At 44.5% G+C, this 72,089-nt stretch overlaps 1 protein-coding gene across 1 annotated transcript; it reads left to right on the top strand.

Annotated features, from left to right (window-relative positions):
• The first annotated feature begins 30,887 nt into the window (after positions 1-30,887).
• UPF3A (UPF3A regulator of nonsense mediated mRNA decay) lies at positions 30,888-71,700 on the top strand. Its single transcript, XM_040425078.1, has 10 exons — positions 30,888-31,085; positions 37,155-37,261; positions 38,099-38,205; positions 39,377-39,475; positions 40,816-40,926; positions 41,176-41,231; positions 41,322-41,480; positions 42,446-42,600; positions 67,877-68,174; positions 71,388-71,700. The coding sequence occupies exons 1-10, from the start codon at positions 30,963-30,965 to the stop codon at positions 71,538-71,540; spliced, it is 1,368 nt and encodes a 455-aa protein (XP_040281012.1). The 5' UTR covers positions 30,888-30,962; the 3' UTR covers positions 71,541-71,700.
• The last annotated feature ends 389 nt before the right edge of the window (positions 71,701-72,089 follow it).

Below are 72,089 nucleotides of genomic sequence, written 5' to 3'. Positions count from 1 at the left end.
AGGGGCATGATCAATGACTGTGGTGATCACCCCATATAGACTCCCTGATCACCCCCCTGTAAAGCTCCATTCAGATGTCCGCATGATTTTTACGGATCCACTGATAGATGGATCGGATCCGCAAAACGCATCCGGACGTCTGAATGAAGCCTTACAGGGGCATGATCAATGACTGTGGTTATCACCCCATATAGACTCCCTGATCACCCCCCTGTCATTGATCACCCCCCTGTCATTGATTACCCCCCTGTAAAGCTCCATTCAGACGTCCGCATGATTTTTACGGATCCACTGATAGATGGATCGGATCCGCAAAACGCATCCGGACGTCTGAATGAAGCCTTACAGGGGCATGATCAATGACTGTGGTGATCACCCCATATAGACTCCCTGATCACCCCCCTGTCATTGATTACCCCCCTGTCATTGATCACCCCCCCTGTCATTGATCACCCCCCCTGTCATTGATCACCCCCCCTGTCATTGATCACCCCCCCTGTCATTGATCACCCCCCCTGTCATTGATCACCCCCCCTGTCATTGATCACCCCCCTGTCATTGATCACCCCCCCTGTCATTGATCACCCCCCCTGTCATTGATCACCCCCCCTGTCATTGATCACCCCCCTGTCATTGATCAACCCCCTGTCATTGATCAACCCCCCTGTCATTGATCACCCCCCTGTAAGGCTCCATTCAGACATTTTTTTGGCCCAAGTTAGCGGAATTATTATTTTTTTTTCTTACAAAGTCTCATATTCCACTAACTTGTGACAAAAAATTAAATCTCACATGAACTCACCATACCCCTCACGGAATCCAAATGCGTAAAATTTTTTAGACATTTATATTCCAGACTTCTTCTCACGCTTTAGGGCCCCTAGAATGCCAGGGCAGTATAAATACCCCACATGTGACCCCATATCGGAAAGAAGACACCCCCAGGTATTCCGTGAGGGGCATATTGAGTCCATGAAAGATTGAAATTTTTGTCCCAAGTTAGCGGAACGGGAGACTTTGTGAGAAAAAAATAAAAAATATCAATTTCCGCTAACTTGTGCCAAAAAAAAAAAATTTCTATGAACTCGCCATGCCCCTCATTGAATACCTTGGGGTGTCTTCTTTCCAAAATGGGGTCACATGTGGGGTATTTATACTGCCCTGGCATTCTAGGGGCCCCAAAGCGTGAGAAGAAGTCTGGTATCCAAATGTCTAAAAATGCCCTCCTAAATGGAATTTGGGCCCATTTGCGCATCTAGGCTGCAAAAAAGTGTCACACATCTGGTATCTCCGTACTCAGGAGAAGGTGGGGAATGTGTTTTGGGGTGTCATTTTACATATACCCATGCTGGGTGAGATAAATATCTTGGTCAAATGCCAACTTTGTATAAAAAAATGGGAAAAGTTGTCTTTTGCCAAGATATTTCTCTCACCCAGCATGGGTATATGTAAAAAGACACCCCAAAACACATTCCCCACCTTCTCCTGAATACGGCGATACCAGATGTGTGACACTTTTTTGCAGCCTAGGTGGGCAAAGGGGCCCATATTCCAAAGAGCACCTTTCGGATTTCACTGGTCATTTACCTACTTACCACACATTAGGGCCCCTGGAAAATGCCAGGGCAGTATAACTACCCCACAAGTGACCCCATTTTGGAAAGAAGACACCCCAAGGTATTCCGTGAGGGGCATGGCGAGTTCCTAGAATTTTTTATTTTTTGTCACAAGTTAGTGGAAAATGATGATTTTTTTTTTTTTTTTTTTTTTTCATACAAAGTCTCATATTCCACTAACTTGTGACAAAAAATAAAAACTTCCATGAACTCACTATGCCCATCAGCGAATACCTTGGGGTCTATTCTTTCCAAAATGGGGTCACTTGTGGGGTAGGTATAATGCCCTGGTATTTTAGGGGCCCAAATGTGTGGTAAGGAGTTTGAAATCAAATTCTGTAAAAAATGACGAGTGAAATCCGAAAGGTGCTCTTTGGAATATGGGCCCCTTTGCCCACCTAGGCTGCAAAAAAGTGTCACACATCTGGTATCTCCGTACTCAGGAGAAGGTGGGGAATGTGTTTTGGGGTGTCATTTTACATATACCCATGCTGGGTGAGATAAATATCTTGGTCAAATGCCAACTTTGTATAAAAAAATGGGAAAAGTTGTCTTTTGCCAAGATATTTCTCTCACCCAGCATGGGTATATGTAAAAAGACACCCCAAAACACATTCCCCAACTTCTCCCGAGTACGGAGATACCAGATGTGTGACACTTTTTTGCAGCCTAGGTGGGCAAAGGGGCCCATATTCCAAAGAGCACCTTTCGGATTTCACTGGTCATTTACCTACTTACCACACATTAGGGCCCCTGGAAAATGCCAGGGCAGTATAACTACCCCACAAGTGACCCCATTTTGGAAAGAAGACACCCCAAGGTATTCCGTGAGGGGCATGGCGAGTTCCTAGAATTTTTTATTTTTTGTCACAAGTTAGTGGAAAATGATGATTTTTTTTTTTTTTTTTTTTTTCATACAAAGTCTCATATTCCACTAACTTGTGACAAAAAATAAAAACTTCCATGAACTCACTATGCCCATCAGCGAATACCTTGGGGTCTCTTCTTTCCAAAATGGGGTCACTTGTGGGGTAGTTATACTGCCCTGGCATTCTAGGGGCCCAAAGGTGTGGTAAGGAGTTTGAAATCAAATTCTGTAAAAAATGACGAGTGAAATCCGAAAGGTGCTCTTTGGAATATGGGCCCCTTTGCCCACCTAGGCTGCAAAAAAGTGTCACACATCTGGTATCTCCGTACTCGGGAGAAGTTGGGGAATGTGTTTTGGGGTGTCTTTTTACATATACCCATGCTGGGTGAGAGAAATATCTTGGCAAAAGACAACTTTTCCCATTTTTTTATACAAAGTTGGCATTTGACCAAGATATTTATCTCACCCAGCATGGGTATATGTAAAATGACACCCCAAAACACATTCCCCAACTTCTACTGAATACGGAGATACCAGATGTGTGACACTTTTTTGCAGCCTAGGTGGGCAAAGGGGCCCACATTCCAAAGAGCACCTTTCGGATTTCACTCGTCATTTTTTACAGAATTTGATTTCAAACTCCTTACCACACATTTGGGCCCCTAGAATGCCAGGGCAGTATAACTACCCCACAAGTGACCCCATTTTGGAAAGAAGAGACCCCAAGGTATTTCGTGATGGGCATAGTGAGTTCATGGAAGTTTTTATTTTTTGTCACAAGTTAGTGGAATATGAGACTTTGTAAGAAAAAAAAATCAAAAAAAAAAATCATCATTTTCCGCTAACTTGTGACAAAAAATAAAAAGTTCTATGAACTCACTATGCCCATCAGCGAATACCTTAGGGTGTGTACTTTCCGAAATGGGGTCATTTGTGGGGTGTTTGTACTGTCTGGGCATTGTAGAACCTCAGGAAACATGACAGGTGCTCAGAAAGTCAGAGCTGCTTCAAAAAGCGGAAATTCACATTTTTGTACCATAGTTTGTAAACGCTATAACTTTTACCCAAAGCATTTTTTTTTTACCCAAACATTTTTTTTTTATCAAAGACATGTAGAACAATAAATTTAGAGCTAAATTTATATATGGATGTCGTTTTTTTTGCAAAATTTTACAACTGAAAGTGAAAAATGTCATTTTTTTGCAAAAAAATCGTTAAATTTCGATTAATAACAAAAAAAGTAAAAATGTCAGCAGCAATGAAATACCACCAAATGAAAGCTCTATTAGTGAGAAGAAAAGGAGGTAAAATTCATTTGGGTGGTAAGTTGCATGACCGAGCAATAAACGGTGAAAGTAGTGTAGGTCAGAAGTGTAAAAAGTGGCCTGGTCTTTCAGGGTGTTTAAGCACTGGGGGCTGAGGTGGTTAAGGGCCGGACGGTAAGTGGGCGGAGTCACAGGAGGGCCCAGCAGCCACTGCGTTCCACGCTGGAGCGCAAGCCAGCGTAACAACACAGGCGGTCGCTGCGTTCAACGCTGGAACGCAAGCCAGCGTATCATCGCAGACGGCCGGTGCGTTCCACGCTGGAGCGCAAGTCAGCGTATCGTCACAGGGAGCCGCTGTGATCCAGGCTGTACTGTTACAGCTGCTTAGCTAAAATGATCGCAAATGCTTTAAAATGGCAACCAAAACCTGAAAGACGTGGAAGAAAGCGAAAAACTACCATTCGAATGGATAGAAGAATAGCCAAAATGGCAAGGACTCAGCCAACAATCAGCTCCAGGAAGATCAAAGAAGGTCTAAGGTTACCTGTGAGTACTGTTACAATTAGAAGACGCCTATGTGAAGCCAAGCTATCTGCAAGAAGCCCCCGCAAAGTCATGTGCTGAAGAGGTTACAATTTGCCAAAGAGCACATTGACGGGCCTAAAGAGACATTTTGTGGACTGATGAAAGTAAGATTGTTCTTTTTAGGTCTAGTGGCCGGAGACAGTTTGTCAGACGACCCCAAACACTGAATTCAAGCCACAGTACACTGTGAAGACAGTGAAGCATGGTGGCGCAAGCATCATGATATGGGGATGTTTCTAATACTAAGGTGTTGGGCCTATTTAGTTTCAAAAATCATTTATTTGGTTTTTGAGAATAAGTAAGCGAAAAAACTTACAAAACGAAATACTTCAAAAGAAATACAGAAAGGAAAATAGGTAATCGAGGCATATACACATTTGTTCAAATATCAGCATATTCATAATAGATGAAGTTCCATCAAATTAGGGGTGAGAGCAACATACATCAGAGAGGGACCCGCACTTCTAGTGAGTATCGACATGATAACTATAATGAGATACTGTAGCGAATATCTGAGGCATAGGAGGAGGACAGCCAAGGTTCCCATACCTTCTCAAATGTACAGAATGTATCGGTGCGTATGGCTGACAATTTTTCACATTGGAGGATTTTATTAATCCTGTCAAGCACCATTTGGAAGCAGAGAGTATCAGTACGCCACTTAAAAGCTATGTGGATCCTGGTGGCCATCAATATGTGTTGTAAAAGTTTAAACTTGGCAAATGTCAACCAATGTGGTTTATCGCCCAGTAGACACAAGGGTAGCGTCATGGGAAAACTACATTGCAATACTGTAGACAGTAATAAAGTTGTTTGGACCCACAGCCGTCTCACAGTCGGGCAAGTCCACCAAATGTGGTGCATAGATCCCTCATCTTCGCAACCTCTAAAACAATTGGGAGAAACCTCCGGGTAGATACAATCGAGTCTGGCAGGGACCATATAGGTTCTTTGTAATATTTTAATTGAGGTTTTCGGCTAGTGTGACCTGCCAGGATCCTTCTGTAATAGTTTGAGATCTCTGGAACCATTTGGGGCATGAAGATTCTTGTTGCATATCCTCCTCCCAGGCTCTCATATAGGGCAGTTTGACACCTTCAGGTAAGTTACAAAGCAAACCATAAATACGAGAAAGTAATCCCTGTCTGTATAAGGAATAGGTAATGGATCGTTCAAATGGGGAAAGTGATATGTTCCCATCTGGTGTTTGTAAAGACTTCAGGAAGGAGAACACTTGATTCATACGCAAATATTCTCCAACTGGAGGGGAGTGGACCTCCTTGAAGTTGTCAATTGATAAGTTTACCTCTGGCTAGGAACTTATGCAGCGAGCATAGTCGATTATTTAACCACCATGAGAAGTTACGACATTGAAGACCCGGGGAGAAATGGGGATTTCCTATTAGGTAGACTAGGGGCGAGGGCCTGGATTGAAAATTATTCTTAAATCGAACAGATCTCCACAGAAGTAATGAGTAATGTGATAGTAGCGAGGAAGATCTTATGGAATGTGGGATAGCGCCTTCATTCCAGATCAAAGCCCTCCAGGAGTAGGGGGAGATACTAGAGGCCTCCATTTCAATCCATAAGGGATGTAACTTCGGATCTAGATGGGTCAAGAACATTTGGGCTAATCTAGCTGCTTTGTAGTATTTTACAAAGTCAGGGACAGATAACCCCCCCCAACCGACTTGTGCCTACACATAATTGTTTTGGAAATGCGAGGACGTTTATACGCCCATATAAACCTAAGCACATCTTCCTGGAGGGATCTCAAGTCCAGTAATGGAACTGGTACTGGGAGGGCTCTAAACAGATATAATAATCTTGGAAGTATAGCCATCCTAGTGATGTTAATCCTTCCCACCCAAGATACTGGGAGTTTCTGCCAAGATACTAGATCTTGGCGTATCTTACGGAACATTGGCAGGTAATTTATTTTGTACGTGTTTTCTAGGGTACTCGGTATCGAGACCCCCAGGTAGGAGATGTGCCGAGGTCTGTACTGGAAGGAGAATTTTTGCAAAAGTAAAGTTTTCGTTATTTCTGGTGTGTTACATAGCATTAATTCAGATTTGGCATGGTTAATTGTTAGGCCCAAGGCCTTGGAGAAGGAATCAAGGAGTTTTAATAGGGAGGGGAAAGAAATAATAGGGTTAGTAATTGATAACAATAAGTCATCAGCGAATAGACTGTTTGTGTTCAGTGGCCCCTATTGAGAGACCTGTGAGCTCTAATATGGGCCGCTAAGGGCTCAATGGCCAGGGCAAATAATGCTGGGGAGAGTGGGCACCCTTGACGTGTTCCCCTCCCAATATGGACAGGATGGGCTAGAGTGGTCGGGAGTTTGAGATTGGCTTTTGGATTGGAGTAGAGGGCTTGGATAGCCATAAGAAAGGGACCCTTAATGCCCATTATTGTGAGGACCTTATAAAGATAGGGCCAGGTAACCGTATCAAAGGCCTTTTCAATATCCAGCGCCAGGAGGGCAAGTGGGGTCTTTTGTTTGTTAGATGAGTGTATAATGTTCATTATTTTCCTAATATTATCCGGGGCCTCCCTGCCAGGAATAAATCCAACCTGGTCTTTATAGATGAGGTCTGGAATGAACCTATTGAGTCTATTTGCTAGTATTGAGGTAAAAAGTTTGTTGTCAATATTTAGTAGAGAGATTGGTCTGTAATTAGATGTGAGCAAGGGGTCCTTATTAGGCTTGGGGATGACCGTGATGGTAGCATTGAGGAATTCTTCAGGGGGCGAGGATCCCTGCATCAGCTGGTTGCAAACATTAGTAATGTGGGGGATAAGTATTGGGGCCAATTTTTTATAGTAGAGGGCAGTATAACCGTCCGGGCCTGGGGCTTTTCCCAGTTTAAGGGACTTAATAGCATATGTCACCTCATCAGCTGAAATTGGTTGTGTTGGGCCTATTTATCACATACCAGGGATCATGGATCAGTTTGAATACATCAGAATACTTGAAGAGGTTATGCTGAAGAGGAAATGCCCTTGAAATGGGTGTTCCAACAAGACAACGACCCCAAACACACCAGTAAACGTGCAACATCTTGGTTCCAGACCAACAAGATTGACGTTATGGAGTGGCCAGCCCAATCCCCGGATCTTAATCCAATAGAAAACTTGTGGGGTGTCATTAAAAAAGATGCAGTTTCTGAGGCAAAACCAAGAAATAGAAAAGAACTGTGGAATGTAGTTCATATACATTACACACACACATACATACAAACACCATATATTCATTACATACATATATACAGTATATGCACCGTATATATGCTGCACAATAGTACACTACACAAGCATTAATTTGGAGGGAGGCTGCATTATTTGGTGATGGAAATATAGTCGGCATATAATATATGCTATATTGTAGGATTCGCCACTGTAGGATTCGCCATTTTGCCCCAACAGTCTTCAAGTGTATCATCAACCCAAGGATGGTGTGAAAAACGCTATTTATGTTAATCTGGAGAAACCAAGTTTGAATAGAGAGAAATATGTGCTGTAGTCATGTCAGTAGATAGGGATGTGCCTTTTAGTGAATGATTGCAGACTGTTAATAGATGTCGTAGTACGGTTTGACGGAACGAGTTGTAATAAGTAATAGGCTATCAGGACCTGGACATTTCCCTTTAGGAGACTGATGAATAGCAGACGTAAATTCGTCTGCAGTAAATGGAGACATCAGAGCACCTTTCTGGGTCTCTGGCAATACTGGGAGTGAGAGGGACTGGAGGAAGGCAGTGATGAATTCAGAGCGAGAATGTACCTGGGCAGTCTGGGAAGAGTCAGCTAAGTTATAGAGAGCTGCGTAAAAGTGGTGTAAACTTCCCCACCCGAGGGCCTCGATATTCTATGTATAAAGTTATGCATTCTCCTATGTTTCATCATTAAATCAGATGCTTTATTGCCATGGGCAAAGTACTTACCATATGTTGGGAGTGAAGATAGTACTTAGCTGAAGCAGTGTTAAGGAGGTTCTTAAGCTCAGTCCTCAGGTCAGAAGGCTTACCAAACTGCACCTCTAGGAGTAATTTCTTATGCAGGGATTCCAAATGTTGAATCTTGGCATATAAGATATCTATATAAGCCTCTACTCCTCTACTTTTTAACATGTGCGCCCATACTGATAAACTGGCCCCCTAATGTAAGCTTTGTGCGCATCCCAAACCTTATGAGGAAATGAATCAAGAAGGGAATTAAGAGAGAAATAGTCATCTAGGAGTTTCTGTGTGCAAGTTTTGAAATATTTGGGGGTAATGAGGTGCTAGTTCAGACGCCATTTAAAGAAGGTGAATGTGGTGGGCATATATAGGACCCATACCAGTATGAGAGCAAAGCTGTAGGTGTTCCTTCGAAATAAGTCAAGAAATGTACATTACAGTACCTGTAAAAAGAATAAATCATCAGCCAAGCAAAGAAAAAATACAAGCATGAATGGAGGGCATACCCGTATGAGGGGAAAAGGAGCTCCTACCAGTGGACACAAAAGAATGAAGAAAAGAAAATCCTATTAAACAGGCAGCAAAACTGACCCCAATGATATACGGTGTAGGTGTCCTCTCGAATAAGCCTTCTGGGGTAGACTTTGTGCTTTTCTTTTTGAGGCTTAGGGGTGCAGATTGCTCCCAAGGAATCACCAGTGGAAGGCCTGGGAGAGTGGCGAGATCCTGAACTGCTTCCCAATTCTCAGGGGTGCAATGTTAAGATGATCATAGACTGCATCCAAATTGGTGTAGGAGGAAACTGAGAGATGACAACCTCCATGAAGGAAGGAGAAGCCAAACGTTAAGGTCCAGGGGTACATGACCCTATTAGAACGGAGACAATTTGTCAGAGGCTTCAAGGCTCTGCATTTCTGCAGTGTGATTTGAGCTAAGTTCTGGTATATCGCAATTCGAGAATCCTCCCACATTAGAGTAGAAGAGCTTCTTTCTTTAATAAGTATAGCCTCCTTACCTGGATGTTCTGGGATACCTCCCCCAGGGCTTTCTACACAGAGTTCAGGTGAGTTTAGCAGCTGCTTAGGCTGTGAGAGACTGCAGTCTGGAAGTTAATCGTGGCTGCTTGGGATTCCTCCTGGGCCTCCACCCTTCTGCCTATGTGGCGAACATTTTGCTTTATAGTCGAAAGGTTATTATTGAGGGGCTCCAAAGCAGTGGATAGAGTGTCTTTAAGAAAAGCCCAGGATACAGGGAGGCTATCGGGGGTGGAGAAATCTTACCTACTGCTCTCAGCATTTGAGGCATCTGAAGCTCTGCTCCCAGAGACCTGAGGGGCTGCAGGGGCCATCTTGGAATCCCGCACCACAGAAGCAGCAACAGCTTGCTTTATGAACTTACCTATCTTTCTGCTTTGTAAAGTGGTTTTGGTTGGGCACGGGGTGTCCCCTGCTTTAGATCCTCTGATTTTGACCATTGTGGGTCAGCCAGGTGAGTAGGCACAGGCTCTTAGAGTGACTTTGTTAGCAGAGCAGTGCTTCAGGCAGCAAACTCTAGTAGGGCTGCAACGAGTACTCGATTAAATTGACTAATTCGACAATGCACATTTTTTGCATCAAGGATTCGTTTGTGTCACGTATCCACAGAGCGAGAGTGAAGCACTTGCTATTACTCCCGCTCCCTGGCCTCCCACTGCGCTCGGAATACTCACCTTTCCAGCAGGGGACCTCCGGACACTCCACAGCATGTCCATGGTCCCGTACTGCACTGACCACCTGACTTACGCACGCAGTGACCTGACGTGCTGTGTGACGTCAGGCCCAGAGCAGCGCGGAACGATGGAGTATTGGCGGCGCCCCTGCTGGAAAGGAGGCGCTCAGCAGTTCCCTGGTGACTCGCGCAGAGGGTGGAGCCGCCAGAGCGCGATGTGACGGAGCCCGGTTTCGAGTGTTATAGGATATGGCTCATCGCCCTGCAGGAGCGGGATTAGCATCCGCCCGACGTCCTGCACAACGACCCCCATGGGCAGCACATGGAACAGCAGGAGCACCAGCAGCTGCCGTAAAACATCAATGGACTTCAATGCTGATGATGCCCAGCAGCACCACGGTAACTGTCCTGACAACCGCTCCCCGATAAAAGTCCTAACAACCCCACCCCGATACGAGTCCTGATACCCCCTGCCCTATGCCAGCCAGTCCTGACACCCCCTGCCTGATGCTAGCCAACCCTGACGCCCCCTGCCCGGTGTGAGGTTCATTACACTTCTTACTTCTTCCTCTAAGATGTGTCCTGTAATGAACCTGCCTGGGTTTATAGGTGAGATCTATATGTGTATGTGGGCGGTCCCCCACTAACAACCCTTCAGAACTGCCGCAAACATTGGCTTTCATTATAGTGTCATAATCGCCCAGCCCTAGTACCATAAATAATATGTCTAGAGATGAGAGAATTTCCGGTTATGAAATTCGCTCACGCGTCGTTACTGGTAAAAGGTGAATTGCATTATGGATTCTGTCACCACGGATCATAACACAATTCTATGATGGCATGCATAACGGAATGCCTTTAGAAGCATTCCGTTATTCATTCCGTCATAATAGAGGTGTATGGGCTGCAAAACGGATCCGTCCCCTTTCTGCTATGCTGGGGAATTCACCTTTTACCAGTAAACAAAGCGTGAACGAATTTCAAAATATGAAATTCGTTTATCCTCTAAATATGCCCACTATATTGTACAGCTTTTTATTATTGGTACGCTAGATACTGTTCCGTGATGTTTCATACTTTTTGTTTAGTAAATATCACAAAACAGTATTGGGTATCTAAGGTAATAACCCGTACAATATAGTGAACATATTATTTGTGGTGATTGGTAAACAGTGTGAATAAAAATACAGGGGGAGGCGCAAGGTTTGCCTGTATGGAGCGGGGGAGAGCTGATGGCTCTGGGATATAGTGCAGCTGAAGGCACTGGGGTCGGGGAGAGCTGAAGGCACTGGGTGAACGGAGCTGATGGCACTGGGGGAGTGGAGCTAATGGCACAGGGGGGAACGAAGGGTGTTGGGGACTGATGGCAATGGGGGGAACAAAGGGTGTTGGGGACTGATGGCAGGGGGTATGATGAGTTTTTATAAAGGAAAACAGTCTATTCATTTTTTCTTATTAGATTACTTTATTAATCGTAAAAAATAATCGATAGAATATTGGATTTCTAAAATAATCGTTTACTGCAGCCCTAAACTCTAGTAGACGCAAGCCTTCATTTGCAGACCTTAGTGACATCTGCTACTTCCTTGATATGCATAATTTTATAGCTTGTCCTCCTTGTTGTTGCGATTTCAGTGTTGAGGAGTGTATATATGTATATATGGGCTCTCTTTTGTGCTATCACAATGTGTATATACAGTCAGGTCCATAAATATTGGGACATCAACACAATTCTAAGATTTTTGGCTCTATACACTAGGGGTGGGCGATATGGCCTAAAATCTATATTGCGATATAATTTTAAGCATGTGCGATATGCGATATATTGTTTTCTATATTTGGGGGGGCGTGTTTAAACTTTTTTTTACTTTTTATTTAATAACTATTAGTCTCCTTAAGGGCTAGAACGTAGAACCCTTGTCATATTCACCCTAATAGAGCTCTATTAGGGTGAATAGGACTTTACACTCTCCCTGCTGCCCTGTGCTTTGTGCACACAGCAGCAGGGAGCTGATCCCCCTCCCCTAAATGGTGCCATCCCCAGATCCCCCCTCCCCTAAACGGTGCCATCCCCAGATCCCCCCCCTCCCCTAAACGGTGCCATCCCCAGATCCCCCCTCCCCTAAACGGTAGCATCCACAGATCCCCCCCCCTCCCCTAAACGGTGCCATCCACAGATCCCCCCCCTCCCCTAAACGGTGCCATCCACAGATCCCCCCTTCCCCTAAACGTTGCCATCCACAGATCCCCCCCTCCCCTAAACGGTGCCATCCACAGATCCCCCCCTCCCCTAAACGGTGCCATCCACAGATCCCCCCCCTCCCCTAAACGGTGCCATCCACAGATCCCCCCCCCCTAAACGGTGCCATCCACAGATCCCCCCCCTCCCCTAAACGGTGCCATCCACAGATCCCCCCCCCCTAAACGGTGCCATCCACAGATCCCCCCCCTCCCCTAAACGGTGCCATCCACAGATCCCCCCCTCCCCTAAACGGTGCCATCCACAGATCCCCCCTCCCCTAAACGGTGCCATCCACAGATCCCCCCCCTCCCCTAAACGGTGCCATCCACAGATCCCCCCCCTCCCCTAAACGGTGCCATCCACAGATCCCCCCCCCTCCCCTAAACGGTGCCATCCACAGATCCCCCCCTCCCCTAAACGGTGCCATCCACAGATCCCCCCCTCCCCTAAACGGTGCTATCCACAGATCCCCCCCCCTCCCCTAAACGGTGCCATCCACAGATCCCCCCCCCCTCCCCTAAACATTGCCATCCACAGATCCCCCCCCTCCCCTAAACGGTGCCATCCACAGATCCCCCCCCCTCCCCTAAACGGTGCCATCCACAGATCCCCCCCCCTCCCCTAAACGGTGCCATCCACAGATCCCCCCCTTCCCCTAAACGGTGCCATCCACAGATCCCCCCCTTCCCCTAAACGGTGCCATCCACAGATCCCCCCCTCCCCTAAACGGTGCCATCCACAGATCCTCCCCTCCCCTAAACGGTGCCATCCACAGATCCCCCCCCTCCCCTAAACGGTGCCATCCACAGATCCCCCCCCCCCCCTCACAGGAATACATTTAAAAACTAATCAGTAACTTTATTAATTGGTGATCTCTTTACTGTATACCTTACTAGGTCTTAGCTCCGGTAACAGCAGGCAGTGCGGGGGGCGGCGCTCACTCACTGACGTCACGCGCCTGCGCCGCCTAGTGGGAGGAGCAGGCGCGTGACGTCAGTGAGTGAGCGCCGCCCCCCGCACTGCCTGCTGTTACCGGAGCTAAGACCTAGTAAGGTATACAGTAAAGAGAATAAGTGACTTTTAAAAATACCTTTAATGGTGATACAGTGGGTATAGGTATGTATATACCAACAGTGAGTACTACAATTTCAAAATCACCTGAGCCACCTGCCCTTTCCCCCGTTATATTTTGATATTATCGTTGTATACCTATCATTATTCCCTGGCTAGGGTCAAACTAGGGAGTTGACAGGTATAGGTTCGGGGACAGGGAACCTCCACCATCAGGGGGTTACCCTGGGATGAGCAGTATTTAGGGCATTTAGGGTAAGCATCCAGTCTGCCCTGCCCTTTGCCCTCAGACCCTATCGTATTTATATAATAATTTTTTCGATTTTGATCCTCGGACCACCGCAAGTCTATTGACAGTCAATGTATCACTAGCACATGTTCTCTGTTAGGGGTTACTACTCCCCTGTCAAAATAAATTTATATATAAACCTTTTGAAATTGTAGTACTCACTGTTGGTATATACATACCTATACCCACTGTATCACCATTAAAGGTATTTTTAAAAGTCACTTATTCTAAATAGCGATATACTCAAAAACCCACGTGACAATATTAATCTAATAATAATCTAAACATTAGGCTCATACAGTAAAGAGATCACCAATTAATAAAGTTAAAGTTACAGTTACTGATTAGTTTTTAAATGTTCTACTGTCAGCGGCGTGGCCCTGTATAATCTAACCCCCAGGCAAGCGTCCCTGTCACCATGGGAACGCCTGGGGGTTAGAATATACCATCGGATTTGAGTTTTCACGCGCTCACTGAGATCGTGAAAACTCAATGATTTACTGTCAGTCCCTCCCCTCCTCCTCTTTTGTCATTGGTGGTCAGCGGCAGCCGCGCACAGTGGGGAGGGAGGGACTCTCTCCTTCTCCACTGTGCCCAGTGTGCCGGCTCAGGAGAAGATGGTGCGCGCAGAGAGCGCGATCATATCGCGGTCCGGCGATATAGGCGATATGCTCAAAATCCATATCGTGGCACAAATTTATATCGCATATCGCCTATATCGTCTATATCGCCCACCCCTACTATACACCACCACAATGGATTTGAAATGAAATGAACTAGATGTGCTTTTCCTGCTGACTGTCAGCTTAAATTTGAGGGTATTTACATCCAAATCAGGTGAACGGTGTAGGAATTACAACAGTTTGCATATGTGCCTCCCACTTGTTAAGGGACCAAAAGTAATGGGACATAATAATAATAATCATAAATCAAACTTTCACTTTTTAATACTTGGTTGCAAATCCTTTGCAGTCAATTACAGCCTGAAGTCTGGAACGCATAGACATCACCAGATGCTGGGTTTCATCCCTGGTGATGCTCTGCCAGGCCTCTACTGCAACTGTCTTCAGTTCCTGCTTGTACTTGGGGCATTTTCCCTTCAGTTTTGTCTTCAGCAAGTGAAATGCATGCTGAATCGGATTCAGGTCAGGTGATTGACTTGGTCATTGCATAACATTCCACTTCCTTCCCTTAAAAAACTCTTTGGGGAAAACACCCAGGGCTAGACTTAGTTATAGCTTGGTATCTCGTTCTAAAGCTTTGGGAGGTACGGGACTACCAAATTTTATCTCCTATTATAGAGCGACAATCATGAATAGTGTGCTTGATTTATGTCACAACCGCTCTACTAAACTATGGGTGGAAATTGAGCACGAAATGACACCACATTTGGCCACTGGAGTTTTTTGGTTGTCCCCTACTTCCTTGAATTTATTACCTAACTCGCAATCCCCGATGCTTCTATATACCTTGGCTAGGCTCTGGGCTAAATTTGCGGTCAAACTTAGCCTTATACATTCTCCTGGTCCTCTCATGACACTCACGGGCCATGCAGATCTTCCCACAGGTTTGAGTCAGCTCCCAGCCCTGGGAGACCAGAATAGACATCCAATCAAATTGATAGACGTCTATAAGCAGAATGGTTTACTCCCTTTAGATGATCTCTCCCACATTATTCCTGCGGGCCCTGGACGCTGGCTCCTCTACTTTCAGTTGCGAAGCTTTATTAAATCCCTGATGCCTGGATTGCGGTCATGTCCCCCCTTAACTGAATTTGAGAAAATGTGCACAGCGAGGTCAGCTCCTGATCATGCTATATCTCTACTATATGCCATGTTGAACTCTGGGGAGAAAGAGGATTCTTCCACAGGCACTCAAGGAACTAAACTCAAATTCATGTCTGATTGGGAATCGGAACTGGGATCTACCTTCTCTGCAGACCAATGGTCTAGATCACTTCTGTTCACTCATAAATTAACTGTGTCTTGTAATCTACAAGAACTCAACTATAAAATCCTTAGCAGATGGTATAGGACCCCAGTGCGATTACACCAATTTTATTCTCAGGTTCCTGATACATGCTGGAGGTGTCTTAATGCAAGAGGCTCCATGACACATACAGTCATGTGAAAAAATTAGGACACCCTTTGAAAGCATGTGGTTTTTTGTAACATTTTTAATAAATGGTTATTTCATCTCCGTTTCAACAATACAGAGAGATTAAAGTAATCCGACTAAACAAAGAAAACTGAACAAAAGTCTTTTCAAGATCTTCTGTAAATGTCATTCTACAAAAATGCCTATTCTAACTGAGGAAAAAGATAGGACACCCTTGCCCCTAATAGCGAGTGTTACCTCCTTTGGCTGAAATAACTGCAGTGAGACGGTTCTTGTAGCCATCTACCAGTCTTCGACATCGGTCTGAGGAAATTTTACCCCACTCCTCAATGCAGAACTTTTTCAGCTGTGAGATGTTTGAGGGGTTTCTTGCACGTACAGCCCTTTTCAAGTCACCCCACAGCATCTCAATGGGATTCAAATCTGGACTTTGACTTGGCCATTCCAGGACTCTCCATTTCTTCTTTTTCAGCCAATCTTTGGTTGATTTACTAGTCTGTTTTGGGTCATTGTCATGTTGCATGGTCCAGTTCCGCTTCAGCTTTAATTTTCTAACTGATGGTCTCACATGTTCTTCAAGCACCTTCTGATACACAGTAGAATTCATCGTGGATTCTATGATGGTGAGCTGACCAGGTCCTGCTGCAGCAAAGCAGCCCCAAACCATGACACTTCCACCTCCATGCTTCACAGTTGTTATGAGGTTCTTTTCTTGGAATGCTGTGTTTGGTTTACGCCAAACATGTCCTCTGCTGTTGTGTCCAAATAATTCAATTTTGGACTCATCTGTCCAAAGAACATTATTCCAGAAGTCCTGGTCTTTGTCAACTTTATCGCTGGCAAATGTCAGTCTGGCCTCGATGTTTCTCTTGGAAAGCAAAGGTTTCCTCCTTGCACACCTCCCATGCAAGTTAAACTTGTACAGTCTCTTTCTGATTGTAGAGGCATGTACTTCTACATCAACAGTAGCCAGAGCCTGCTGTAGTTCTCGAGATGACACTTTAGGGTTTTTGGATACCTCTTTTAGCATCTTGCGGTCTGCTCTTGGGGTGAACTTGCTGGGGCGACCAGTCCTGGGCATGTTGGCAGTTGTTTTGAAAGCCCTCCACTTGTAGACTATCTTCCGGACAGTGGAATGGCTGATTTCAAAATCTTTTGAGATCTTTTTAAATCCCTTCCCAGACTCATAGGCTGCTACAATCTTTTTTCTGAAGTCCTCTGACAGCTCTTTTGCTCTCACCATGGTGCTCACTCTCACTTCAACAGTCAGGAGCACACCAAACTAAATGTCTGAGGTTTAAATAGGGCAAGCCTCATTCAACATGCAGAGTAACGATCTACTAATTATGTGCACCTGGTGTGATATACCTGTGTGAGATCTGAGCCAATTTAAGAGGGAATACATGTGAGGGTGTCCTATCTTTTTCCTCAGTTAGAATAGGCATTTTTGTAGAATGACATTTACAGAAGATCTTGAAAAGACTTTTCTTCAGTTTTCTTTGTTTAGTTGGATTACTTTAATCTCTCTGTATTGTTGAAACGGAGATGAAATAACCATTTATTAAAAATGTTACAAAAAACCACATGCTTTCAAAGGGTGTCCTAATTTTTTCACATGACTGTATATGGTGGGACTGTCCAGGTGTGGCCCCCCTGTGGCGGGAGATCTTTGACTTATATAATTTCTTATACAAAGCTACTATTACACCCTCACCTGCGATAGCTCTTCTATCCATGTTCTCAGGGAGGATTTCGCAGATTAAGAAGGGTGCACTTTGCTTGTTTATCTTAGCTATGAGACAGATAATTCCCCGTCAATGGAGGTCTACGGAGAGTCTTTTGAGAGTGACCTGGTCTAGCACTCTGGATTCACTAGTTCATATGGAAGAGTTAGGCGCTGTGGATTCAGGATCTGCTTCGGCCTTCTGGGGGATTTGGGACCCATGGAATCAGTTTCGCACCTCCACATCTTTTCATGATTGGTTGACAACAGGTATTATCCCGGGTAATAGCTCCTAAATACTACACTAAGCAGAATCTCCTATCCTGTACACCTCCTTCCCCCCTTCCTTCCTTCTGTTTATGTCTTGTCTTGGTCTGTCATGTCTTGTGATGTCTCTCCTTGTCCTATTTGGTTGCTGGTCTGGAATTTAGAGAATATATACCATGGGTGCTCTTGGATTCATTTCCAGAAGTCCCCACGGGCTTGTTACTTGAAAATAATGTTCTGTAATGCTAATCATAGAATGTACTACTACCTCAGACTTATTTGTATGACCAGTTTTCGACCTTTGTAATTTTCATGTTTATGTATACATATTGGATATGTTTATACATTACTCATTTATACGCTTTAATAAAATAATGATTGAACCGTAAAAAACTCTTTGGTTGCTTTTGCAGTATGCTTTAGGTCATTGTCCATCTGCACTGTGAAGCGCCGTCCAATGAGTTCTGAAGCATTTGGCTGAATATGAGCAGATAATATTGCCTGAAACACTTTAGAATTCATCCTGCTGCTTTTGTCAGCAGTCACATCATCAATAAATACAAGAGAACCAGTCCCATTGGCAGCCATACATGCCCACGCCATGACACTACCACCACCATGCTTCACTGATGAGGTGGTATGCTTAGGATCATGAGCAGTTCCTTTCCTTCTCCATACTCTTCTCTTCCCATCACTCTGGTACAAGTTGATCTTGGTCTCATCGGTCGATGGGATGTTGTTCCAGAACTGTGAAGACTTTTTTAGATGTCGTTTGGCAAACTCTAATCTGGCCTTCCTGTTTTTGAGGCTCACCAATGGTTTACATCTTGTGGTGAACCCTCTGTATTCACTCTGGTGAAGTCTTCTCTTGATTGTTGACTTTGACACACATACACCTACCTCCTGAAGAGTGTTCTTGATCTGGCCAACTGTTATGAAGGGTGTTTTCTTCACCAGGGAAAGAATTCTTCGGTCATCCACCACAGTTGTTTTCCGTGGTCTTCTGGTGTTGCTGAGCTCACCGGTGCGTTCCTTCTTTTTAAGAATGTTCCAAACAGTTGTTTTGGCCACGCCTAATGTTTTTGCTATCTCTCTGATGGGTTTGTTTTGATTTTTTAAGCCTAATGATGGCTTTCTTCACTGATAGTGACAGCTCTTTGGATCTCATCTTGAGAGTTGACAGCAACAGATTCCAAATGCAAATAGCAGACTGGAAATGAACTCTGGACCTTTTATCTGCTCATTGTAATTGGGATAATGAGGGAATAACACACACCTGGCCATGGAACAGCTGAGAAGTCAATTGTCCTATTACTTTTGGCCCCTTAACAAGTGGGAGGCAGATATGCAAACTGTTGTAATTCCTACACCGTTCACCTGATTAGGATGTAAATACCCTCAAATTAAAGCTGACAGTCTGCAGTTAAAGCACATCTAGTTAGTTTCATTTCAAATCCATTGTGGTGGTGTATAGAGCCAAAAATGTTAGAATTGCGTCGATGTCCCAATATTTATGGACCTGACTGTATGTATATATGGGCTCTCTTTTGTGCGATCACAATATAGGCCAGCCCTAAATAAATACATACACAGCCTATGAACCACATCGCAGTAGTTTGGTGGCATAACAAGCAGATGAATAGCAAACCACAGAGTAGGTAATGACCACATTACATTAATATTGGCTGAGGGACAATTTTCCTATCGCCCATGACAGCACCACCGGAGGATCCGCCCCACAGAGACAGGAAACCTGCAGAATAAAACGGGCGGGCATACTCCTCCTCTTCAGTGTGGTTTCCTGTCTCTGGTGGGAAGCCTGCAGCATGGATGCAACAAGATCCCTCTCTCTGGTGGCGCTCCGCTACTGACCTGCGGTCCCTGAAAGTTGGCGGCATCGAGGTGCGCTGAAGGCCGAGCAGAGGCACAGCTGAACTCCGGAGGGGGTACTCAGTGTGCTGGAGCTGGGGGAAAGCCGGCACCTCCATGGAGGTGCCGCGAAGATTGGACGCCGGCCACCAGGGGGAGGAAGAGGAGCGGCTTTGGCAGTGAGTGCCGGATAGCGCTCCTGTAGTCATGTGACCGGCGTAAGCGTCGGCGGTGACGTCATCTGCCTGCGCCCTAGGAGAAGGAGCGCGATTGTCGTTGCCGGTGTCTGTTTACGACCTGGCTGAGCTGCCTGCAATGGAGGAAGACAAGCCCTCTGAGGAGCCTGCTGTCCCTCCTGCTCCGGTACCTCTGAAGGGGTGAGTGTGGGTCTTATGACCTAGATACTTTTATACTGATAGGCATTACTGTTTATTTACAGGTTAAGCCTAGGAAAGTGGTGGCCAAAAGAATAATAGAGAATGTGTGTTGTGTAAAGTGGGGTTTCCCTCCGGCGGGAAAAAATGTGCCAGACCTGTATAGACAAAATGGTGGCAGAAGAATCTCCTTACTTTTATAAATGTCTACAGGCTGTGGTTCGGTCAGAGGTTAACTCCTCCTTAAACCGCTAAAAAGGAACAGAGGCCTATTCGTAAAGAGACCCGGCGAAATCCAATTTTTTCAGAAGAAGAGGAGGATTTTCCTTCTTCAGTAATTGAACTTTCTGATATCTCATATCATCCCTCTCCTGATAAGGAAGAAGGCCAGGGGCGGAGACCGTGTTTCCCTGTGGAAGATACGGAGAAGCTTTTAAAAGGCCTTTCGTTCTACTATAGAGGGAGGCATCAACTTCATCTTTTAGGCCCAGTATAGCCTCCACCTGTACTGCCCGTTCCTTAATTGTTTGGCTGTCTGAATTAGAAACTCAGCTAAAAAAAAAAAAAAAAAAAAAAAACAGGAGTTCCCTTGAGGAGATTCTGGCCTCACTCCCTACAAAAAAAAAAAAAAAAAAAAAAGCAGCTGACTTTTTGGCGGATGCGTCTACTGACTTGGTCAGACTAGCCGCTAAGTCAGCAGCCCTATCCAATTCGGCTCGGTGAGCACTGTGGATAAAAAATTGGAGTGGCGATACTGCCTCCAAGACAAAGCTCTGCGGAGTTCCGTGTGAGGGGGAGTACCTCTTTGGTCCTAGTTTAGATGACCTCCTGCATAAGGCGGCTGTCAAAAAGAGAAAGTTTCCCGGATTTCAGAGCTCTTTCCCCAGTAAAAGCAGGTTTAGTCGCTCCTTTCGTCCCTTTAAGGGAAACCAGGAACAAGATAGAAAACCTAGAGAAGACCGGTTTAGGGGTCAAAGGAAGAGCAGGAATTTATTCTTTAGCCAGCCCTCCTCGGATAAAAAGAAGTCAGGCCAACAATGACGCCAGCACTCCGGTAGGGGGCAGACTGAAGGATTGCGCATTAGAATGGAGGAAGATTTCTTTGAGCCCTTGGGTACTCGATACCATATCCAGAGGCCTTTATCTGGAATTCCTTCAGTCTCCTCCTGCCAGATTCTTACCATGCAAGGATGATCCATTAGGGAAAAAGAGGTGTTAAAATTAGTAGAAAAATCCGTTTACAAGTCTAACCCAAAGACCGGTGACCTCCATAAGGAAGGCAATGTCAGTCCTGGGCTCCCTCACGTCCTGTATTCCAGCAGTAAGGTGGGCACAATTTCATTCCAGGGCTTACAGTGGGAGATTCTGGCCAGTTGGGAGAAGAACAAATCACTGGACGCCAGTTTGGAAGTCTCTTCCCAGACTATCCAGGAACTAGCCTGGTGGCTAGAAAAAGAAAATCTCACAAAGGGGGACCCGTGGAAGATCGAAAATTTGGTTGCCTGTCTACGGACGCAAGTCCTTGGGGGTGGGCGGGCCCACATTCAAGGTTCTTCCTGTCAGGGCCGTTGGAATTCCCTTCAGAGAATTCAATCCTCAGATCTAAAGGAACTGATGGCGGTAGGCTTAGCTATGAGGAATTCACTTTCAAAAATAAAAGGAAGGAATTTAAGAATTCTTTCAGACAACAGGACGGTAGTATCCTATTTAAACAAACAAGGAGGAACGAGATGCAGAGCCAAAAATAAATAAATAAATAAATAAATCTGGGCAGTATCAGAAATCCGGGTTATCCTGAACAGGTTAGGGTGGATAATAAACGAGGAGAAGTCCATCGAGGAGGCAGACCTTCTTAGGCCTAATACTGGACTCTTCTCTCCAGAAAACCTTCTTACCTACAAGCAAGGTAGTAGTCGTCCAGAACAAGATCCGAAATCTAACCCGGAGACCGGTTACTTCAGTAAGGACAGCAATGTCGGTCCTCGGCTCCCTCACATCCTGTATTCCGGGAGTAAGGTGGGCTCAGCTGCACTCCAGAGCTTTACAGTGGGAAATCCTGTCTGCTTGGAAGGAAAGCCGGTCCTTAAATGCAAAAATGGAGGTCTCAGTCCAAACCTTACAGAAGCTATCATGGTGGCTGGATACGGAAAATCTCGTCCAGGGGATCCCGTGGAAAACGGGCGGATTAGTGTGCCTGACTACAGATGCAAGCCCTTGGGGGTGGGGTGCCCACATTCAAGGAACTTCCTTCCAGGGTCGTTGGGACCCCCTACAAAAAGTAGAGTCCTCCAACCTGAAAGAATTGATGGCAGTCGGCCTTGCGATGAGAGCCTCCCTTCATAAAAGGGAAGGACCTAAGGATCCTTTCGGACATCAGGACTGTAGTTTCCTATTTGAACAGGCAGGGAGGGACAAGATGCAGGGCTCTTATGGAGGTAGCTTATGTCACTCTGAGTCTGGCAGAAAGGGTATGCACCTCGATTTCAGCAGTCCACATCAGAGGGGTAGAGAACAGACAGGCGGATTTTCTGAGCCGTCATACCCTGTCCCAGGGGGAATGGTCCCTAGACCCCATGGTTTTCCAGAGGATAGTAGATCTTTGGGGGTTCCCCGAAACCGACTTATTTGCCACGTATTCAAACAAGAAGGTGGCCAAATTCTATTCCCTAAGCAGAGCGGGATCCCCCTGTGGGATAGACGCCCTGACACAGGAGTGGAATTTCCGCCTGGCTTATGCCTTCCCCCTCTTCCCCTGATTACCCGAGTTTTACGGAAAATCAGGGAGGAGCGGGCCACAGTGATCCTGATTGCGCCCTTCTGGCCTGGGAGGTCCTGGTTCTCGGGACTCCGAACCATGTCGATTGCCGATCCCTGGGTGCTTCCGACGGTCCGGGGCCTTCTGAGCCAGGGACCTGTGAGACATCCAGCTGTAGACAGCCTACATTTAACGGCCTGGATTTTGAAAGGTGGTTATTAGAAAAGGAAGGGTTCTCTAATGCCTTGGTTTCTACCCTGCTAAAAAGTAAAAAGGAGGTTACTATAAAGATCTATAGCAGAGTTTGGCACAAGTTCTTAAATTTTGCCCAGATCCAGTTAAGGAGCCTACCTACGGTTGCTCCCTTGCTTTCTATTCTTGAGTTTCTCCAGAAAGGTCTAGAGATGGGTCTATCAGTCAGTACCCTGAGAGTTCAGGTCTCTGCCCTGTCGATTCTTTTTAATCAGAACATAGCTAGTAGCCCTTGGGTTGCCAGGTTTTTTAGAGCTGTGGAGAGGTCTTCCTTGGTGGTAGTTCCAAAAGCCCCCCCCTGGAGTCTGGAGGTGGTATTAAAAGCTTTGTCTGGGCCCCCCTTTGAGCCCATTGATTCTATTTCAATTAAACACCTTACCTTAAAGCTATCCGTTCTGATAGCCTTGACTTCTGCTCGGAGGATTGGTGAGATCCAGGCCATCTCCATCAACCCTCCGTATACCTTGATTTTAGAAGACAAAGTTATCATCGGTCCTGACCCGGCTTTTCTTCCAAAAGTCGCCACCAAACTCCACCGCTCTCAGGAGATTGTTCTTCCCACTCTCTGTCAAAATCCTTCCTCTGAGGAAGAAGAATCTCTCCACTGTCTGGATGTCAAGAGCGCTCTTTTGGCCTATCTGTCCTCTACCTCTTCCTGGCGGAAATCTTCCTCACTCTTCTTACAGTTTCAAGGGAGAAACAAAGGTTCTGCTGCCTCAAAGAGTTCCATATCTCGGTGGGTCATGTCAGCCATCTCCTTATCCTACCTTTTATCGGGGTTGTCTCCCCCGGGGGGCCTAAGGGCCCACTCGACCAGGGCGGTGGCTGCTTCCTGGGCTGAGAGGTCTTCTGTTCCAATGGAGAAAATTTGTGTGGCAGCGACCTGGTCTTCCCCTTTGACCTTTTTTAGGCACTATAGGTTGGATTTGAACTCTTCTGGTGATCCTTCCTTGGTAAAGGGGTTCTTCTTTCTACTTCCCACCCTTATGGATTACTCTAGTAAATCTCCGGTGGTGCTGTCATGGGCGATAGGAAAAAATGGTATTACTTACCGGTAATTTGATTTTACAGAGCCCATGACAGCACCCTGGGTTTCCCTCCCTGGTGGTTCTTCTTTATTACACGGGTGTTGCAAAAAAAAAAAGAATATATAATATATGTTCCCTGTATACAAATTGCATGTCTAATTCATGTGGCGGCCTTCCTCCGTTACTTGGAAAACTCACTGAAGAGGAGGAGTATGCCCGCCCGTTTTATTCTGCAGGTTTCCTGTCTCTGTGGGGCAGATCCTCCGGTGGTGCTGTCATGGGCTCTGTAAAATCAAATTACCGATAAGTAATACCATTTTTTGCCCAGATCATGAGACAGTGTAAGGCTACTTTGATGGACGGATCCGTTCAGATAATACAACTGTCTGCATCCGTTCAGAACGGATCTGTTTTTTATTATCTTTAACATAGCCAACATGGACACCCGGGACCCCTGCTGATCAGCTGTTTGAGAGGGCAGCGGTGCTGGCATTAGCGCCGCGGCCTACTCGCTGTTTACCGCAGGCCCAGTGACGTCGCGACTAGTATCAATGGCCTGGGTGTGGCTAAGCTCTGTTCATTTGAATGGAGCTTAGCCCCGCCCAGGCCTTTGATACTAGTCTTGACGTCACTGGGCCTGCGGTAAACAGCGAGAAGGCCGCGGCGCTTCTGCCAGGGCCTCTGCCTTCTTAAACAGCTGATCGGCAGGGGTCCCGGTTGTCGGACCCCCACTGATCAGATGCTGATGATCTATCCAGAGGATAGATAATCAGTTTAAAAAAAACTGCAGAACCCCTTTAACCCCTTATGGACCGGGCTCATTTTCACCTTAAGGACAAGGCCATTTTTTTGCAAATCTGACCAGTGTCACTTTATGTGGTGATAACTTTAAAACGCTTTGACTTATCCAGGCCATTCTGAGATTGTTTTTTCGTCACATATTGTACTTCATGACACTGGTAAAATGGAGTAAAAAAATATCATTTTTATTTATAAAAAAAATACCAAATTTACTAAAAATGTGGAAAAATTTGCAAATTTCCAAGTTTCAATTTCTCTACTTCTATAATACATAGTAATACCTCCAAAAATAGTTATTTACATTCCCCATATGTCTACTTCATGTTTGGGAATGACATTTTATTTTTTGGGGACGTTACAAGGCTCAGAAGTTTAGAAGCAAATCTTGAAATTTTCAAAAAAACACTTTTTAAGGACCAGTTCAGGTCTGAAGTCACTTTGTGAGGCTTACATAATAGAAACCACCCAAAAATTACCCTATTCTAGAAACTACACCCCTCAAGGTATTTAAAACTGACGTTGTTAACACTTTAGGTGTTCCACAAGAGTTATTGGCAAATGAAGATAAAATTGGCCGTAAACTACTGTACGGGCACACGGTAGGGCGTAGAGGGAAAGGTGCGCCGTGTGGTTTTTGGAAGGCAGATTTTGCTGGACTGGCTTATTTAAACCATGTCCCATTTGAAGCCCCCCTGATGCACCCCTAGAGTAGAAACTCCATAAAAGTGACCCGATTTTGGAAACTACAGGATAAGGTGGCAGTTTTGTTGGGACTATTTTTAGGGTACATATGATTTTTGGTTTATCTATATTACATTTTTGTGAGGCAAGGTTACCAAAAATAGAAATTCAGAAATTTCATCTCCATTTGCCATAAACTGTTGAGGAACACCTTAAAGGGTTAATAGAGTTTCTACTCTAGGGGTGCATCAGGGGTTCTTCTAATGGGACATGGTGTCCAAAATAAAAGGCCATCAAAATCTGCCTTCCAGAAACCATACTGCGCTCCTTTCCTTCTGCGCCCTGCCGTTTGGTCATACATCAGTTTACAACCACATATGGGGTGTTTCTGTAAACTGCAGAATCAGGGTAATAAATATTAAGTTTTGTTTGGCTGTTAAACCTTGCTTTGTTACTGGGGAAAAAAAAAGATAAAAATTTAAAATTTGCCAAAAAATTGCTGTTTTGGCACCGTTTTTATTTTATTTTTTTGACAGTGTTCATCTGAGGGGTTAGGTCATCGGGTGGTGCATGATGGGCTCCGATATTTTCCTGACAGGAATATATTGGCAAAAGTCTCAGCCTTTAATATCTGTATTTATGACTAGCCAGTATAGTCAGTGTCATATCCGTTTGGTGCATTTTTCTGTGATTTATGATTATATTTTCATCCGCACAATGCTTCGGTTTGTGTAAGGATGCCTTTGTGGTGCATGTGGACCGCGCCGACATCCTCCATTGTATGCATTTTTTGCTGGGGATAGTCGTTTGCTGCGGTCCACATGCGGTGGGGCTGCTCCCCCAATGAAAAACACGCTACAGTGTTTGGGGTTTGAGCAGTTCCCCCATATCTGCCACGATATTTCTGTGATTTTGTTTTGTTTTATATGTATTGTATGTGCCTTTACCTGGCATTCAAACTCTCTTTTGCACCTGGTAACCTCCATCACATGGTCTGATGTGGGTGTGGCTTACAGTCTGGCTTTGTTCACATTGCATTAGTTGTCCTGCTAGGCGGTTGTGTGGAAGCTTGGCTGTGAGCTGGATTACATCACCTTCAGACCTTGTTCACACCATAGTTAGCGTAGTGGTAGGACCCCTTGCCATGCTGAGTGACCGTGACGTGGTGCATGATGGGCTCCGATATTTTCCTGACAGGAATATATTGGCAAAAGTCTCAGCTTTTAATATCTGTATTTATGACTAGCCAGTATAGTCAGTGGCATATCCGTTTGGTGCAATTTATAAAAATTGAAAATTTGCCAAAAAATTGCTGTTTTGGCACCCTTTTTTATTTTATTTTTTTGACCGTGTTCATCTGAGGGGTTAGGTCATCGGGTATTTTTATAGAGCAGATTCTTACAGATGCGGTGATACCTAATATGTCTACTTTTTAAAATTTATTAAGTTTTACACTAATATTATCCTTTTATAAACCAAAAAAAAACATTTTAGTATCTCCATAGTCTGAGTCTTTTTTATTTTTTTTATTTGTTTTTAGCCGATTATCTTAGGTAGGGGCTCATTTTTTGCGGGATCAGAGGACAGTTTTATTGGCACTATTTTGGGGGGCATATGACTTTTTGATCGCTTGCTATTACACTTTTTGTAATGTAAGGTGACAAAAAAAATACCTTTTTAATTTTTTCGACCATTTTTATCTGAGGGGTTAGGTCATGGGGTATTTTTATAGAGCAGATTCTTACGGACGCGGCGATATCTAATATGTCATTTTTATTTTAGTTTTACAAAATAATATTTAAGAAAATAATAATTTTTGTTTTAGTGTCTCAAGTCTGAGAACCAGAGTTATTTTTTTCGATTGTCAGTGGCTAAATGGAATTAAAATTGGGGAAGGGGATTATAAATTTAGTACTCCATGGAAGTATGGTACTCCCTGAAGCAACAGTCAATGCAGAGGCCCGCATGATCGGGGCACGTGTCACACTGAGTGGTGGTGTCCTTCCGTATCCCCCTCCTGTGACACACTCTGCACTTTTTTTGGGACCGTCCCTTCTTTCCAGTATGGGGGACCACACCTGGAAAGTGTTGGCCAGGGACGATCCGGGCACCTCCAGTTCCCGAGGTACTCCGGCCTGCTCTTTCCCAGTCAGAAAAGATCAGGGCCTTGAGGACTGCCTCATAGAACTTAAGGAATGTCCCTGTGTTGCCAGCGCTCTGGGACAGCACAAAAGAGTTGTACAAGGCAACCTGTACCAAGTAGACAGCAACTTTTTTGTACCATGCCTGGGTTTTGCACATGGCGTTATATGGCTTGAGGACTTGATCAGAGAGATCAACTCCTCCCATATATCGATTGTAGTCAACGATACAATCGGGCTTGAGGACCGTTGCCGCGGTACCTCGCACAGGGACAATGCCGTTACTGTGAATTGTGGACAGTACAAGGACATCCCTCTTGTCCTTATATCTGACCAGCAACAGGTTTCTACTGGTAAGGGCACGGGTCTCACCCCTGGGGATAGGTACCTGGAGGGGGTGGGTAGGGAGGTTGCGTTGATTTTTACGCACAGTCCCACAAGCGGACGTGGATCTGGCGGCAAGGTACTGGATCAAGGGGATACTAGTATAAAAGTTATCCACGTACAGGTGGTAAGCTTTATCTAGCAGTGGGTGCATAAGGTCCCACACAAGTTTCCCGCTAACACCCAGAGTAGGGGGACACTCTGGGGGTTGAATACGGGAATCTCGCCCCTCGTACACACACGAAACTTGTAAGTGTACCCTGAGGTACTCTCACAAAGTTTGTACAGCTTCACGCCATACCTCGCCCGCTTAGAGGGAACATAGTGGCGGAAAATGAGTTTCCCCTTGAAAGCAATGAGAGACTCATCAAAATTTGCATGCAGGCATTTCCAGATGGCCTCAAACCGGGAGCGTGTCATGGCCGTACTGTAAAGTGGGGTCTGGTAGAGGACGTCCCCACTCCAGTAATGCCTGACACAGTTTTTTTTTTTTTTACTAGGCCCATGTGCAGCACGAGGCCCCAAAACGTCCTAATCTCGGCTGCACTGACCGGAGTCCAGCCACAGGCCCTAGCCAGAAAGGAGCCCGGGTGTTGAGCAATGAACTGTTGGGCGTACAAGTTCGTTTGCTCCACCATCAGATTCACAAAGTGGTCACTGAAATAAATACTAAAATAGTCATATTCAGTGAAGCCCACCGTGGGAATCTGGATTCCTGGTTGGCCAACAAAATCAGGAATCACAGACTCAAAATGCTCTGGGGTAAACCAGACAAGTTCACAGGTAGGGGGTGCAGGTGGACTTATCTGGTGGGCCGGAAAACTAGTACGAGCCCCAGAGCTGCTTGTACTAGTGTGGGCCACAGAGTCCCTGGCATGGCTGTCCCCTTGCTCCGCCTGGTGGCGTCTCCACTGACTTGGGGGCTCATCATCATCGCTAAATGATGACGAGGACGCGGATGACAAGAGGAAAGTGGGGTCATCCTTATCTTCACTGGGACTCTCGGATTCGGAGGCAAGCATGGCGTATGCCTCCTCGGCCGAGAATGCCATAGGGGAGTGTGTGTGTGTGCGCGCGTGTGTGGAAAACTTTATTCAGTGTGCGTGTGTGTGGGGGACGGGTGTTCGCGTACTTTGCCCTACACCTAACAGAAAAAAAATATATTCAAACGCGCTGATCAGCGGTACGGTGGGCGATGCGCTAAGAGTGGCCGGACGCTAAGAGTGGCCATGCAAAAAAAAAAAAAAACACTTATTCCCCAAAAAAATGTGTGTGGGTGTCGGGGGGGGGGGGGGGGGGGGGGGCAAGCTGCAGCACCCCTGGGGGGTCTAGGGTCACACAGCTGAGTGCTGTGGACCCCAGACACCCGATCAGGGTGATGCAACACCATAAAATAACTTTTTTTTCCCTAACTATCCCTGCCTAAGCTACCTCTCTCAAATACACTGATTTGTGCCTGATGGCACTAAAGAACTTACACTATAGCCGAACTCCTCTCTCTCCCTGCTCCACGGACGTGTATGAGCGGGGAGAGGAGCTCCGGCAATTCAAAATTGCTGCTGCGCCCGCCCACCTGCCCAGCCGGCCAATCTGAATTGACCTGCGGTTTGCTGCGATCGCTGACACGGGGGGGAGGGGGTCACAGGACCTCCCTGGGCATTGTACCAAGGTGCCTGCTCAATGATTTGAGCAGGCACCTTGTTCCGATAACCAGTAACTATACAGGGCGTACCTGTATGCCCTGTGTCCTTAAGTACACAGGGGGCATATCGCTAGGATATGCCTCCAATGTCTGATGTGCTTAGAAAGGAGCCTGCAAAGCTAAGGAGGGCGCACTGCGCATGCGTGGCTGCCCTCCATTCATTCCTATGAGAGCTCTGCCTCGGCTATTAGAAGCCAATGGAGCAGTGGCTGTGCTTGTGTAGTGCATCTCCCATTCATTTCAATAGGACTTCTGAAAATAGCCAAGTGTGCCGCTCGGCTATTTTCTGTGCCCTCATAGGAATAAATGGAGGGCAGCTGCTCATGCGCTGTGTGCCCTCCGGGACTCTGTGGGCTCCATTCTAAGTATGGCTACTTAGAGGAAAGAAGGTTTGTACACAAACATAGAAGAGGATTCTTTACGGTAAGAGCAGTGAGACTATGGAACTCTCTGCCTGAGGAGGTGGTGATGGTGAGTACAATAAGGCTAGGTCTACACGACGACATTTGTCGCGCAACATTCTGTTGCACCAATGTCGCGCAACAATTTTTATAATGGCAGTCTATGGTGTCGCACTGCAACATGCAACATACTGCGACGCAACAGTCGCAGAAAATCCATTTGAGATGGATTCTTCTGCGACTGTCGCGTCGCAGTCACAGCATGTCGCATGTTGCAGTGGGACACCATAGACTACCATTATAAAAATTGTTGCGCGACATTGGTGCAACAAAATGTCGCGCAACAAATGTTGCAGTGTAGTTGTGCCCCAAATGTCGTCATGTAGACCTAGCCAAAAGGTGCTGGTCCCAGAGTTGTGAACTGCACCTATCAGACATTGAGGGCATGTCCTAGGGATATGCCCCCATGTCTGAGATGGGAATAGCCCTTTTTTTTTAACTGCTTGGCGAAATGCACCTAGAACTTGGCCACCTTTACTGCCCTCTGGAAGGGGCCGGTAATGGAGTGTGTCCGCCCCTCAGCCTGTCTGTACATGATGACATGTCTGTATAATGGATGTACTGAATGCGGCTGACTATACTCACCAGTGACAGAACCCGCTTTACTGAAGGAGACCTTGGTGCGCGCTCTCGGCGTCGGGGACGCGCCACATCCGCAGCTCCAGTCCTCATGCACCTGCGACGGTTAGGACTGAGCACGGACCGGCTGGTCACTGGCAACGGAGCTATCTTCAGAACTAACCAGCTCAGCAACGGCTCCGGTACATAAGGTTACAAGCTGGGGACTACACCCCGGTCATGAGGAGCGAGCGGGAGACGCCGCCGGCCGTGCTGAGGGGAAACAGGAGCAGTGACGGTCGAGATGTGGAACGGAGCGGAACGGCGACCACCGTGAAAGAACGGAAGGCGACTCTGAGCAAGGTGACGATAGGTGGCCGCTGTGTCATCGCCATCCTCTGTATTGTGTACTACTACTGCGTGTGTGTATCTTCTGAGCTATTATGCTGGGGACCAGCCTGTGATTGGACCGTGCCGTCACGTGACCCGTCCCCATCTTCTATCCCTTCCTTGTGTACCTAGCAGCAGTGCCCTGTGTTCACCTGCATGGCAGACATGGGCTCTATTCAGCTGTGGTAGAAGGCTGGTGACAGGCGTGTCGTGTGGTGGAGGGCACAAACTGACAGGAAAATACTGGCTTCTGCTGTGTGTCTTTCCTTCTCTGGGTAGAACCTGACTGTGGGCACCTTACAATATGGGGCAGACAGCTTCTACAGCTGCAGTGGATACCGTTTACACAGTGCGGTTTTTGCATTGCTAATCTGCCAGTTGCTTATCGGCATCTGGCAACAAATATCTGGTTTAGGGTCCGTGAGTGTGTCCGCACCCGTTCCGCAATTCTGCGGAACGGGTGCGGACCCATTCATTCTCTATGGGGCAGGAATGGATGCGGACAGCACACAGTGTGCTGTCCGCATCCGCATTTCTGGCGCGCACCCCCGATCTTCCGGTCTGCGGCTCCGCAAAAAAAATAGACCATGTCCTATTCTTGTCCAGGCAGTTCTATGGGGGTGCCGGCCGGGTGTGTTGCGGATCCGGACGTGTGAATGGACCCTTATTATGAACGCTACCTGCTAATAAAGTCATGGTTTGTTGTCACGTGCTGAAGAGCAGTTGTCAGAATTTGAAATTGAAAACCAAATCGTATAGGACTTTGAGTGTGTCCACAAGGGGATAAGTGTTTGATCCGCCGGGGTCCGACCATTCTGGCACACGCGGTCGGACCCCCTACGATTAAACTCTTATCCCCTATCCTGTGAATAGGTAGTACGTTTTCATTGTGGGACAATCCCTTCTGCTATCCTGACATGTCTGTTTTAGAAAAAAATTGTATTCCCCATGAAATCATTCTTGAGAACCTTTGAGTTCTGTTGTCCCCCTGGTGTTCCTCCTGGAAATATAGGAATATTGTGATAAGTGGTTGTTTCTATGCCCCTTATTCGTGCCCATTCTGATATAATCAGCACTGACTGGTCAATGGCCCGCTGTGTAGGGTAACACCCTTTTGACAAGGGGAAAGGTAGCACCCAGTTGTTAAAGGGGTGTTCTCATCACGCAGTTTCATACTTACCTGCTCCCGGCGCGCTGTCCACTTCCTGGTTTCGGCAGGGGACGGGCTCCATCTTGACTGAAGTCTTCTCCCGGCCGGGCCGCGCGCTGGACTGAACGCGCACACCGCCGCCGCGCATGCGCCCTGGTGACTTCTTCCTGGCAAGTATACTATACTGGCCAGGAAGAAATCACCATAGCGCATGCGCGGCCTCTGCGTGCGCTTTCGGGACTGCGCGCGGCCGGCCGGGAGAAGAGAAGAAGTCGTCTGCGCAAGCGCGGCCACCGCGATTCCTGAGAAGAGCGGTGGTCGTAACCAGGGGAGACTGAAGACAACAGTCAGGTAAGTATATGTTTATTTTCTTCTAAGGGGTGGGAATTAGTTAATTAAATATATTTAGAAAAATGATCACTGTTAAATCATTAACAGATTTAACAGTGATCATTAAGATGGGAATACCCCTTTAATTCATTCATATATTTCACACTGCATAGTCCAGTGAAACCTCTTTAAACGACCACCCAAAATTGCAGTGTAAAGTGGTCTTCTTCAGGCAGATGTATGTTTGATATACGGAGGAATTGAAAATCAATCTGTCGCAGGATATCTGGTCTGAATAAGAGAATGGCCTTGTCAAAGAGACGGTTTTCGGGAGAGTTTCTGGGCTTAGGAGGCCAGAAAACACCTTTAAAGAGAATTTTAACCTAAAAGTACTATTAGGGCTAATGCCCACGACCGTAGGTATTTTACGGTCCGGAAAAAATACAGATGACGTCTGTGTGCATTCCGTTTTTTGCGGAACGGAACAGCTGGTCCCTGATAGAACAGTCCTATCCTTGTCCTTAATGAGGACAATAATAGGACATGTTCTATTTTTTTAACGGACATACAGAAACGGAATGCACACGGAGTAACTTCCGTATACGGTCCGCCAAAAAAATGGAATGGACACGGAAAGAAAATACGTTTGTGTGCATGAGGCCTTATCCAAAACTCAGTAGGTGCTGCAGACAGTTTTGTGGCATCTGAACCTGTCAGAATTGTTTTCCCTTAGGGCTCATGCACACGAACGTATTTTACTTCCATGTCCGTTCCGTATTTTCTTGCGGACCGTATGTGGAACCATTCATTTCAATGGGTCCGCAAAAAAAATGGAAGTTACTCCGTGTGCTTTCCGTATGTCCGTATTTCCGTTCCACAAAAAAATTGAATATGTCCTATTACCACATCACGGACAAGGATAGGACTATTCTATTAGGGGCCAGCTGTTCCGTTCATCAAAATATGGAATGCACATGGACGTCATCCGTGTTTTTTGCGGATCCGTTTTTTGCGGTCGTGTGCATGAGGCCTTATGCAGTAGCTCCTAGTGGCCGACGACCACAAGCATTTTACGTCTGATTTCCTAAGGCTTGGCCGTGTGGCTGTAAACTACCTGCAGGGGCGAGCTCATATCCTCTGGTCACGTGCCAGGACGGGCAGCACCATGGACAGCAGCTCATGCAGAAGTTGTCAGCTCCTTTACCGCGTCTTCTATCGCTTCACTTACCAACTGTTACTTCCAAGAAAGAATTCTGATTTGTTATACATAGAATAATGTCTCTACCCCCTGCATGTGCTTATGTTTTGCTTTGACCCTTATTTCCTATTGGAAATTGAATGGGCATAGGACGCTGTAAATAAAGAAAATCAGAAAGCGGCGCTGCACGGTGTACAGGGGAAGACATGTTGCCTCATAAAACATCTGCAGTGAAGTTGGGATCTGTTTTCTCACATTGCAAGAATTCTGTTTCTCTTTTATACATGAGAGCCGCTTCTTCAGAATCGGAGGACGCAGACAGCAATCCCCTTCTTCCTAAACATTTCCCTAATACATGTTGTTTCCTTATCTGTTTCTGCCCAGGGTTCATATATTTAATGTAGTGGCACCCACTGTATATTCATGATAAGCACAAGAACTCCTACTGTGGCTAAAGAAACGTTAAATGACTAAGCGGGTGATAATTAGAATGGCCTCCAGATATAAACACATTTTCATAAATGAATAATACAGGTGAATATAAGAAACTTTGTAATATATATTATTAAAGAATGATGCTTCTGGGCTGCATTTTTTCTTCTTCTCTTCACTCAGCCTCTTATCTCTCTCTGTAGAGGTATAGTTTATGGAGAGAGGAGGAGACTTCTGCCTTTACTACCTCACCCTGAACAGTGGTAGAGGCTTATCTTGCTAGATATAGCAGTGTCAAATGTGCTAAGTGCAGCAGAGCTAAGAAACTGCAGTTTCTGTGTCTTTTATCCAGCAGCCTCCCCCCCCCCCCTCCATAGACATCAATGTTAAAAGCAGAAAGAAGCTATTTTTTTCTTATATTCACATGTATTATTCATTTATGGAAAGCTGTTTTATAACTGGAGGTACCCTTTAAACATCAATGATTTCATAGACATAGAGTGGCATACATTGCCCATAGGCTCTTTTTTTTTAAAAAAAAGAAAAAAAATCATACCATGTGGGATGCCTCTGCCTAGAAAAGCTTAGTTGACTTTGCTTTTCTACATAGCAAAATAAAAACTTTATACCGACATCCTAACGGAGGATGAAAGAACACTCTTTTGGCCTTTGGTTGATCAGTGCCAACCTTTACGGCAAACTCAGTGTGAACATGGCCTTACTGTGTTTGTACGTGTAAGTGACTGTAATCATACAAAAAATGAACACTTTTCTGACTTTGCAGTCCTTACATACATTATTATATAAGTGAGGCATAGGCAACACGCAGTAAAGAGGGTGACTATAAACTAACCTAAGATATCACAAAATATTATCTGCCTGTACTTAGTAGTATATTAGCAGAAGCTTAGAAACCTTTAACATACCGTATGGCCAGAGGTCATTACTATTAGTACAATTAGAAAATCAGAGGTGTTTCCAACACATTATTGCTGGTGTAACATGCCAGTATGTCTCCCCATGCAGTGTGTACCTAATCATGAGCCGCGTCCACTGACTACTACACATATTGTATCTGATGGGGAAAGGTGCTGCCTAAATGCCTTATTATTTAATGTATTTACTTCATGCCTTTTTTTTTTTTTTAACTGCTGTGAGGTTGCTAAAATAATAATAATAAAAAAAAAAAACTTACCTTGACCGATCCAGCACTGCCTCTGCTTCCTCTTCCCTGTACTGCAGCAAGTGATGTACTGTATACCACATCAGTGTGTGATGTATGTAGGGCAATGTGTGGGGCAGAGTGCGATGTATGTGGGGGCAGTGTGCGATGTATGTGGGGCAGAGTGCGATGTATGTGGGGGCAGTGTGCGATGTATGTGGGGCAGAGTGCGATGTATGTGGGGCAGTGTGCGATGTATGTAGGGGCAGTGTGCGATGTATGTGGGGCAGTGTGCGATGTATGTAGGGCAATGTGTGGGGCAGTGTGCGATGTATGTGGGGGCAGTGTGCGATGTATGTGGGGCAGAGTGCGATGTATGTGGGGGCAGTGTGCGATGTATGTGGGGCAGAGTGCGATGTATGTGGGGCAGTGTGCGATGTATGTGGGGCAGTGTGCGATGTATGTAGGGCAATGTGTGGGGCAGTGTGCGATGTATGTGGGGCAGAGTGCGATGTATGTGGGGGCAGTGTGCGATGTATGTGGGGCAGAGTGCGATGTATGTGGGGCAGTGTGCGATGTATGTAGGGCAATGTGTGTGGGGCAGTGTGCGATGTATGTGGGGACAGTGTGCGATGTATGTGGGGCAGAGTGCGATGTATGTGGGGCAGTGTGCGATGTATGTAGGGCAATGTGTGGTGCACTGTGCAATGTGTGTGGGGCAGTGTGCGATGTATGTGGGGGCAGTGTGCGATGTATGTGGGGCAGTGTGCGATGTATGTAGGGCAATGTGTGGTGCACTGTGCAATGTGTGTGGGGCAGTGTGCGATGTATGTGGGGGCAGTGTGCGATGTATGTGGGGGCAGTGTGCGATGTATGTGGGGCAGTGTGCAACGTATGTGGGGCAGTGTGCAATGTGTGTGGGGCAGTGTGCAATGCCCCACACACATCGCACACTGCCCCACACACATCGCACACTGCCCCACACACATCGCACACTGCCCCACACACATCGCACAAAACGGACAAGAATAGGACATGCTACTTTTTTTTTTCCAGGCCCACGGAACGGAGCAACGGATGCGGACAGCACACGGAGTGCTGTCCGCATCTTTTGCAGCACCATTGAAGTTAATGGGTTCCACATCCGAGTCGCAAAAACGGCGGCTCGGATGCAGAGCCGAAAAACAGTCGTGTGCATGAGGCCTAAGAGTCAGTCACTTACACACAATGTGATTAAGATTGCTGCAGTAGACCTCCAGCCTTTGCTACTCACTGAGTTCGTCAACGTGGTGGTCACAGAGGCAGACACTGAGAGGGCAATATAGAAACTTCTCTTGGCACCTGCTTCACATCCCTGCAGTGGTGCTGGCAACCAGGAAGCACGCGCCTCAGGTAGGATGATGCTCATTGCTCCCTTCGTCTGCTGCTGTGTAAACCGGCTTGTAAGCCGTAAGACTAGAAAGTGAGGGCTCGGGCCCATTCAGCCCTGCCGGGCGCCCCAACCTCACGGGCCCCATAGCGATTGTGTGGTCGGCCGCCATTGGCAGTACGCCACTGCCTGAAAACAACTCACAGAACCTTTATTCAGTAACCACAATTGTTGATTTTTGTGGTCAATATTAACAAAACTCTTAAAAATAATTTTTTTTAAATAATCTCAGAATAGTAATTTTTTGTGATTTGCACAATTATAATGTGTGCAGGCTGGATGTGCTACTATTTTAACCTTACTATAGAGGGCTAAAGTTTATTGTGTGATATCTCTTGTAGGTGGTAATACGTCGTCTTCCGCCAAGCATAAGTAAAGTGCAACTGGAGGAGCAACTGCATCCGTTACCAGCTTATGATTACTTTGAATTCTGCACTGCTGATCCCAGGTTAGTTCTCATTTCAATGCTGTCAATTCCATTGTGATCAGGTTAGTTATTTTTTATGGTTATATGGGTGTGCGCTGCATAGTCACGACCACACTGAAAATTACTGTCAATTATGGCTATGTTTTAATGCATTTTGTTGGCATGACAGTGTGCTTCTGTTCTGCGGCCCCGCAAAATAATAGAACATGTCCTATTCTTGTCCGCAGACACGGACAAGAAAAGGCATTTCTATTATAGTGCCGGCCATGTGCGATGCGCAAAATGCAGAACACACATGGCCGATGTCCGTGTTTTGCGGATCCACAATTTGTGGACCGTAAAACACTTGCGGAAGTGTGAATGGACCCTTATTAGCAGAAAATAACGGCAGCATTTTGGTCGCACGGCACACTGCTGGTGCATGTTAGAATACACTCCACAGGTTGGTTACTGTGCCTGTCTGACAAAGTAAGAGCTCGTTCACACGACCGTGCTGTTTTTTTGCGGTCCGCAAAACACGGATGGCGCCCGTGTGCCTTCCGCAATTTGCGTAACAGAACAGGAGGCCTATTATAGAAATGCCTATTCTTGTCCGCAAAACGGACAAGAATAGGACAGGACATAATTTTTGCGGGGCCACGGAACGGAGGACTCTGTGTGCTGCCTGCCTCTTTTGCGGACCCATTGAAATGAATGGTTCCATATACGGGCCATATGCGGAACGCAGAAAACGGCCCGTATATGGAACGCAAATTACGTTTTGTGTGAACGAGCCCTAATACAAATTAGTGTAGAAAAATACCAGCTTGCCTAATAATTACACATGCAATGTGCTCATTTACTGCGATTACTTTTTAGCCTCTACCCACATCTCTTCTCAAGAGCCTACATTAACTTTAGAAACCCAGACGACATCATTCTCTTCAGAGACCGATTTGATGGATTTATCTTCATTGACAGCAAAGGTTAGACACTGAAGTGACATATTCTTGTGTATATTGCATATTGTGCATCAGGTGATATTATTAATAGAAAAGATTGATACTGTGATCCCTCAAGTTATGATATTGGCTGCTTCTAGGATGACCATTGTATGTTGAAACCATTATAACTAAAATAAGAGAAAATTAAGATTTGAGAAACATAAGCAGACAGCTAAGACAGATAAAGCAGGTCCTTACACATAGCAGTCCGTAATAGATACTGGAAGCTGTAAATCACTTCCTATGAGGACAGGAGCTTCTTCAGAGTCCTGTATAACACACAGTGTACCAGAAAATAACATGCAGCAACCGTCATCTCATCCTGCTACAGACCGAGGACAGCACAAGACATGTAATACCGCACTGTAGTGTATAGGGGAGCTGCCAGACAACCAATACAGGGGTCATACCACAGAAATGGCCAGGGTGATTGGTTAGCTCTGTCTGAGGCATTGTACATTGAGTCTATGAAAGACCACTGTATGTTACCTTTTTCTATAAGATGTGATTCAAAGCACAAGAGACATCACAATATTTTCTGCTGCTTATTTTTACAGAGACAATTCTAGGAAATATTCTTCACATGGTTTCTATTAGAAATTGTAATGACTTGTTTTCAATGATATCCTTTTACCTGTTAAAACAAATAGGGAAACACCACAGATCTGCAGGATAATTCCCACAGTGTAGACATCCTTCCTGAGAAGATAATTCTGTCTGATTGACCCTTATAAGGAATCTATCATCGGTTTTTACCGGAAAAAGTGATTCCACCTCCAGGTCATGTAAAAGCCTCTGTTTGTTCCTAATAGCACAGGGTAACCTTACAAAAAGACATTTTAAAATGTAAATGAGGCCTGAAGTGCCCCTTGGCTGTATTCTCAGCTCAGAAATATCTGGACTTTTCATCTCAACTCAACCCATCTTTCCCTGATTATGAAATCATCTGCAGTTTTCTCCAAATTGGGAGCACAGAGGGACCAATTTAGGGGGTAAAACTGATGGTAGGTTCCCTTTAACATTTTACATTCTGAACTGACAAATTGGCCTGTTCCATGCTTTCTAGCTAGACTGGAATTCTTTTAAATGTAAAGCAATTGAATTGCACTGACTTAAATGCAACAACATATTGAACATAACATGCCTCCCCCAGGCCAAGAGTATCCAGCTGTTGTTGAATTTGCACCCTTTCAGAAAATTTCTAAAAAGAAACTGAAGAAAAGGGACACAAAAGCTGGAAGCATAGCAGATGGTAAGCCTTTTTCTTTAAAGGCCTATGTACTTTTACAATATTTATAATAAAAAAAAATATTTCATAATTGTATTATATGGTTTTAGTTTCTTAGTATCATCACGACCTGTGCTAGTTGTCAGTGAATGGAAACATTTACATAAAACCCAAAAACCATTTAAAGGGAACCTGTCAACAACTTTATGGTGTCCATACTAACGGCAGAATAAATTAGAGACAGGTGAGTTGATTTCAGCGGTCTGTCATTTATAAGTTAAAAGTAAGTGGTTGCCGAGAACCAACATCACAATCATTGCAGACTGGGCCTGGAAGAGAGTCCTGGCCACCTGAGAAGAGTCATGGATATTCATGAATTCCTGCTCTCCTGCTGATGACTGACAGTCTTCTACCTAGTTTTCTCGCTTTCTCTCTAGGAGAGAACTGCCAATCATCAGCAGATGGGGGGAGAGCAGGAGATTAGGAATAACCAGGACTCTTCTCAGGTAGATGTGACTCTTTTCAAGGCCTGGGCTGCAATGGTTATGATGCTGGTTCTCAGCAACCACTTACTATTAGCTGATGAGTGACACATCGCTGACATCAGCATTTCTGTCAGTACTTTACGCTATCCCCAGTGAGGTCAGCATAAAGTTCATGGCAAGTTCCCTTTAATGTATTGTGTACCGTACAGAAGATAGGTAGGCCGGCCAGAATGGGATGAAGCTTCTTTTAATGGGACTGTCCTATCAAAAATAGTGTACATTTTTTCAGCACTTGGATACTTTTGTAATTGCATGTAATTAGAAATGTAGTATAGTCACTGATGTATTCAATAATATGCATGTATAGCACCACCTGCTGTTTGTTCGTCTCCTCCTCTCCGTATCTACCTCACTGAGCACATGCTCAGTTCAATACTTCAGCTGCAACCAGCCATATTCTCTGTTAGAAACATGACAGGGAGAGAGCTGCCCCCTTCAGCCATTGCCTGTGTGAAAGGACACACCGCCTGAGCTGACAACCCGAAATAAGTCTAGCAGTGCAATTGGACCAGTGAATGGGGAGATACAGGGCCGGTTCTAGCTTTGTTACGTAGAGGTCGTCATTTACTATATGATGTATGATATTAATTTTTTAAAATTAATTAAGAGATTAGCCCTTCAAAGAATTCTTAAGAATAGTGAGTAGATGCTATAATACAGAAACACATTATACAGACTCACAAACCATATCGGAGTAGTAAACAAAAACACAGTAATAGATTTCAGTAATCACCAACCCACTAGTTCCCATAAACTGGAAATGCTCCTACCAGATAAACAGACATTGTAAATTATCACACCCATTTTTGTATTGTACAGATTTGGAATACAAGAAATTTTTGGAGAACTACTGTGCAGAGGAGGAAAAAATATGTGCAAATCCAGAGACCCTCTTGGGAGAAATTGAAGCAAAAACTAAGGAGCTCATTGGTTTGTACAGATCTGTCTATTGCTTGGCATTTCTCACATGCACTGGTTTTTCAGTCATGAAGCATAGTTTATGTCAGAGATGCCCAACCTGCAGCCCTCCAGCTGTTGCAAAACTACAACTCCCAGCATTCCTCGACAGTCTACAGCTATCAGCCTACAGCAGGGCATGATGGGAGTTGTAGTTTTACAACAGCTGGAGGGCCGCAGGTTGAGCATGCCTGGTTTATGTATTTTTATTATCATTTCCAGCTAGAAGAACAACTCCACTTCTTGAATTCATCAAAAATCGGAAGTTAGAGAAACAGGTATGATCAATCACAGTGAGGAGCAGGGTTATCGTAATGCAGATTTTATGTATCAACTAATATGGACAGTTTTATTTAACCCTGCTCTAGAGAATACGGGAAGAAAAGAGGGAAGAGAGGAGGAGGCGGGAGCTGGAAAAAAAGCGATTGAGAGAGGAAGAAAAAAGAAAAAGGCGAGAAGAAGAAAGGCGTAAACGGAAAGAAGCAGACAAGCAAAAGAAGTTGTGTGAAAAAGAAATACGGATTAAGGTAGTAATGTCTTATAATGTATCAATTTTTAACTGTTGAAATGTTGACGCATAAAGGATCTTGCTTGATGAGGACATAGAACTACTACTGGCTCCAACCTTTGAAGCTGCTGCTTTTGTAACTCTAGCACTTTTTTTTTTTTCTACTAGCCTTCGTACTTCAGCTGCTATCTGTGCCGTTAGTTTCCACACTGATACCAGTGAATTGTCAGGTGGGTGGTGGCTGAGGATCCACTGACACTGAGCAGTGGAGACTTCCCATCTGGAAATTCACTGGTAAATGTCTAGTCTTGTGAAGGTGCTGACCTCCCATGCTCAACCTCTGACTGTTTATTGGATTTACCCTGTACTGCCTGCCCTGATCCCTGCCTGAACTCTGTATTGACCCTCTGTCATTTGCCCTGACCTATTGCCTGTTTAATGGATTGTATTAAAGGGGTTGTCCAATGACAGACAATGGGGGCATATCGCTAGGATATGCCCCCATTGTCTTATAGGTGTGGGTCCCACCGCTCGGACCCGCACCTATATCGAGAACAGAGCCCTGAAAGTGAAGGAGGGCGCACTGCGCATGCGCAGCCACCCTCTATTCATTTTCTATGAGCCCATAGAAGTGAATGGGAGCGGTGGCCGGTCATGCGCGGTGCACTCCCATTCACCTCTATAGGGAGCCGGCTTGGTGGTGGCCGGACCGGAGTCCTTCAGCCACCACCGTGCAGGTCCCAGCGATAGGACACACACCTATAAGACAATGGGGGCATCTGGCCTGTTAGACCTATCAGCATCCTATTATTACCAGCATCCTGGCAATCATTTCACCAGTCACATAACCTCTGGGACCAATAGAGGCTCTGCTGCAGCCTCTGTTTCATACACAGCGCTCATTGCCACAGCCGGTTGTCAGACAGTTAAACATGGTTATTTTTCACTATATATCAATGTTCACTTTAATACATTTTTATTTAGCTCCTAAAAAAATCTGAAAAGGGAGATGAAATCATCAGTGAGAAACAAAAGGAGAAAGTGGATGAAATTGACCATGAAGACTCTAAATGGGAAAAATCATCTGGGAATAATAAAGCGAGAACATTTGAAAACTTTGTGAAGGAACTTAAGGAAACGTAAGGATACGTATTTTGTTATTACTGTATACAAAGAAATTACTGATTTTAGTTTTTTATGAACCTTTATATACAGTTGCAAGAAAAAGTATGTGAACCCTTTGGAATTATATGGATTTCTGCACAAATTGGTCATAAAATGTGATCTGATCTTCATCTAAGTCACAACAATAGACAATCACAGTGTGCTTAAACTAATAACACACAAAGAATTAAATGTTACAATGTTTTTATTGAACACACCATGTAAACATTCACAGTGCAGGTGGAAAAAGTATGTTAACTCCTAGACTAATGACATCTCCAAGAGCTAATTGGAGTGAGGTGTCAGCCAACTGGAGTCCAATCAATGAGATGAGATTGGAGGTGTTGGTTACAGCTGCCCTGCCGTATAAAAAACACACACCAGTTCTGGGTTTGCTTTTCACAAGAAGCATTACCTGATGTGAATAATGCCTCGCACAAAAGAGCTCTCAGAAGACCTACGATTAAGAATTGTTGACTTGCATAAAGCTGGAAAGGGTTATAAAAGTATCTTCAAAAGCCTTGCTGTTCATCAGTCCACGGTAAGACAAATTGTCTATAAATGGAGAAAGTTCAGCACTGCTGCTACTCTCCCTAGGAGTGGCCGTCCTGTAAAGATTACTGCAAGAGCACAGCGCAGACTGCTCAATGAGGTGAAGAAGAATCCTAGAGTGTCAGCTAAAGACTTACAAAAGTCTCTGGCATATGCTAACATCCCTGTTAGCGAATCTACGATACGTAAAACACTAAACAAGAATGGATTTCATGGGAGGATACCACAGGGGAAGCCACTGCTGTCCAAAAAAACATTGCTGCACGTTTACAGTTTGCACAAGAGCACCTGGATGTTCCACAGCAGTACTGGCAAAATATTCTGTGGACAGATGAAACCAAAGTTGAGTTGTTTGGAAGAAACACACAACACTATGTGTGGAGAAAACGAGGCACAACACACCAACAACAAAACCTCATCCCAACTGTGAAGTATGGTGGTGGGGGCATCATGGTTTGGGGCTGCTTTGCTGCGTCAGGGCCTGGACGGATTGCTATCATCGAAGGAAAAATTAATTCCCAAGTTTATCAAAAGATTTTGCAGGAGAACTTAAGGCCATTTGTCCACCAGCTGAAGCTCAACAGAATATGGGTGTTGCAACAGGACAACGACCCAAAGCATAGACGTAAATCAACAACAGAATGGCTTAAACAGTCCTGACCTCAACCCAATTGAGATGCTGTGGCATGACCTCAAGAAAGCGAATCACACCCGACATCCCAAGAATATTGCTGAACTGAAACAGTTCTGTAAAGAGGAATGGTCAAGAATTACTCCTGACCGTTGTGCACGTCTGATCTGCAACTACAGGAAACGTTTGGTTGAAGTTATTGCTGCCAAAGGAGGTTCAACCAGTTATTAAATCCAAGGGTTCACATACTTTTTCCACCTGCACTGTGAATGTTTACATGGTGTTTTCAATAAAAACATGGTAACATTTAATTCTTTGTGAGTTATTAGTTTAAGCACACTGTGATTGTCTATTGTTGTGACTTAGATGAAGATCAGATCACATTTTATGACCAATTTGTGCAGAAATCCATATCATTCCAAAGGATTCACATACTTTTTCTTGCAACTGTATTTTTGTACATTATATATTTTTTTTTAAAGGCTAACTTGGAAACATTTATTTTACATATGTTAATGGTTACCTTCACTTAAAAAAAAAATTAGACTAAGTATCATTTTTTATTTTAATTTTTTTATTATGTCTATTACTTATTTTTTACAAACATCTTACAAGTCAATTTTTCATTACATTACAAACAATAGAACCACCCCCCCTCCCTTTAGCCACCGCTTGCTCCAAAAAAAAACAAAATAAAACAAATTTATATTTTCCGTATTTCCACCAGGTTTTCTATTCAATTAGCTTTAGTTCTGTGAGATAAATATTGTCCCACAGTATGGTATCGGTATGGGACCCGCTCTGCGGCCACAGTTCTCTGGCCTCCTTCCAAACTTTAGCCAACAACTCGAATAATGGTATCTTTTTACCTTTCTGTTGCAGCAGGATACCTGCTTCCAATATTTGAAAGATATTAAATTTTTTAAATCTTTTATTAATCCCCGCTATCATATTCTTATATCTTTGCGTATTGCTCCATATTAACATATTTTTTATATGGCCAGAAATGAAGTAGAGTTCCAGGTCCGGTACTGATAATCCGCCCTCCTTCTCGTGAGTGCACAATATTTGTGCCTTTATCCTCGGTTTTTTCCCTCGCCATATTAAATCCGTTAGTAAACTGGTTATTATTTTAAAAACTCTTTTTGGAATTGTCACCGGCGTATTCCACAAAATGTAATTTGGGCCAGGTATTAAACACATCTTCACCAGTGAGATACGACCTGCCATCGAGACATATAAATTTTTCCATATCTCTATTTTTTTCCTGATTTCCTGTATTTTTGGGGCCACGTTCAGCTGGACGTAGTCCCTGGGATCTAGGGTAATCTGAATACCCAAATACTTAACAGGTTCATTAGTCCTCTTAATTTCCAGTGGTCCCGGTCTAAAATCGTTCAGGGGATCAATCGGGACACAAGTCGATTTGGACCAATTTATACTAAGTCCAGCATGTTTACCATACTGATCAAAAACTTGAGAAATCTTAGTTAGGGATCCATGTGAACCTACAAACAGCATGATGTCATCTGCATAAAGAGCACTTTTTTCCTCATAACTGCCAAACTTAAACCCTACAATTTCTTTATCTTGCCTGATCATATCGGCAAGCGGTTCCATGGCTATAGCAAATAGCAGGGGAGAAAGAGGGCAACCCTGTCTAACTCCCCTGCCAATATGTATATTATCGGAGTATTCTCCATTTACTATCACCCTTGCAGAGATATCAGTATACAATAACTTTACCCAGGAGATGAAATTTTCAGCAAATCCCATTTTCTTCAGTGTACTAATTAGAAAAGGCCATTCTACAGTGTCAAAGGCCTTTGAGGCATCTATGGTTACAATCATTCGTTCCCCGCAGTTTGCAGGTTCAAGTTGAGTGTTCACAAAATATTGCATGATATTGTCAGTTGTGGTCTTTCCTGTCATGAATCCCGTTTGATTCTCATGAATAAGCTCCGAGACCACACTCCTGAGTCTGGCTGCAAAACCCTGGCTAAAATTTTGTTATCGGTACTAATTAATGAAATGGGGCGGTATGAGTCCGGGGAAGCAAAATCCTTTCCGGGTTTTAAAATGAGTGTAATTAAAGCTTCTCGCAAGGAATCTGGCAATTTTCCTACCTTCCTCGATTCCGCCCACATTGTGAGCAATTTCGGTATTAGTACTTCTTTATATTGTGCGTATACCTCAAACGGAATGCCGTCTATTCCTGGGGCCTTATTTTTTGTTATCCTAGATAGTGTATCATCTACTTCTAAAGAAGTTAGGGGGACTTCCAGGCTCTCGCATTGGTCTGCTGTTAGTCTAGAAATAAAGATTTTATCCAAAAACTGTTGCATTTCCTCTAGGTTCTTATTTATCTTGCTGCTATATATGTCTTCAAAATGTTTTTTGAACAGTTCTATTTTTGCCGTTTGTTCAGTAATTTTATAACCCGATTCATCAACTAAGCAGTGGATATAGTTATTCTTTTTTGTTTGGGCCGCTACCAAAGCTGCTAGCTTTTTATCCAGTATGTGTGCATAAATATAATGATCTCTCACGTAGTTTTCTTTTTGATGTTCTGCCAGTAAAAACAATTCATCCTGTAATTTAGAGGCCTTCTCTATCCAATCTTTATAGCTTTGCTCTGTGGGATTTTCAATATGCTTTTTTTTCCATTTCTTTTTCCATTTTTGTTATTTTTTCCCTTATTCCTTTCTTGTAACTTATTGTATATTTTATAAAGATCCCTCTAATAAAGGCCTTTGCAGCCTCCCATACCGTGTTAATTGCTGCAGAGCCATCATTTATCTCAAAAAAACTCTGTTATCTCTTTGAAGACCTTCTTATGTACCCCCATTCTGTTTTTCCATCCTATGTTTATATTCATAATTTTTTTTATTGTTTATATTCATAATTTATTTTATTGTTTTTATATTTATATTAATTGGATTATGATCCGAAATTCCACCTTCAATCTCTAGTGAACCTTTATTATTTGTAAAAACGAAATCAATCCGTGATAGACTCCTATGAGTCTTTGAAAAACATGAATATTTCCTTAATTTTGGATGCATTACCCTCGAAATGTCAACCCAACCCATTTCCTCTGTGATATTTTTTAAGTTTGATCCTGTGTAAAAAACTTGAGTGTTACCTATTCTACATCTATCTATTCTTCCATCCATTACATTATTGAAGTCTCCCATAACTAAAAGTGATTTATCCCCCGCATTGAGTGCATAATCGTGTATTTTTAATAGGACGTCGATCTTGAAGGGTGGCGGTAATATAAACACCAGCTATTATCCATTCTCTTCCTTCCAATATGCAGTCCAACAGAACATAGCGACCCTCCCTATCTATAACTACTTTCACTATTTTAATATCTATTTTTCCGTACGCCTCCCACAACGGCACTTCAGCAGGAGGGTACCCCGCCCCCAGGGACAGGAACCGACATAGAAAGCAGAAGTTTAAATGCCTCCTCCCCATTACCTTCTCCAGTCGTTTCCTGTCTTTTGGGATGAGTGGAAAGCGGGCAGGCTCCCTCCTGCCGAAGTTCCATGCGCCCAGCCTGCGGTGAGTATTCCCTGCTTTGCAGGAGGGCTGTGGCAGAGTGGCGAACGCAAGGGGCGAGATACGGCTCCCACCGCATGCTTGTGGCGTAAGTCCTGACTTCAGGCAGCCCCCGGACGGTGCACCGGCTCAGGAGAAGCCAGTTGCAGGGCCAGAAGGCGCGCGGGATCTCTGGGCCGAGATCTCGCGAGATCCGGTCACGTGACCTCGGCCGGGCCATGTGACGCGGAAATGATTAAAATTTGGCGGCGGGAAGCAGTGGATTCCTCATCATGTCTCTGCAGCAGGAGAAGCCTTCTGATGCCCCTAAGGCCCCCAGTCCGGTAAGCCTCCTCCTCTGGAGTAGTTTTATTTTATGCTATCACCTGTGGGATTTTGTTTTCTTGTTAATCCTGGTGAAGGTTGCCCCACTCCTTCCCCTACACTAAAGAAGAGCCCCTGCTCTTTTTTTTTTTTTTTTTTGTACTTTCAGAATAGAGAAGCCGGAAGGAGTGGGGAATCTGCACAGAAGAAAAAATTAGCTATTTGCAAAAAGCATCTGGCAGCACATAGCAAAAAACCTATCTGCCAAAAATGTACGGACAAAATAATGGCTGAAGATTCCCCTTCTCTAGTGGAAAATTTACGATCCATTATAAGAGAAGAAGTGAGTTCAGCAGTGGAAGCAAAAATGGCGTCCTTTTCCCAAAAACCTTCCACTTCTAAAATGGTCACAGAGCCCCAGATAGAATGGGATATGGAGGACGACGATTTTAATGATTCGTCTGACTCAGGATCCTCCTCTGATGAGGAGGTCAGTGGTCCGTTATGCTCAGTAGAAGACACTGACTGTCTCTTGAAAGCGATAAGATTAACTCTGAATATTGAGGAATCTAGACAGTCACAGTCGGTTCAGGATCAGATCTTCAAAGGGCTGGGTGATAGGAAGAGGAGAGTGTTCCCCATCCATGACAGAATCCGAAAGCTTATACGGGACGAGTGGAAGGACCCAGAAAAAAGGGCTGGTACTTCAAAAATCTTTAAAAGGAAATATCCCTTTAGCGAGGAAGATTCGGCTCTTTGGGATAAAACACCAAAGGTTGACGTCCCCTGTTGCGCGAATTTCTAAAAAGGCAGCCTTACATTTTGAAGATGTCGGCTTATTAAAAGATGCTATGGATAAAAAGTGTGAATCCGTACTTAAAAAAGCTTGGGAATCCAAAACCGCTATGTTGAGACCTAGCATAGCTGCCACCTATATAGCTAGATCTCTGGCTCTCTCAGCTGGAGGAGCACCTGGTCTCTGACACCCCCAGAGAGGATATCCTGGCCTCCTTGCCGGTTTTGAAACAGGCCTCTAACTTCCTGGTAGACTCGTCTGCCGATCTTGTAAAGTTATCAGCTAGGTCAGCGGCTCTTTCAAATACGGCAAGGAGGTCAGTCTGGTTACGCTCTTGGTCAGGCGATACCGCTTCAAAAAATAAACTCTGCAGTATCCCTTGCGAAGGAGATCGTCTTTTCGGTTCTGTCCTAGACGACATTCTGGAAAAGGCCTCTGATAGAAAAAAGGGGTTTCCGTCAGAGTCCAGGTTCTTCCAACAGCGTCGTTCCTTTCGCCCCCCCCCCCCCCCCAAAGAAAGGGTAGACAGGACCGTAGAAAAAAAGGATCCCTCTAGTTCTTGGCAGGGGAGAGGTAGGAATTTCCTCTTTAGCCAGGATAAGTCTACAAAACAGTCCTCCCAATGATGCCATGAGCCCGGTGGGGGGGAGATTGAAAGAGTTTGTCCCTTCCTGGGAAAAGATCTCAAACTCAGCCTGGGTCCTAGACGTAATCCGTTAGGGATACCAGCTGGAATTTTGCACTCTCTCTCCAGACAGATTTGTATTAAACAAAAGATTGAAGTCAGATCACAATCTCCTAGAGTCTCAGATTTCTCTTTTGTTAGAAAAAAGAGCGGTGGTTCTGGTTCCAGTTCCAGCAGACCAGGAAGGAAGGGGATTCTACTCCCCAATTTTTCTCGTAAAAAAACCCAATGGCTCCTTCAGAGCAATAATCAATCTAAAGCTCCTCAACAAGTATATAAAATACAAAAGGTTCAAAATGGAGACAGTAAGATCTACAGTGAACCTTTTAACACAGGACTGCTCCATGGTAACACTCGACCTGGCGGACGCATATTACCATGTTCCGATCCATCAGAAACATAAAAAATATCTGCGTTTCACCATTTTCAGGAGCGTCTTCTCCATCTGGCCTCAGCACCCAGATTGTTCACAAAGATTATTGCAGAAATCTCAGCCTTTTTCCACCAGAAGGGGATAAACTTCATACCCTATTTGGACGATTTTCTCTTATAGCAGCCTCCCAGACTCAGCTGCAGTTACAGGTGAAGTTCGTCCTGGAGACCTTAAGATCCCTAGGTTGGAAACTAAATCTAGAAAAATCTAATCTATCACCCAGCCGAAAGATGATCTTTCTAGGTATTCTTCTGGATTCCAGCCAAATTACCTCTTTTCTTCCAGAACAAAAGATCCGGGACATCAAGTCAAAGATTTCTGTCTTTTCACGCCAGAGAAAGGTCACGTTCCGAAGGATTATGAAAATTCTGGGACTCATGACTTTGACGATTTCTGCGGTGAGATGGGCCCAGGCTCACGGGAGACCGCTTCAAGAATTCCTGCTAAAACAGTGGAACAAAAGCATCTTCTCCCTGGAAAAGGCAGTTACCTTACCTCCAGGGGTCAAACTCTCCTTGCGGTGGTGGCTGAACGAAAGAAACTTAGTCAAGGGGGTCCCTTGGAGGCTCTCCAATCAGATAGTGGTAACAACAGACGCAATCGCGGCAGGCTGGGGAGCCCATTGTCAGGGTCAACTGTTACAGGGGTCCTGGGATGCAGAGACCCTTCCCCTTTCTTCAAACGCCAAAGAGCTTCTGACCGTGTTTTTGGCCCTAAAAGCCCTGGCTCCAGTCAATACGAGGACAAAACGTAAAAATCCTCTCCGACAACTCCACCACGGTGGTATATCTCAACAAGCAAGGGGGCACAAGAAGCAGTTCCCTTTGTCAGATAGCATCTCGGATCTTAACCGCGGTCCATCTAAAGGGGGGCGAGAACACACTGGCAGACTTCCTGAGCAGGAAGAGAATTTGGCCAGGGGAGTGGAGCCTCAAAAAAGCGGTGTTCCAGAACATCTGCAGCAAATGGGGAGTACCAAGAATAGACCTCTTTGCTTCCCAAAAGAACAAACAGGTGGACCTTTTATATTCCCTCTCGGCGTAGGACCACCCGGTGAGAGTGGATGCCTTAGCGGGTCCATGGCCATTGGGTCTGCTCTATGCGTTTCCTCCTTTCCAGCTCATACCAAAGGTTCTGGCAAAGATAATAGAGGAACGAGCCCATGTCATCCTAGTGGCTCCATACTGGCCCAAAAGGCCTTGGTTCTCCCTCCTTCTGAACCTCTCCAAGGGGGACTTCTGGACCCTTCCTCAGTCTCCGGACCTCCTCCATCAGGGCCCAGCCTGGCATCCCGCAATCAGCCAACTAAAATTGACAACATGGAATTTGAGCGCTCCATTTTGAAGTCCAAGGGCTTCTTGGATGCAGTTATCTCCACCCTGCTCTCTAGCAGAAAGCAAGTAACTTCCAATATCTACTGGAGAACTTGGAAAACCTTCCTTTCATTTGCCAAGGAATCCTGGAATCCCACTGTTCCCCCAGATATGAGGGTAATTCTAGACTTCCTTCAGAAGAAGCTAGATAGAGGTCTTCGTGTCAGTACAATTAAGGTCCAGATTTCAGCCCTTAGTGCCTTCTTGGATATGAGATTGGCGGATTTGGATGTGGTCAAGAGGTTCATAAAGGGAGCCAGCAGACTTCACCCAGTTATTAGATCTACGGTTCCGCCTTGGGACCTTAATTTGGTCCTTTCCGTCCTTATGGACCATCCCTTTGAACCTCTTGAGTCAATCCCCCTCAGGTTGCTGTCCTTTTAAATCCGCTTTTGTCATAGCTATCACCTCAGCCAGGAGAGTGGTGGAGATCCACGCTCTTTCATGCAGACCTCCATACCTAACCATCCTTGACAATAGGATTATATTGAGACATGAACCCTCCTTCTTACCAAAGGTTTTCTCAAAATTCCATTGCCAACAGGAGATTTCCTTACCCGCCTTCTGCGCAGGGGCAAAATCTTCAAAAGAAAGACGTTTCCACCATCTGGATGTACGCAGATGTATACTTGGCTATCTGGAAGCCACAAAAGTACTGCGAAAATCCGACCGTCTTCTGGTCCAGTATGCAGGCCAAAATAGGGGGCAGGCAGCATCAAAAATTACTATAGCCCGCTGGATAAGAATGACCATTGCAATGGCCTATACAGTTAAGGGTCTATCTCCTCCAGAGAGTTTAAAAGCCCATTCAACCAGAGCGGTTTCCACCTCCTGGGCAGAATCTGCCTCCGCCTCCTTGTCTCAGATCTGCCAGGCCGCTACATGGTCAAATCCTTCCACCTTTTTCAACCACTATAGGTTGGACGTTCAGTCCAATTCGGATATGTCGTTCGGACGTAAAGTCCTGTCAGCGGCAGTCCCCCCTAATGGATTCCTGTGTTATTCCTCCTGCTGAAGTGCCGTTGTGGGAGGCGTACGGAAAATCCAATTACCGGCACTGGGTTTTTCCCACCCATTAATTGCTTGTATTCTTTTATCTATTATAACTTGATTCATATCCCCCTACAAATAAAAAGTTGCTTCTTCAGCATCATCCTGGTTCCTTTGGTACTTACTGGAGAAGGTAATGTGGAGGAGGCATTTAAACTTCTGCTTTCTACGTCGTTTCCTGTCCCTGGGGGCGGGGTACCCTCCTGCTGAAGTGCCGTTGTGGAGGCTATACGGAAAATCCAATTACCGGGAAGAGTAATTATCATCTTTCCCGGCGCCTCCCTAACGGCACTCAACAGGAGGGTGTCCCCACCCCAGGACAGGAAACAACACGGAAGCTTGAAGCTTAAAAGGCCTCCTCTCCTTACCTAAGTCAGTGTTGTTTCCTGTCCCCGGGTCGCGCGGAAGCTCCTCCTAATGCGTTCCAGGAACCTAGCGTTGGTGCACGGTCTGGTCTCTTCCCCAGTCTGGGAGGACCGTGCACGGGATAGGGGGCCTCGGGGACGCATTGGCCTCCCTTCTCCATCCTCGGCTTAAGTCCTTTCCTTGTAAGGCAGCCCCGGGCTCAAGTCGCTTGCTCCCTGAAGCGGAGCAAGGTGTCAGCAGTGGTGTCTAGGGGCGGAGTCTCCCTGTGTCCGGCGGTGAGAGTTTCCCATTGGCAAAGCGGCGGCGCATGCGTGATGACGGTGTCACGTGCGCTGTGACGTCACGCTATGCCGGCATTCAAATAAAGACCGGGAACCTGGTGTTTTCTTCCCTGTGGTGTTCCAGGTCTGGGATGTCGGCTCCTATCGAGGTAGATGCTGCCCGCAAGCCAATGGATCCAGCCTCAGTCGCCCTTAGCCCGGTAAGCCTCCTCTCTATGTCTGGATTGAACTCTTTCACCCTGGGTGCCTGGTGCTGGAGGAAATCTCTTATATTGCCATTTAACCCCTTGTGATTCCTCTTAGGGCAGAGAAACCACCATTGCCAAGGCACCAGGGTCGGAATCAAACCGCAAAAAATGTGCAATTTGCCGCAAATCCTTTGTCTCTAAAGGCAAAAAATCATTATGTTCAAAGTGTACTGAGAAAATTGTGTCAGAAGAATCGCCTTCCATTCTGGAATCTATGCGCAATATTATTAAGGAAGAAGTGAATGCAGCAGTAGAATCCAGGCTGCCGCCTTCATTACCCCAGGCCTCTACTTCCCGTAGATCTCTCGTATCCTGTTATGGGCCGGAGTTAGATGAGGGAGAGATTACCTCCAGTGATAATTCTGACTCTTCAGAAGACGAATCGGGCAGGCTGTTATTTCTCCCAGAGGACACCCAGGGTCTCTTGAAAACCATAAGAGCCACTATGAACCTGGAAGATACCAAGGAAAGTGTTTCCTTACAGGACCAGATGTTCCAAGGTCTAGGGGAGAGGAAAAGGCGGGTATTTCCAGTGCACAATAATATAAAATCACTCATATCCAGAGAGTGGAAGGACCCTGAAAAGCGTACGCCTGTTTCAGGTTCCTTTAAAAGAAAGTACCCGTTTGCTGAGTCTGATTCCAGCCTTTGGGACAAAAAACCCCCAAAATTGATGGGCCTGTGGCTCGAATTTCAAAGAAATCCTCACCACCATTTGAAGACATGGGTCTACTACGGGACCCGATGGATAAAAAGTGCGAGAGTCTGCTAAAAAAAAAGCCTGGGAGACGAATACAGCCATGTTCAGGCCTAGTATCTCAGCCACCTGTACCGCAAGATCCTTATCTGTGTGGTTATCTCAACTAGAACATCATTTGGCCGCAGGCACCCCCAGAGAAGAGATCCTGGCGTCCCTTTCTGTACTCAAACAAGCCTCAAATTTCCTAGCGGATGCCTCAGCTGACTTGGTAAAGCTTTCCGCAAGATCCGCAGCTATATCAAATGCCACCCGCAGAGCTGTATGGCTCCGATCCTGGTCAGGTGATACAGGTTCAAAAAATCGCCTTTGCTCAATCCCTTGTGAGGGGGATAGGCTTTTCGGATCTGTCCTGGACGACATATTGGAAAAAGCGCCCGACAAGAAAAAAGGTTTCCCTTCAGAGCCAAAATATTTCCACCAGAGACGGTCCTTTCGTTCCCAAAACAAGCCCAGAGGGGACCAAAAAAGGAGAGAATCCTCAGGAAGATGGCAGGCTTCAAAAGGAAGAGGAAAGGGGTTCCTTTTCAATCCAGATAAATCATCCAAATCCTCCCAATGACGCCAAAGGTCAGGTAGGGGCAAGACTGAGAAGTTTCGCCCCAAGCTGGGAAAAAATCGGAACCTGCCCTTGGATACGTGTCTCCATTCAAGAAGGTTTCAGACTAGAATTCGATTCTTACCTACCGCAGCATTTCGTTATAAACAATCCATTACCCAGAAGAGAAGAACAACTGTGTCTGGAATCCGAAATAATGAGCCTGATCCAAAATGAAGTCTTGCTTCCTGTTCCAGAGCACCAACATCAACAGGGATTTTATTCGCCAGTTTTTTTGGTCCAAAAACCAGGAGGTTCCTTCAGGCTAATCATAAACCTGAAAAATCAAAACAAATCCTTGACCTACAAGAGGTTCAAGATGGAAACCATCAGATCAACAGAAAATCTTCTGCCTCAATTTTGTTACATGGTAACTATGGACCTGCAAGATGCCTACTACCATGTTCCCATATCCGAAGATCATCAACAATTCCTCAGAATTGCAGTCTTTTTAAGAGGCCACCTCAGTCATTTTCAGTTTCAGGCTCTCCCCTTTGGCCTAGCATCGGCCCCAAGAATTTTTACGAAAGTTATTGCAGAAGTAACGGCTCATCTGCATCTACGAGGTATCTTAATTGTCCCATACCTGGACGATTTTTTAATTGCAGTAGACTCAGAAGACCGTCTCATCTCCAATCTAAATATGGTCCAGGCTACCTTTACAGATCTGGGATGGGTAATAAATGTAAAAAAATCGGATTTCACTCCTTCTCAGCGAAAAGTTTTTTTAGGAGTCCTTCTCAACTCCTGCTCACTAATGTCCTTTCTCCCCGAAGAAAAGCAGACAGCCCTGTATCAAAAAGTAAGTCGTTTTATGCGATTTAAGAACCACGACCATCAGAGATGTCATGACCTTGTTGGGATCACTAACAGCAACAATTCCTGCAGTCAGGTGGGCACAAAGCCACACCAGAATTCTACAGGCTCTCCTACTGGATACATGGAACGGCGAGAAAGGTACCTTAGACAGAACAATCGTTATTATCCAAGTGAAGTACTCTCTGGCCTGGTAGAAAATAAAGAAAAATCTTCAAATGGGAGTCTTTTGGCATCAGGAAGACCAGCTCGTGATTAATACAGACGCCAGCAGTCGAAGCTGGGGAGGTCATACCCAATAGTTGGTGGTTCAGGGCATCTGGGACCATTCTATGGCAGACGCCAGGGCCGGTACAAGGCAGGGGCCGAAGGAGCGGGTGCCCTGGGCGCTACCATTTGCGGACAGGAGGGGGGCGCAGGTGAAGTGCCAGCCACGGCCCCCCCTACATCATGCTGTGCCCCCCCATGTGCCCCCCCAACTAAAATGACCCCCCCCCCCCAAGTGAGCAGCCGCCGCCGGGCACAGGGAGATGAGCGCTTCCATTGCGCTCATCTCCATTGTAAACTGTCTGTGCCAGCGGAGGTGCAGGGGAGGGAGAGGCGTGTCCCTTCCCTTTCCTCTGATAGGCTGCAGGCAGGCACCGAAGTGGAGGAGAGGCCCCGCCCCCTAATTACTCCTGTTTACCTTTCTAAAGCTAAAGGACCTTTGATGATGTCATCACAGGTCCTGTAAGGGAACTGCACAGTGTAAAGTGTAGTTCCCAGGTTAGAACAGTGCATCTGCCAGGACCTGTGATGACATCATCTTCAACATCACAGGTCCTGCAGAATCTAGCAAAGGAACTGCACCAAAAATGGTGTAGTTCCTAGGTTTCAAAGGTACATCTGCCAGGACCTGTGATGACATCATCACAGGTCCTTCAACCCCTAACAGCAAGTATTAAAAGTTCACAAGCAGCTCTGTATTGATCCATACAGACTGGAATGGAGAGGTAAGAGGAGGTCCTCCACTTTTCATCATTTACCCCCCCCCCCCTCCATGCCCTGTTTTTACTCATTGCTCACTCATGTATACTACTTCAGACAGTTACCACTACCTCATGTACCTCACAGTGACTATAATGCATAACTGACCACATATTTCTATAAACACTGCATCTACAGTATTATACCTTCTATGTGTCACATCAATACACTGCTCTGTATATATATATATATATATATATATATATACACACACATACATGCACACACACTGCATATATTACACAGTATTATACAGTGGCGGAAATAATTATTTGACCCCTCACTGATTTTGTAAGTTTGTCCAATGACAAAGAAATGAAAAGTCTCAGAACAGTATCATTTCAATGGTAGGTTTATTGTAACAGTGGCAGATAGCACATCAAAAGGAAAATCGAAAAAATAACTTTAAATAAAAGATAGCAACTGATTTGCATTTCATTGAGTGAAATAAGTATTTGAACCCTCTAACAAAAAAAGACTTAATACTTGGTGGAAAAACCCTTGTTTGCAAGCACAGAGGTCAAACGTTTCTTGTAATTGATGACCAAGTTTGCGCACATTTTAGGAGAAATGTTGGTCCACTCCTCTTTGCAGATCATCTCTAAATCCCTAAGGTTTCGAGGCTGTCTCTGTGCAACTCTGAGCTTGAGCTCCCTCCATAGGTTTTCGATTGGATTAAGGTCCGGAGACTGACTAGGCCACTCCATGACCTTAATGTGCTTCTTCTTGAGCCACTCCTTTGTTGCCTTTGCTGTATGTTTTGGGTCATTGTCGTGCTGGAACACCCATCCACGACCCATTTTCAGTTTCCTGGCAGAGGGAAGGAGGTTGTCGCTCAGGATTTCACGATACATGGCTCCGTCCATTTTCCCGTTTATGCGAATAAGTTGTCCTGTGCCCTTAGCAGAAAAACACCCCCAAAGCAAAATGTTTCCACCCCCATGCTTGACGGTGGGGACGGTGTTTTGGGGGTCATAGGCAGCATTTTTCTTCCTCCAAACACAGCGAGTTGAGTTAATGCCAAAGAGCTCTATTTTGGTCTCATCAGACCACAGCACCTTCTCCCAGTCACTCTCTGAATCATTCAGGTGTTCATTGGCAAACTTCAGACGGGCCTGCACATGTGCCTTCCTGAGCAGGGGGACCTTGCGAGCCCTGCAGGATTTTAATCCATTGCGGTGTAATGTGTTTCCAATGGTTTTCTTGGTGACTGTGGTCCCTGCTAATTTGAGGTCATTAACTAACTCCTCCCGTGTAGTTCTAGGATGCTTTTTCACCTTTCTCAGAACCATTGACACCCCACGAGGTGAGATCTTGCGTGGAGCCCCAGAGCGAGGTCGATTGATGGTCATTTTGTGCTCCTTCCATTTTCGAACAATCGCACCAACAGTTGTCACCTTCTCTCCCAGCTTCTTGCTAATGGTTTTGTAGCCCATTCCAGCCTTGTGCAGGTCTACAATTTTGTCTCTGACATCCTTGGACAGCTCTTTGGTCTTTCCCATGTTGGAGAGTTTGGAGTCTGCTTGATTGATTGATTCTGTGGACAGGTGTCTTTTATACAGGTGACTAGTTAAGACAGGTGTCCTTAATGAGGGTGACTAATTGAGTAGAAGTGTCTAACCACTCTGTGGGAGCCAGAACTCTTAATGGTTGGTAGGGGTTCAAATACTTATTTCACTCAATGAAATGCAAATCAGTTGCTATCTTTTATTTAAAGTTATTTTTTCGATTTTCCTTTTGATGTGCTATCTGCCACTGTTACAATAAACCTACCATTGAAATGATACTGTTCTGAGACTTTTCATTTCTTTGTCATTGGACAAACTTACAAAATCAGTGAGGGGTCAAATAATTATTTCCGCCACTGTACATGCAATATGTACAGATATATAGTATATACCGCAGTGCACTGATATGTGAGGTATGAGGTATAATAGATGCTGTGTGTACAGATATCAGTACACTTCTGTATATACTATATATGTGAGGTACGAGGTATAATAGATGCAGTGTGTACAGATATATAGTATATACAGCAGTGTACTGATATGTGAGGTACGAGGTGTCAATACACTGCTGTATTTACTATATACCTGTACACACTGCATCTATTATACCTCGTACCTCACATATTACACTACTGTATATACTGTATACACTGCATATATTATACCCCGTACCTCACATATCAGTACACTGCTGTATATACTATATACCTGTACACACTGCATCTATTATACCCTGTACCTCACATATCAGAACACTAGGGAATATACTATATACCTGTACACACTGCATCTATTATACCGCGTACCTCACATAACTGTACACTGCTGTATATAATATACATCTGCATCTATTATACCTCTTTTGTGTGCCAGGGCTGTTTTGTAATCCCATTCCGGCCCTGATGGCATAAATTATAAAACGCAGCAGCAAGAATAGTTCATGGAACAAAGGGAGGGGCTATAAAAGGGGAATGGGGGCCCAATTTAGATTCCTGCTATGGGGCCCAGTGATTTTTATGTACGCCCCTGGCTGCAGGCACTAGGCCGGCAGCCTATCAGAGGCCGGCGCAATGACGTCATCGTGCCGCCTGAGCCTTACATTACAGCGTGGGACACAGGAAGAGGCTGCATCGCATCGCTGACACTTAGGTAAGTATAAGTGTTTTTTTTTTGTTTTTTTTTACAATAGTGTTACTGGCACATTGGGGGGGCTTATTACAAAACTGGCACATGATGATGGGGGGGACTTTATACTGGCACATGATGATGGGGGGGAACTTTATAGTGTCTGTGACTTTCAAAGTCCCACAGTCCTTTGTTCTATTGCTTTAAGTATATTCTTGTTTTGAAACAACATTGATTCTTTCTTAAAAACGGGGGGGGGGGGGGGGGCGCAGTTTGCCATCTTCGCCCTGGGCACCAAATGGCCTTGTCCCAGCCCTGGCAGACGCCTCTTCAAATTTAAGAGAACTAACAGCGGTTCACAAGGTCCTTCTAGCACTCCAAGCAAAAAGGCCTCTCGGTCACATAAAGGTCCTTTCGGACAACACTACCACCATGGCCTATCTAAACAAACAGGGCGGTACCAGAAACAAAGCTTTGGCATCGATAACAAGAAAAAATTTTCTATGGGCAGAGAGCCACCTGCTTTCTCTTACGGCAGTTCACCTAAAAGGGAGCAACAATTTAATAGCAGACTACCTCAGCAGGCAGACTCTGAAAGAGGGCGAATGGTCCTTAACCACCTCAGCTCCCCTAGCTTAAACCCCCTTAATGACCAGACCACTTTTTACAATTCTGCACTACACTACTTTCACGGTTTATTGCTCGGTCATACAACTTACCACCCAAATGAATTTTACCTCCTTTTCTTATCACTAATAGAGCTTTCATTTGGTGGTATTTAATTGCTGCTGACATTTTTACTTTTTTTGTTATTAATCGAAATTGACCGAAATTTTAGCAAAAAAATGAAATTTTTCACTTTCTGTTGTTAAAATTTTCAAACAAAACTACATTTCTATATAAATTTTTCTCAAAATTCATTGTTCTACATGTCTTTGATAAAAAAAAATGCAATAAGTGTATATTTATTGGTTTGCGCTAACGTTATAGCGTTTACAAACTATGGTACAAAAATGTGAATTTCCGCATTTTGAAGCAGCTCTGACTTTCTGAGCACCTGTCATGTTTCCTGAGGTTCTACAATGCCCAGACAGTAGAAACACCCCACAAATGACCCCATTTCGGAAAGTAGACACCCTAAGGTATTCGCTGATGGGCATAGTGAGTTCATAGAACTTTTTATTTTTTGTCACAAGTTAGCGGAAAATGATTTATTTATTTTATTTTATTTTTTCTTACAAAGAAAAAAATGCCCTGTGAAATCGCAAAGATACTCTTTGGAATTTGGGCCCCTTTGCGCACCTAGGCTGCAAAAAAGTGTCACACATGTGGTATCGCCGTACTCAGGAGAAGTAGGGCAATGTGTTTTGGGGTGTATTTTTAAATATACCCATGCTGGGTGAGATAAATATCTCTGTAAAAGACAACTTTTCCCTTTTTTTTATACAAAGTTGTCATTTTACAGAGATATTTCTCTCACCCAGCATGGGTATATGTAAAAAGACACCCCAAAACACATTGCCCTACTTCTCCTGAGTACGGCGATACCACATGTGTGACACTTTTTTGCAGCCTAGGTGCGCAAAGGGGCCCAAATTCCAATGAGTACCTTTTAGGAGGGCATTTTTAGGCATTTGGATTCCAGACTTCTTCTCACGCTTTAGGGCCCCTAAAATGCCAGGGCAGTATAAATACCCCACAAGTGACCCCATTTTGGAAAGAAGATACCCCAAGGTATTCCGTGAGGGGCATGGCGAGTTCATAGAAGTTTTTTGTTTTTTTGCCCAAGTTAGCGGAAATTGATATATATTTTTTTCTCACAAAGTCTCCCTTTCCGCTAACTTGTGACAAAAAGTTAAATCTTTCATGGACTCAATATTCCCCTCAACGAATACCTTGGGGTGTCTACTTTCCGAAATGGGGTCATTTGTGGGGTGTGTTTACTGTTCTAGCATTTTGGGCGGGGCTAAATTGTGAGCAACCCTGTAAAGCCTAAAGGTACTCGTTGGACTTTCGGCCCCTTTACGAACCTAGGCTGCAAAAAAGTGTCACACATGTTGTATCGCCGTACTCAGGAGAAGTAGGGCAATGTGTTTTGGGGTGTATTTTTACATATACCCATGCTGCGTGAGAGAAATATCTCTGTAAATTGACAACTTTGTATAAAAAAAATTTAAAAGTTGTCATTTACAGAGATATTTCTCACACACAGTATGGGTATATGTAAAGATACACCCCAAAACACATTGCCCTACTTCTTCTGAGTACGGCAATACCACGTGTGACACTTTTTTGCAGCCTAGGTGCGCAAAGGGGCCCAAATTCCAATGAGTACTTTTAGGATTTCACAGGGCATTTTTTACACATTTGGATTCCAAACTACTTCTCACGCTTTAGGGCCCCTAAAATACCAGGGCAGTATAAATACCCCACAAGTGACCCCATTTTGGAAAGAAGACACCCCAAGGTATTCCGTGAGGGGCATGGCGAGTTCCTAGAATATATTTTTTTTGGCACAAGTTAGCGGAAAATGATTTTATTTATTTTTTTCTCTTACAAAGTCTCATATTCCACTAACTTGTGACAAAAAATAAAATTTTACATGAACTCCCCATGCCCCTCACGAAATACCTTGGGGTGTCTTCTTTCCAAAATGGGGTTACATGTGGGGTATTTATACTGCCCTGGCATTTTAGGGGCCCTAAAACGTGAGAAGAAGTCTGGAATATAAATGTCTAAAAAAATTTACGCATTTGGATTCCGTGAGGGGTATGGTGAGTTCATGTGAGATTTTATTTTTTGTCACAAGTTAGTGGAATATGAGACTTTGTAAGAAAAAAAATAAATAAAAATAATCAATTTCCGCTAACTTGTGCCAAAAAAAAAAAAATCTTCTATGAACTCGCCATGCTCCTCAAAAGTGATCTTTATAGCGCCGCAGCGATTTTACGGTGTTTTTGCAGTGATCAGAAAAAAAAAATATTTCTGTCACTGCGGTGGGGCGGACTGAACGCAAGTGTGCGCACAAGATCAGGCCTGATCGGGCGAACACTGCGTTTTTTGTAGAGCCTATAGAACATGTCCTATTCTTGTCCGCAATTGCGGACAAGAAAAGGCATTTTCTATATAGTTATGGCAATGTGCGGATCCGCAAAATGCGGAAAGCACATTGCCGGTGTCCGTGTTTTGCATATCCGCGGAGTCCGTGTTTTGCGGATCCGCGGAGTCCGTGTTTTGTGGATCCGCGGATCCGCAAAACACATACGGATGTCTGAATGGAGCCTTACAGGGGGGTGATCAATGACAGGGGGGTGATCAGGGAGTCTATATGGGGTGATCACCCCCCCTGTCATTGATCACCCCCCTGTAAGGCTCCATTCAGACATCCGTATGTGTTTTGCGGATCCGTGGATCCGCAAAACACATACGGACGTCTGAATGGAGCCTTACAGGGGGGTGTTCAATGACAGGGGGGTGATCAGGGAGTCTATATGGGGTGATCACCCCCCTGTAAGGCTCCATTCCGACGTCCGTATGTGTTTTGCGGATCCGTGGATCCGCAAAACACATACGGACGTCTGAATGGAGCCTTACGGGGGGGTGATCAGGGAGTCTATATGGGGTGATCAGGGGTTAATAAGTGACAGGGGGGGGTGTAGTGTAGTGTGGTGATTGGTGCTACTTACAGAGCTGCCTGTGTCCTCTGGTGGTTGATCCAAGCAAAAGGGAAGACCAGGTAGCAGGTATATCAGACGCTGTTAACAAAACAGCGTCTGATATACCTTTCAGGGGTTAAAAAAATCGCATCTGCAGCCTGCCAGCGAATGATCGCCGCTGGCAGGCTGTAGATCCACTCGTTTACCTCCCGATCCTGTGAACGCGCGCTCCTGTGTGCGCACGTTCACAGGAAATCTCGCATCTCGTCGGGAAGCGGTTAAACACCAAGGTATTTCTTCAGATCACAGAGAAATGGGGCATGCCCATTATAGACCTGTTCGCAAACAAAGTCAATCGGAAAGTGGCGCGGTTCGGTTCCCTATCTCCTCAGGACCATCCGGATATCTTAAACGCTCTGTCTTGCCCTTGGCCTCAGGGACTACTGTACGCATTTCCTCCCTTCAGCCTGATTCCGAGGACCTTGATGAAGGTGGTAGAAGAGAATGCACAAATAATTTTGATTGCTCCTTACTGGCCCAGAAGGGCATGGTTTCCACTGCTTCTGAGTCTATCGTCCGGAATATCCTGGACTCTTCCTGTGAGTCCAGGTCTCTTACATCAAGGCCCGGTCCCTCATCCAGAGGTCGCTCATCTGAGATTGACTGCCTGGAAATTGAGCCGCTAAGTCTGAAGAACAAAGGTCTCTCTGACGCTGTAATATCCACCTTATTGAAAAGCAGGAAGAAAATAACCTCTAGAATATACCTCAGGGCTTGGAAGGCCTTTTTATTGTTTGCAGGATATGAAATTCACCAGGAAGTCTTAGAGAATATCCCCAAGATACTGGATTTTCTATAGTCTGGCCTGGAGAAAGGTCTCAAGCCTTCAACTCTTAAAGTCCAGATTACGGCTCTAGGGGTCTTCCTGGACACTAAGTTATCGGAGCACCCCTTAATTCGACGTTTCATTAAAGGGGCAATCAGAGACTCTCCTACTATCCGTGCTTCTGTCCCTCCTTGGGACTTAAATTTAGTCCTCTCGGTCTTGATGAATCCTCCTTTTGAGCCCATTGAGGAAATCTCCCTGAAGCTCCTGACTCTGAAGACTACTTTCCTTCTTGCAATCACTTCAGCCAGAAGAATTGGGGAAATCCAGGCTTTCTCCTGCCGTTCTCCTTATCTGCAGATTCTTGACGATCGCATCATACTGAAGCACTGTCCGTCCTTTCTCCCGAAGGTGGTATCTAGTTTCCACTGTAACCTAGAAATTACCTTACCATCATTTTGTGCCAAGCCTTCATCAGATCAAGAGCAAAAGTTTCATAACTTAGATGTAAGACGATGCGTCCTGGCCTATCTAAAATATTCTGATAAATTCAGGAATTCAGACCATCTCCTTGTCCAGTACCAAGGGCCTAATAAAGGTAAAGCAGCCAGTAAAGCTTCAATTGCCAGATGGATCAGGGACACTTTCTCCTTATGTTATACCCAGCAGAATCAAGATCCTCCAGTAGGCCTTAAAGCCCACTCAACAAGAGCCGTGTCAGCTTCTTGGGCTGAATCTGCCTCTGTCTCTATCAAACAGATCTGTAGAGCAGCAGCATGGGCAAATCCGATGACTTTCTTGAAACATTATAAATTGGACGTGGTCCATAACCAGGACCTCTCTTTTGGACGCAGAATCTTTTCTGCAGTGGTTCCCCCTTCCTAGATTTATTCCTCTGAAAATCCTCCTGTTGAGTGCCGTTGGGGAGGCGCCGGGAAAAGGGTTAATTACTCTTACCGGTAATTGGATTTTCCAATAGCCTCCCCAACGGCACTGGGATTTCCCTCCCTTATGCAATTTTTTCTCTGAGTGTCTTGTGGTTTGTATATGAATTAATATATAAATCTTTTTGTTTGGCATCTCTACCGTGTACGCTGTTATTTACTGACTTCGGTAAGGAGAGGAGGTCTTTTAAGCTTCAAGCTTCCGTGTTGTTTCCTGTCCTGGGGCGGGGACACCCTCCTGTTCAGTGCCGTTGGGGAGGCTATTGGAAAATCCAATTACCGGTAAGAGTAATTAACCCTATCCCCATGTATTAATATACTCACACCTCTCGCATATGATGAATAAACTGAATGAAAGGAATACTGCATCCACGGCCTGGAAACCCCAACCATCGTCTCATCTGTCAGATGTGTTTCTTGCAAGCAGATTATAGCAGGAAGAAACCTGTGTATGGCATCAAAAACAGCAACTCTCTTTATACCCCTGCTCAGGCCCCTAATATTCCATGAGATGATTCTCATATGGTATTTTTTGTACTTCTACCCGTTTCCAAGATATTATCAAAACCCCAGAGAGGAGGGGATAGGAGGAGCGACATCGGGGGGAGAGAAGGAGGAGAGAAGGAAAAAAAACACAACAAGCGGCACACATATGCCCAACCATCCCATCCCTCCTAGATGAGCCAGGATAGCCTAAGCCCTGGTTCTCTAACTTAGCATTCCCCCTCTCGGCCCCCCGCCCAGCCCTGTTCCTACTCAGCTCTTAATCTTATCTCTAACCCAATCTCCAGCCGCCTCTGGTGAATCAAAAAAACACGTTTTATTTTCCCATCCTAGCCTCAGCTTGGCCGGAAACAGCATAGAGTATTTTACGTTCTTTGACCGCAATATTTTTTTAACTTCAGAAAAACGGCTTCTTTCATTTGCCGTTTCTTTTGCGTAATCAGAGAATACCATTATTGTTGTATCTAAGTATTCCAGCCTCCCTCTCATCATCCTTTCCCTGCGTACTATCTCTCCTCCTTGTCTCTAACTGATAAATGGTTTATCATCATTACTCTCGGTCTTGTTCCTGGGGGAGGTATCTTTGCCAAAAATCTATATGCCCTTTCCACAAAATTTTTATAGTCAGAGATGTCTTGGCCCAGTTGTTCCGTCAACCACATTTGTATGAAGGCACGGGGGTCTTGCCCCTCCGCGCCCTCTGGAATTCCCAGACATCTCAGATTAGCCCTCCTAGAGCTGTTTTCTAAGTGCAGTAGTTTATTTTTTAAATCCTTGTTTTCTGCCATAAATTTTTTTTTTTCTTTGGCTACTGTCTGCATTAAATCCTCCACTCCCGATGTCCTTTTCTCCACTTCCATCAACCTATCTTTATATTTTTGTAAATCCGCCCTGAGGAGTCCCACTGACTCCCTAATGTTCCCAGTCTGGAGAGAGAGGTCCTGTATCGCCATATTACATTTTTTTATGTCTTGAAATATATCTTGCAGGCTTGGAGCCTGCTCCGAAGCATTTTTTTCCGCCTCATTTAACTGTTTATTGCTACTCTCCCCTGACTGAGAACCCTCCTCAGTCAGCACCAGGACAGAGTTTTCCCTCAAAAGAGATTCGCCCTCTTGATCTAAGAGCCCCTCTTCTTTCTTTTTCTTTGTGGGGCTACTCTGTCCGCGCATATTAGTCAAGAGGAGCTGCTTAGATCTTTCAATTCTTTTGGGCATTGGGGAGACCGAAGTATCCAACTCCGAATGTCCCTTTGTCTTTTTACCTGTGCCCTGTCTCGCCATCTCCTGACCTCGCCCTTAACCACCCTTCCCTCTTCCCCCCGCAGGCCCAGGATGTTCTAACAAAAAAAAGACCCGCGAAAAGGGAAAATACACATGGAGACCCCAATGAGCATCAATGTGTCAGTCCAACATGCACATACACATACAACCACCAAATCTGCTTTCCTATAGTCACTAGCAATCCTTCCTTGCTTTAGTAGTTTAGTGACGTTGTTAAATTGTAAGATTTTACGGTTTATATGTCCCTCTATTTCAAATAGTTAGAAGCCCATAGGTCATTGGCAATCCCCAGATAATTGGATTATTAGGGTTAGTTCATGTTAGTTCTTATTAGTTCATTATTTGCTGGTGTTTCCCCGCGTCCTGTGTAGTATTACTCTTCGGTAGCAGCTCTGGGGTCCTGGGTTCAAATCCGACTAAGGACAACATCTGCATGGAGTTTTTACGTTCCTCCCTGGGTTTCCTCCAGTTTCCTCCCACATCCCAAAGACATACTGATAGGGAACTTAGATTGTGAGCCCCATTGGGGACAGCTTGATGCTAATGTCTGTAAAGCGCTGCGGAATATGTCAGCGCTATATAAGTGCATTAAATAAGTAAATATGTATTCATAGCAACATAAATCCTAGCTTTTGAAATAAACAGTACTCTTTTAGAGCTCTCTCTGTAAAATTTAAAGGGGTTGTCTGCCACTTAAGCACTGCCATTCTGGCCCATCCTGCCAGTTTTTACAGACGGCAGTGTTGATTTCACTTTGACAACATGTCTCCTTTGCAGCCAGTTAGCCAGTTAAAAGCCCCACAGGTATACTTTTGAGGTCGGTGACTGGCCGCAGTGGTCACTTTTTTGTCGCTGTGACGTCAGCCCTGAAGCCATATATATATATATATATATATATATATATATATATATATACAGTACAGACCAAAAGTTTGGACACACCTCATTCAAAGAGTTTTCTTTATTTTCATGACTATGAAAATTGTAGATTCACACTGAAGGCATCAAAACTATAAATTAACACATTTGGAATTATATACATAACAAACAAGTGTGAAACAACTAAAAATATGTAATATTCTAGGTTCTTCAAAGTAGCCACATTTTGCTTTGATTACTGCTTTGCACACTCTTGGCATTCTCTTGATGAGCTTCAAGAGGTAGTCCCCTGAAATGTTTTTTTACTTCACAGGTGTGCCCTGTCAGGTTTAATAAGTGGGATTTCTTGACTTATAAATGGGGTTGGGACCATCAGTTGCGTTGAGGAGAAGTCAGGTGGATACACAGCTGATAGTCCTACTGAATAGACTGTTAGCTGCTTTTTTCTTGCCATAATACAAATTCTAACAGTCTATTCAGTAGGACTATCAGCTGTGTATCCACCTGACTTCTCCTCAACGCAACTGATGGTCCCAACCCCATTTATAAGGCAAGAAATCCCACTTATTAAACCTGACAGGGCACACCTGTGAAGTAAAAAAACATTTCAGGGGACTACCTCTTGAAGCTCATCAAGAGAATGCCAAGAGTGTGCAAAGCAGTAATCAAAGCAAAAGGTGGCTACTTTTAAGAACCTAGAATATGACATATTTGCAGTTGTTTCACACTTGTTTGTTATGTATATAATTCCACATGTGTTAATTCATAGTTTTGATGCCTTCATAGTCATGAAAATAAAGAAAACTCTTTGAATGAGAAGGTGTGTCCAAACTTTTGGTCTGTACTGTGTGGATATATATATATATATATATATATACAAAGGCTGATGAGAGGACCACAGCAGCAGCACTGGAGCGGCGGGGAATTTGACAGGTAAGTAATGCTTATTTTGTTGTTTTATACAAACCCTGACTGTGCCCTACTTTTTTCTAATTCATCCCCTTTAAGGACTTAAATATTAAATATCATGTTTTATGGTTGTAGGACACAGAATGATAGTGACAAGGAGCAAAGAGATATTGAAAAGAGATACAGAGATAAAGATCAAGATCGACAAAGGTATCATCGAATGGATGATGGCAGAAAAGCAAGAAACAACTATGAGTTTGACAAGTTTCTTAGAAGGAATGAAGATGACCAGAAATGGGGAAAAGGATTCAGCCAAGATCGGCCCAAGAAAGGGAGCCACAACAACAGCTATGCAGCGGATGCTGTAGACAAACTGGGTAAAGAGGACAAGTGTGATGACATGGCATCCAAAAAGGAGCGCATAAGAAATAAGGTTCTTTTATTCTTTTAGGATCATTTCTCATTAGCTAAATATGCCCCTATAAACAGTGCTCTTTATACACCAACTATAAAACATAAAGAAGCACATTATAAATACCACATAAAAAAATGAGCACATTCATCATTCCATGTAGCATCTTTTCTGGATGTTATATTCAGTTTCAGTTATCTTGATCTTGACTGCATTTTATGAAGCCAAAAATACACCTCATGGTGAGTAGAAGTACAAATGTGCAATGTATGACCAAGAAAAAAAAAAGTTTAATTAATGAAATGTAGCAAAGAAAACAGCAGTGTTCTCCATAAAAATGTTTTAATTGTCTTTTTATTTACTGACCTGCACATTCTAAATGACAATTTTCATTTCATGAACAGTTTTTTGCTTGTAAAAAACACAGTGGGTGAGATTTATCAAAAGTGGTGCAAAGGAAAACTGCCTTAATTGCCCAAAGCAACCAATCAGATTGATGATTTCATTTTCAAAATTAACCCGAAAAATGAAATGTGGAATCTGATTCATGGGCAACTAAGCAAATTTTCCTTTGCACGAGTTTTGATAAATTTCCCCAAGTGAATTTCAAATGTTGTGTGTTTTTTTACAACCATTTTTGGTGATGTTTTTAATTTGTTACATTTGCATTTTGGTGTTTTTTTAAGTTCTATAGGGTACCTTTTGGAAGAAACAGCATAAAAAACACCATACACAGGGGTAATTTATCAAGTCGTGTACTCCAGAATTCTGGCTTTAGGCTAGGGCTTACACAGTGACATATGTGACGCAACAGCATGTCTGTCAGTAACTTGCCATCACGCGGCTATTTTAGAATTGTGATTTGGCTGTGAACACACAGCTAATTCACAGGCGAGTCACGTGTCACATGCGACATATTGAAGTCAGTGAAATGAATGTCACATGTGACACAAAATCCAGCATGTCTGGACTTTTTGCGACTGTCTTGTTGCAGTCATTGCATGTCACATATTGCATTGCAACACCATAGACATACATGAAATGCTGCGCAATATAAGTTGCCGTGTAGCCGTAGCCTTAAAATGGTACATAATGTGGCGTTTGTGGCTTTTTGGGCTTATTTGCGCCAAAATTTTGAGATGTTTTGCATTTTCACATTACCCATTCTAGTTTTGAAAAGTGACTATGGTTAATTCGTTTTACTCCAGGTTTATAAACTGCAACTTTTTAAAAAGTCACAAAAAAGGCGTAGTCTCACCCCAGTAGGAGAGGTGGAGTACACAAACATTAGTGTTATGTGAAAGTGTTATCTGCACCAAAGTTATTGCCAAGGAAAACGCCTGACGGGACCTCATTAGCAAGAAGTAATGCATTACATTGCAATCTTTTTGCTCAATGTGTGGCCTGTGTTATAAATAGAGAAGCTGGGTCCTACAGTGACCTTTATTTCCCCCTTTCCCTTCATAAGTGGGATCCCAGCAGTGAGAGGGCCAGGAAGTGATGACATATCTTCTTTATAGCATCATTTCTAGTCGTGGAAACCGCCTTTAATTGATTAGCTAAGGCTTAGATCGCATCCAACAGTTGGAACATTAGCTGTCTATAGAAACAGTGGGGGGAAGATTTACTAATCCTTAGTTTGCACCATAAACAAGCTTTTTACCACATTGTTATAAGTGTTTTAGACTCTCTTTGTTGTTTAGCTGAACAGGCTTACGGGAAAGGGGTGTGGCTTAATATGCCACAAAAAATGCGCCAAAATTAGCGCATGATTTTGGCTTACAGGGGTTTTCTGAGATTATTTAACTGATAACCTATCCTCTCGATAGGTCATCAGTATCTGATCATGGGGTCCGACACCCGGGACCCCCAACGTTCAGCTGTTTAAGAAGGCACCGGCGCTCGCAGTAGCACCATGGCCAGCTCACAGCCAGGTAGAAGGAGACGCCCCTGGAGAAACACAGCCATCTCCTCCTCCCTGCACCGATGGTATGGATTTACATACCAGACGGGAAACCAGAACGGGGGGCACACCAGGGGAATAATCAATATCAGATGTCATCAGTATGCCCTACCCTGCCAGCTAGGACCGATGAAAGGTCCTCTTTAACAGATTTTTGCAGTGCAGTATCACATTTTTTTTAAATCAAACGTTAATAACCTATTTCTTTGAGCTTCCTGAGAAGAGGAGATGATGCAGTCAAGGGGGCAGATTTACTAGTACTTTCCAGATTTTTTAAAGTGTAAACAGTTTTTTGCCAGTCTAAAACTGTAAAGACAAAAAAAAGACACAAAAAGGATAAACACATCCTGCACGATATGATAAATAGATAAGTAGATGTACATGGCCACAATAGGAGCACTTTCAGAGCACAGATATTTTTTGATTGAAAATGTATTTGCTAAGAACCTATCCTTTATCCCATCCATTCAACAGGCTGCTTTTAATTAGTGTGATACATATAGCCGAGTCTGCTCTTAATCCTATTGGTTGCCTGATGGCACACTGAGGTAACAATTGTAGCAACACAGTATATGTGTGGGTTATGCTCTCCTGAATTTAGATGCCCGTACGGCATGGAGATAAACTGTTAAGAGTAGGTTCCCACCTGGACTGAGGTCACCTTGCCGTGCTTGGTGGACACTTATTTTTTTTATCATAATATATTTACTAAGAACCTCATTATATCAAATGTGGTATTAGATTTTATATATACAGTTTGCATTTAGTGCTTTCTAAAACTGTGGCAGAGTTATCACAGTGGTTGATGATGGATGACAAATCTGCCGTACCTTTACACTGTCTAGTCTAATTTTACACCACCTATTAGTTGGTTTAATTTACAATCGAATTGTGTGCCAAACATTTTTCCTTGTCGCATCCTGCCCCTTTTCGCCTAAGGCACACCCCTTGATGGACAGGTCGAAAAAAAAGAGCATAAAACAAATGTCGTGCAAAGCATGTACGCCACTTTTGCAGCACAAATGATCGCAGGCTGAATTGTGGCCCATTTGGATTAGTAAATCTCTCCGAGTGTTTGAGGAGAAAAGCTATGTCAGTCAGCATTTGGCAAGGATGCTACTCTCTAACATTAAGGATAAAGTTTCTCTAGAGTGACGCTTCACTTTAGCAATGGATTTTGGAATTCAATATCGGCGGCCGTAATTACACAATTTATAATAGTTGCGATTTGATGTCCATTTATTGTATCATAACTCTCTTACCTTTGACAGGATCGCCCGGCCATGCAGCTGTACCAGCCAGGAGCTCGCAGTCGCATAACTACAGGATTTACAAATAAATATGTGGAGGATCCGTCTTACATGAAGAATGATGCAGACAACATATCTGGAAGAAGCTCAGAGAAGAGTGAAGATGCTGGATAAACCACAGGACATGGGTGGAAAAAGAATTTATGCAAGCGCTCCACTGACTATGGACAACAGAAGCTAAAGCCAAACCATATGTTGCCTGCCTCATTCTTCCCCTGGAAATGGAGAGCATACTTTCTGCTAACCCCTTTTGTGCCAAAGAGCTCCTAATAAATTGTACCACATCCCCACAGCCCATTTACTGAGTTCAGGGAGAGAAAACACTACTAGTAGCTTTGAGCAATCTTTATATTTATTATTTCTACTTGATGTGAAATGTAGACATTTTAGTCTGATCAAGCAGAATACAAATAGCACATGCAGTTTCATACAGTTCTTTCAGTGTTTTTAAGTGTATTTTGGTGAGGTTAGTGATACTTGCAGCATTTCCTATGTTTCTGTATGCAAGTGAATAAAAGTAATACAGAATGAATGTGTTGTGAGCAGTCTGTTTGGACATCATTGAGTGAACTTGTGTTTTCAAGTTCGGTCTACAAGTTTCGGGTTATCTAAGAATTGCGTTATGGATTCCGCTACAACGGACCATAACTTTTCCAGCATAAA

Source organism: Bufo bufo, chromosome 3 (genome assembly GCF_905171765.1).
Source record: "Bufo bufo chromosome 3, aBufBuf1.1, whole genome shotgun sequence".
Classification (NCBI taxonomy): domain Eukaryota; kingdom Metazoa; phylum Chordata; class Amphibia; order Anura; family Bufonidae; genus Bufo; species Bufo bufo.
This window is presented reverse-complemented; position numbering and strand designations above follow the sequence as displayed.

Bases quoted from the DNA above. Each gene is read 5' to 3' on its own strand.
- UPF3A (XM_040425078.1), top strand. From the start codon at position 30,963: ATGAGGAGCGAGCGGGAGACGCCGCCGGCCGTGCTGAGGGGAAACAGG. The intron at 42,601-67,876 runs GTAAGGATACGT...TTATGGTTGTAG, and splicing joins GTGAAGGAACTTAAGGAAAC to GACACAGAATGATAGTGACA. The intron at 68,175-71,387 runs GTTCTTTTATTC...TACCTTTGACAG, and splicing joins AGGAGCGCATAAGAAATAAG to GATCGCCCGGCCATGCAGCT.